Here is a 72,089-nt window from a genome sequence, read left to right as displayed (position 1 = left end):
TCCTTCCCCTTCTCAGGCTCAGTTTAAAGGCATAGAAAGGCACAAAATTAATTTCTGGGCATAGGGCAGCGATACGGGATACACATCACAAAGTCACCTCAAGACACCATGCTCTCTGTGCTAAGAGTAGGCCTTTCCTCCTAAAAAGGATCCACCAAGACTACCTGATTTATTTTCCAGATGTCTAAGGTAAATGGAAGGGGATACTTTTGAGTGATGATCTCTAGTCAGTGCTGTGCACTGTGCTCTGCTTCCCATGGGACGGAGCAGGAGGAACGGAACTGAGGAAGAGCAATGGTCACAGCCATGAGGATCTTATGGGAGATGCAATCCAGATTTCTGTTTAGGGCATATGAATACGAAAATGGGACTCAAGAAATGAAGCAGACTGTTTGCAGGGTATATAAAACATTGCAACAGAAGGATCTCTTCTTATTAGTGTGGAGTAACTGCTGGTAAAATTTAGGGCCAGGAATTCAAGCTTAGAGCCCCAGGAAGTTAACCTAAATGAGAACATAAGACACAACAAATAGACTAACTAAATACATGCATACATATATGTAGATATAAAAATGTCTTTTTTCTTTAACATTTACTGAGTCAGTTTTTTTGTAATGTGCCTTCATGTGCTGTCTTCATCTGATGCCATCTGTTTCCTGTTTTTGTGTGTGAAATTGTTTTTTTAATCACTTCAGGCAGTCATACATATGCAGAATAATAGAGCAAAATAAAGTTCATGCCTTTTTCTGTTGGTAAAATTGTGTTCTGTCAGTATTGTATTTGCTCAATCAAATTTAGTCCTTCTGTTATAGTGAAGAGGGCTGTGGGGGAGGATGCTTCACTAAAATTTTCTTCCTGTTCAGCAGCACTTGGAATCTCAGTAAAGGCTACCACTTAAGATAATCCTGTGTCTCCTTTTATGCTGCATCAGTAACTGTTTCCAGATAAGTGAATACAGGCCCAGGGGCTGGAGTAAACTCAACATTTAAAATGTATCTGTTATTGATGGGGTAAAACCAAAAGGAGATGAGATTTTTCTATCATCAATTGCAAGTCATGGAAGCAGCGGAACTCCTTACTTCATATGGCCTTGACTCCCTTTTCATAAAGTCCCATATTGTTGAGAAAAACGTTGTCAGGAGTTGGTACTTAAGCTGCTTTGAGGGTAAATGACATTGGGCCCAAAGAATTGTCTATAATGTTTGCTGAAAATTAATTGAACTTTCTCTCTATGCTTGTCTTCTAAACCTTATTTGTTTTTTTCTCCTTCTGTTGGGGAATAGGGACCAAAAGTGGAAGTAAGATAACACTAAGTCACTAGTCAGCTTTGATCTTCTGCAGTTGGATATAGGCAAATCTTGTGAAGACTACTTTAAAAAGTCTTCTTAGATGTTTAAACATTCCTTTTTTTACTCATTTTTTTCCTTAGTTGCCTGACAGAGTGAGGTATTTTGTTTGTATCCTAGCAGTCCCACTTTGGATGCTATTTCGTTATGTAAAAAGTATGCACATCCTAAATTAATAAGTTATCCTTAATATGATTATTTTCATGAGGAAAATGGGTCAGTTTCAAGATGTTTGGAAGAAAACCATTGACTACCACATTTACCAGTGCATCAACATTATATTTTGGAGACCATGAAGTGAACAACCGCTGTTAAGTTTATTGCCAGTATTTATCATCTTCCTTGCATAAGACTTGGCTTGAGGTGAATTTTAGACTTCAGTTTCAGGCCTTCACTTATTTTTGCCTGGGTTGGGTTTCTTTGTTTGTTTTGTTCTGTTTTTTTTTTTTTTTTCTCTTTCTAGGTCATCTTCGCCTTAAATTCTTTGAGTAATTACTGCCATTTTATGTGTACTGCTCATGAGACTCTTGATCTTCATTTAAAATATTGCTGTGTCACTGAAATTGCCAGCCTGTGGCTGAGTATCCTTAATAAACAGCAAAGTCTACTGAAGGCCTTTCAGTTTCCTTCCTTGGAGATGATGAAGATTCTTATCTCAAACCTTTCTCAGCTGGTGCAATTTCTCATTTATGTTTTAGGAGGCAGGTATTTTACATAAAACTCGCAAACCCTTAACCCCCAGCTCTCATAGCCTACTTGTGTGTTTGCCATCATTAGTCTCCTTCATGCCCATGCTCCTGCAGTGAGGGCAGGCTCGTAGGAGGTTGAAGTGGCCGAAAGAAAAACCCAACAGTCAGCTTGCAGATTCAAGTTTAGCACAATTAAACAACTCTGTCTCGAAAATATGGTCATGCCCAGGCATCATTATTGCAAGGTCTGGGTAACCTCACCTTCGACTGATTCAGAAAGCCATTGATCTCTACATAGCTGTGTCTTCATTTGTGGTGTCTGGATGCCGTGCAGGTCCTTTTCTTGCCACAGTCCAGTGAAATCCAAGACTGGTGCTGCTGCATTACTGATGCAAAACTAGGCAAGTTAGGCAAAAATGCCTTTCCCAAAGTTTTAAGCTGTGGTCACTTGGATTTCAGAGTGGTGTCTCATGGACTGTGATTGTTTCTCTAACATGCCAACATGTTACGTCTGAAGAAAAGCAAACCTTAAGATGCCTATATTTAAAAAAATATTTTGTGGGGTAATGGTGAAATCAAAAGCCAACTGAGATGTTCCTCCTTGTCAGACTGACTGGAGAGCCCAGTTGCCACATTCACCCCTAATGTACTGTGGGTGTTATTGCAGGTGGGATTGTATATGAATGGGTTGCTTTAAAAAAAAAAAATGGATTTAATTAATTGCTTGGGCTTTTCAACTCAGACCAAAGTCCTATTGGTTTTTGGGTCCACTTTCGTATGTGCTTCCAAGGCTTTTCCCCTAAACTCGAGCTGCCTTCTGGTGAGTCGTCCCATGTCACCAGTGTGAGTTGTTTGAATGAAAAAGCATGGATCAGCTCATGCCTCTTGTGTTTGCCGCCTCCTGATTTAGAGTTTGCCACAATCACAAAGGCACTGGAAATGTTGTTGGATTTAAAGAAGGGTTAGCATTTGGTTAGGATTGCACCAGGGAGGATGAAATATCTGCCTTAACCTCACAGCCCTGTGCAAGTGGCATGGGATGAGAAGCCAGAGGAAACTAGGATGCAACTTGCAGCCACTACTGCATCAAATACAATGGAGTTACCTAGAAATCATGGACAGATGCATAGCGCTGGGTAAGGAAATTAGGGAATGGTTTCTTGCTAAGGAAACCTTTGCTTCTTTGTAAGATTTCACTTCCTTAATAGTTCATGTCTTTTGAAATACATGACATTTCTACCTTCTTTTCTTTTTCCCATGAATCCTTGTGAAGGAATTCCTGTTGAATGCAGCTGAAGCAGAAATAGCCTGGTACCATCACACAAAAACCCCAGAGCCTCATATTCATTTGCCTTGGTGGAGAAATAGGCAGAAAAGTTACTCTCTATTTCAGTTTTCTCTGTTGTTCTTCAATTTCAGAGAAAGGGAAAAACTCAGCAGACACCTTTTTTCTTTGTATTCTTGCCCATATTACATTAAGTTTAGATTCTTCATTTTAAACAAGAAACACATGGTCAGAATTAAGCTGTTATTGAGTCACAGAACTGGATTGTTGACAATTTATTTATTAATAAGCTGTATTTATTTTAATTATGGCGCAAGTCCTAACTGTCTATGCCACACTACTAATTACTCTTCTGGTTTATAACTGCAGTAAATTTCACACAGGAATTTTAATTAAAAAGCTGTTTGAACAGTGAGTAGGTTTGTTTACTTGTTAATTGAGATAACTAACACTGCAATGCAGTCTGATGATGTTTATTAGTCTATTCTTTGAGAAAGATAGTTCCCCTGGAACTTTGGGGTTTCAGATCCTGAGCTGCAAAGATGAGACAATTTCATGCTCAGGACCATGAGGGGATAGTGGTAACAGCATGAAGATTTATGTTCCAGTGAATGATAATATCTTCCTGCCCCTTCTAGATCTGAAATAATTGAGAAGTACAAGTTTCAGATTTTACTTAATAGGGTTTCTTTTTTAAGTCTGACAAGTGATTAGATCAGATAGTGTTACTGCTATATGAAAAATTTACAAGAACGTCCTTTCAGAAAGAAAAATAAAATAGGAATAATGTCGTTAAAATGAATCACTCAGCAATAGATGATGACAGGTAAGTGTAAACTGCCACCAGCCAAGGTAAGATCAGTTTTCTAGAAAAGGCAAAGAATGAGGACCAAAGTCTAGGCAATTTTGCTTTTTATGACTTTGTATTGTAATATCACACACAGAAACGACTAATGCAATGAGAAAAAACAGAACAGTATAGAACCACTCATTATCCCTGCGTTCACTAGTGATTTACCTTTCTTTCTCTTCCTCTCTGGGACCTTTCCTGCTTTGTTTGTCATGGGCAACATCCACAACCTCTTCTAGGATATCCAAGGACAGCTTGCTCAGCAGGCTGGCTAGGCTGGCCACCACCTGTGGCTGGGATCCCTTCTATTCAAGGGATGACTGTCCCCATCTATATCCACCTGTGAATACAGTGGTAGGTGACAGGTAAGCCACAGCTACAGGCAGAAGGAAACACCTCCAAGACACCCAGGGTAGCCCTGGTCTTGACTCTGTGGTTGGAAACCACAGTCTTGCAGCACCACTCTTCAGTGAATTTGGTCTGCTCCCAGCATCGTAGTTGCTCAGCTACTCCATCTGTCCTGGCACTGGGGTTAGTCCCAATATTGTAATTAAGATTATCCTATTTACAAGAATCTGAGTACGCTGCTTTGTTCAGATAAGCCTCCCTTATGAAGACTTCTTTGGGTTCTGTGGAGCAGTTTGGTGTCTCCGAGAGCCCACACACAGGTGGCTGAGTGTGACGAGAGGGGTGATAATTAGCTGCACAGCTCCTGAAGGAGAGAGGAACAGTGGCTGTGTGTCATGAGGGGACAACTCCTGGCACATCTTGGGGAGATGGCTGTGATGGAAATCTGTCTGGTGCTGCACCTGCCCCACAATCCAGCTGTGCTGCCCCTAAATGCCAGGCCTGGTTATGGCCATGGGGCACTACGCCACACTGCACCATAATGCCTGTCCTGAAATCCCAATCCATTACTTGGGGAGGAAAACCATGTTGTATGGCCACCTGGACTGGAGATACCAGACAAGAAATGCATTAAACCTGGCACATACACAGGAAAGAGGGTAAACGTGAGGAAGAAGAAAATGCGGAGTGCTGCTTTGCTTCACAAGAAGTCTCCCAACCCATCTGAGAGACCAAAAGGTTTGTGGTTGGTCTTCTCTGTTGTCTAAGATCCTGGGTGGGTATAACATCTGTGGCTGGATGAAAGCCTTTTCCTTGGTTTTAATATTGATTACCTTTTAGACTAGTTACAAATGCAGTAAATCTATTAGTGTCTGGCACAGAGCCCTCTCCTTTGTGCTCAGGTCTGCATAAAGCACTCCCCCTGCCCTACTTCTTGTTTCAGTGCAGTGAGTTGATCAGCTGCACCATTAGGAAAACACAGTTGATATTGGCTGATCTCTGTGTTGCTGTTGGGAGGAAAGGGTTGCAACTGGAAGACTTGGCAAGGAGGGAATAATTTTGCTCAACTTGACCTTGCAGCTGGGAATGCTAAGAATGTCAGTGTGGGGAAACTCCATTTACTATGCCTAGTGTTGCTCATCCTCTGCCTGTTTTGAGAAGTGGAATACCTGTGTAGAGATAATACACTCTCACAAACATGTTTGAGCCTCCTTTTGGGAGAGAGCGAGATCATAAAAGCACAGCCTTGTGATAAGGTTTCATGCTCTAAGCCCTTTCATATATTGAGACAGGCTGTGGGGGCCCTCCACTCTGTTCTATAGGGGAACTCAGTCTGATGAAGCCTGTTCCCCGACAGTGTCTCTGTTGCCTGGCACTGTTAGCATAAATCTGAAATAAATCTACTCTGCATTTCAGCTGCGGTTTGGTGGTCGTCCTGGTTACCTGTATGTGTCAATTCACACAGTTGCCCATCTCTTGGGATGCCCATAAGCCATGTTGTCTTCACATGCAGATCCCTGCTCCTAAGCAGAGGACTTAATTTCTGAGACACATTGGCCTTCAGGCCCAAGTGCAGGTGCCCATTCCAAGCATTTGTTACAGCTTTTCTTGTAAAGAAATATTTTGCTGGCTGTCAACTCTGGCAAAGCTATTAACTATATGAGTAGGGCAACTTGGTGCAGCCTATGCAAATAAAATTTTGTCTCAAGATAACTTTTAATTTCCTATTTTTAGGAATTTAATTTCCTAATTTAATGGGAAAAAAATCCTATTTCTGGGCTGTATATGTTTAAAGACACAGTTATGTTGTTTTCAGGAACTGCTTAAAGGTATTAGTGGAATTAATTAGTGGAGTTAGCAGAACAGACAACTCAGAGAGAATTGTACTGGCATTTGCTGACTGTCTCGGTTATACTTTGGCAGCTCTCATCAAATCTTTCCACCACTTGGACAGAATCATTATTAGCTGTATTCCTTACAACCCAGTGTCCTAGTTAATTAACAGATTCGGTATCTCGGCATAACACTTGGAGGGTTATCTCCTAGTAGCAGTGCATTTTTACCTGTAGAACATATTTTAGTTTTGTTGATAATCCCCAAGTGAGCAACTGCTGAAGGTTTGCTACTTGTTGCAATACATGAATTGTACAACTTCCCTGAAGCACTCCTTGGATAAATAACCTCAAATAATGTCTTAAAAGAATTTCCTGTCACTTTTGGAAGCGAAATCAGTCAAAGCTAGAAGGTTTCTGTCAGACTTAGAGACAACCTGTTCTCTCTTACGAGCTTGTTTATTGTCCTAACCATAGTTGTGTTCTCCTTAAAATCAGGTTCTCTCAGAGTGGGGTGTGCTAGGTTTATCTGTCTCTTGTTAAGAGGTGGTACGATTCAGATGACGGCTCAGAATAAATACAAGAATGCACAAAATGTACCACTGTTCCCCTGCACAGCATCCCTGGCTGCCTTATGGCAACGGATAAAATGGTCTACAGCTGTAGCTGTGCATCACTTCAATGCCAGAGATTTCTGAATCAATTGGGTAAATGTTGACGTCTACCCTGATCTTTACTCTCCCCTGAATAATGAAAAGGATAGCTGAAATTTTCTGGGCTGACAGGTGGGTTTTGCTCTGTAACCAGCCTGGATGACAGGCCATTCCCATTTGACTCAGTTTTGTTAACGAAGTCAAAGAGCACTTATAATAACTGAGAATATGTGACAGCTCTGCCTGCTTACTTGCACTGATGATTGCAGTTAGAATCATTCTGGATAAAATTTTACATTGGTTTGAGGCTATCTTTTAGAAAAACTTGATATTGAGTGTTATTTACTTCCATGTTTCAGGATCCTATTAATGAGCCTGTGGAACTTCAGAAACAAATTTGTGCACACTTGTAAACTGGAATTTTGATGCCCAGTAAAAATATAGAGTGAGCTGGGAAATATTGTTAAAGGAAAATACCCATTTTCATGAGAAACCTGGACAGTGTGGAAAATAAAACCTGTTCTCAGAGCAGAATCCTAGAAATTTCCTATATATATGCTGAAGTTAGATGTCTTTTCTTCTAGATAAATGGTTAGAAAATCATGGTTCCTGTTATTATTTTGGTAGGGTATTTTTTTCATTTTTGTGTTTTGGGTTTTTTCATTGTGGGTTTTTGTTGTTTTGATGGTGGTTTTTTTAAATCATGTGCCCTGCCAGTGCTTTGCAATGTTTTGTCATTTAACAAAGCCAGACCTTCCTTGGCTGTATATTGCTGATAATTATGGCTGTAATAGTGAACAACAGAAGACATGCTGCTGCCTATTGATCATCACTGCATGTGGGTCAAAATGTTTGTTCTGTTCTTTCTGGTTTCTCCTGCTGTCAGAGTTCATTCATGCTTGATTACCCTTTTTAGCTTAGAGCTACAGCCTTGAAAAATGACAGTAAAAAGAAAAAGTGTTCAAGACAATCACCAATAAAATGCAAATAATCAATAAAGGTTTTTTTTTATTATTTTCAAGTAAGTGTATAGAAAGCCAAATGTGCCTGCATGACCTTGGGCAACTATCAGTCTATCTCACTCAAGTAGCTGTCAGCTGTATTTCTTTCACTCCAGAGAGGCATCAGACAGCAAGCTGAAATTGTTCAGAGGTGCTTTTCATCACATGTGGACTGACCTCTTCTTTTATGAAACATTCTGCCTTCTTCGTGTTGATATATGGGGTAAGGGCAGAAGTGGCCTCTTCCCTGCTGAGTGGACAGAGTCTGTGGGGCTGCCTGGGACTTTCTTCTGTGGCTCCCTGCGCCACTCTTCCTTGAGTCAGGGTGGGAATGGCCCAGGGCGCAGTTTTCACATGTGATTCAAATTTCTGTTTTTTAACCAAAAAGATGAAGATTCATATGATGACCGTGTGTGAGCAGCCAGTCCCCTGCACCTCTGAGAGCTGCTGCAGGACCTCTGAAGTGCTTTGTCTGCCTGAAGGACCCTGAGGGGAATGTGCAGGCAGGCGATCTTGGCCGTGTGTGCACACATGTGAGTGTATGTGTCCTCTCTTTGGGACCTTCACTTCCCAGCATTTTCAGCTGCCTGTGCTTTTGCCACCCTCTCGAGCTCTGTTTGTGGGTGACACCTTGCTCCTGTCATGGAGGTTAGATCACTCTGGTGCAATATAGTGATGTGCAGAGAGGAGACCTCAGATTGGAAAGACCTAGTTACATGGTCAGAATCCAGTCAGAGATATTAGAACAGTGCTTTTAAGCTGATTTAACCTAATAATTTTAATTACTAATATTTAATTAATGACCAGTAATTTTAACACCTGATCTGTCAAAGCTTGCCTGGATATTTTTGCACAGTGCTGCTTTGTGCTGTGTGAACTTTCTTTGCACTGACAAACAGAGGTCATTTTGTCAGTGAGGGACAAGATATGTTTGTCCCCACAGGACTATGCCTGTGTGAGGAAGATGAGTATGAACAAACCTAGACATCTGAGAGCAAACTCTGCATTTGGCATGTGGCATGAGGGCAGTGAGTACTGCTGTCCCTGGGATGCTCTTGCGTGCACCAGCTCTGTAGCATGGCCTGGGGCAAAGCAGTGCAATGGAACAAGGATGTTCAAAGGCTCAAGAGGCCACCTGATGGTTCTCACAATTTCCCTTTGTTTTTAAGCACCACTGGCCACCTTTACCTGCCTGTATTAGTCTGTAATGCTGCATGTATGTCCAGACAGACACCTGTGCTGAACTACTTTCCCCTCTCAAAAAACTGTGAACACGCATTGTCTCTTTGGCTTTCCACAGAAGCATTGTGAGGAGAAAGATGGCCACTGAAGTGGAAGTGTGTCAACATCCAGATATCCAGATTGTTTTTTTTCTTTTTCCTTATGTATACACTGCCTACAGTGTAATGGAATAAGTTACCAGCTATGGATTCTTCAAACATCCATAACTTTCAGTCACTCGCCCCCATTTTCTTTTTCAGCAATTTCCTTTTTGCTTAACCTAAATTAGTATCTATATACAGCTATAAGAAAAAAACCTCCACTACTTGCATTCTCCTAGTATTTTGCATTGATTTTAACATGTTAGAAAGAGTGAGGTGAAGTGCTGGAAAACATTTGTCCTAAGCATTCTGAAAAATCTAGTCTTTATTATAATTTTGACCTACTCTCTTACCATCAAGGCAAATCCCTGAATACCTAAAGTTAGATGACTCTCAGGGTGAATTTCTTAATTTCAGGTCACTGCAACCATGTAAATATTGTGCTAACTGTGCTGGCTGATTTCCTTCTCCCTTCTCTTTTCCAACACAACTTTTCCTCCACCATCTCTGCTAGCTTCAGTTTCAATGCATGTCAGTTTTAAGACTACATTCTCAGTGAAATGAAATATGTAGCGGGCAAGATAGCATGGGGTTTCCTCTTTCCAGGTAGGAGCATAAATGAATCTAGACTTAGTGATGTGAAATCTGGATGCTGCAATATTCCAAGAAGAGATGATTGCCAAAAGAAATGTCGAAAGCAATTTCAACTCTGGGAAAAAAACCGACCTACGCACCTCCTGCAAGGAAGACATTTTGATTGTCAGAATCAGGAAAATCTGCTCTGAGGTTGCATGTCATCCAGACCTCCCCTGCAGTGCATGGGTGAGTGTGGCTTTCTCAGAACTAGGGTGTCTCGTCTTTAGGTGTAATGGCTGTCTCCTAAGGGGAAAAGTCCCAAAATTAGCATGTGTTACAAGCAGTCAATAGAAAATGGCAACAGTACCAGAATTAAAACACACAGGCTGCATTGCTATCCCATCTGTTTTATCCAGAAAACACCTCAGCCACAAAAAAGCATTTTTTCTTCAACCTCTTTCCTTCACAATTGTTTTCAAACTTTCTATCCCTGGCTCTCCAGGAGCAATTAGGGCAATTGAGAGTTATTTAGAAGCAGAGAGAAATACAATCCATTTGATTTTGCTCTGAAGAAACATACATACAACAAGAGAGGGAAGGGGAAAGTGACAGACAGAAACAATGGAAAAGGTAAAGACAGGTAAAGACAGTCTTTTGATCAGCACTACAGCTTTTCTGTCTCCAGTTTGGAGACCACCCAGCCACAAAACCTTATCACACCAGCCTGTCACTCCTGTATCAATCCTTCAACTCTTCTTTTTTAAATTCCCTTTCTTTATTTTAAATTTTTTTTCTTCTTTTGTTTCAGTCTAGATTGTGCTTAAAGAGGTGTTCAGACATTTCCAAAACGCATCAAGTAACAGCAGTGGTCTCTAAGGGTCCTTGCTATGAAAGATGTATACTATTCTTCTTTTTAACTCATCACTCTTTGGCTTACGTTCAGAGATATTGCAGGCACACAAGTTCCAGCCCCACCCAGCACTGGAGGTCAAGTTAAGGTGATGTATGTCTCCACTGCAGAGCCACCATCTTCCTGTGCTTTGCCTGAGAACATTCTCCAGTGTCAGTGACAGGAGGTGTCCTGGTGTTCGATTTGCTTTGAAACATGCATTATTTTATCATTTAGCAAATCTAGTTCCTCAACATGTCTGCTCTATTTAAGCAGTCAGAGGGGCCTACTACAACCACAGAAAGACATAGGACAGGAGCAATTAGGTGTGAAGATTTAAAATCAATAGCAGGAGGAAGCGCTAAAAAAATGAGATGCCAAAGGGGTTCTGCCTTGCAACCTCCACTTTACATTGCAAAGGCTCAAAGACCTGCAACCCTGGGCAAATGCAGCCATGGGATTCATTTATACTTCCAAGTAGGAACATGTCTGATATAGCTTTAAAAATATACACTGCAACAACGATTCACAAGTGGTAATGACTTAAGTTTTTTAAAGAGTGTGTTTTCCACCAAACTGTGTGCTACTCAGTTTCTGCTCAAACAATAGTGTTTTTACCATCTATATTCAGCAATTGCTTTAACCTGTGGTATATAAAAGGTCCTGCAGAAGTGCACACAGATATGATTTAGTGTTCCCTTGCTGTTAGTACCAACAGGATTAATGGCTATTAGTACAAACCACTGCTTGTTTGCAGGCTGGAGCCTCCTACACACCTCAAATTTACGCAGGTGAGAACAGAGAAAAAAAGTCAACGCATGACCAATCAAAACCTTAAGACTTGACCACTGGTGGGACCCTCTGGGACTCTCACAGGACCAGATTTTGAGATTTTTGTTTTCATGGTGCTGCACTGATGCACACTGCACAGCTCAGCCGGAAGATATGAGACCAAATCAGGAACCACTGGATAAATGTTTCCCCTCCTTTACAGCAGTCAGAGAAGGTGATCATAATGCTGGTAGGCTTTAAGTCTGTGAAGTCATGATGTTGTTCTGCCTTCCCAGAGAGCACTTACACATACTGCTGAGTAAATTGTCTTCTAAACTTTTAGAATAAAAAACTGTAAGAAAATTGTCCTGAAAGAGTATTTTGCCAGGGAGAGGATCACGGTCATGTACACAAAGACATTCCGTGCCATGTGAATCACAATCATCTTTGCCATGACTTCACACTCAGACCCTTGCAGAGTCTCTTCCCAGACCTGACCCTTGCACATGTGCCACTTTACAAAAGATTCTGCCACAGAGACAACTTGATATGGGAAGAAAAATGTGCTACGGCTTAAAGTGATGTGTAGTTTTCTCCAACTGGGCAAAAGGAAGCCAAAGTAAACATCCTTTTTAGGGAAGTGAACTGAGTTGGCAAAATTGGTCCCTCAAGTAATATATCAAAGACAGAAAAAGAAACCACAAGAGCTGAAGATTTTAAAATAAGAGGGTGTAACTGAAGAATTGACTTCTTGCAGCCAATTAGACTGTCTTATCTGTAAGAGAGTAAAGTAATCCTATCCCAACAAAATTCCCCGTAAGTATACACATACTAGCTTTTGTGGTGGATTTTTCATTTACAATCTCAGCTTAAATTTATTCTTCATTGGCACTTTAAATATGTTGGCTCATGAGTTTTCCCTATTAAAATTCTCCCTGAGCTGGTGTCTTTTCAGTGTTCTGGACATTCCTTACACACAAAGTAGTGGATGAAGAAAACAGTGCAGTTCCTTCAGTTTTGGGGTTATTCAACTTCACCTACCAAACTGTAACAATGTACTGGGCTGATGTATTCTCCTTGTAAAGGTACAATATTTTTCATCCAGGAGCTAGTTGAAAACCATCATCAGTGTTTCTGCAATGACAGACTGATGACTAGTTTACAGTGGTATGATATGCTTGTACTTTGCTGGCATGACTTGCCTGAACAATGTCTTACATGCATTACACCGCAGGTCTGGGACAGATGATGGTGAAATACATACAATGCAGTGTCAAACTCTAATTTCAGAAAATAAAAAATATAATGCCAGAGAATGTAACATCAATGAATACAAAAAAAGTTTACAAATATGAAATGAAAAGAAATAGCACTCTAGCTCCACCTTCACACTTCAGTTAAGCACGTGAAATGAACTTGTCAGAGGCAGCTGTATTTCAGTGGCAAAGGAAATGTCACAGTCCTGGAAGTTTACTTGGTTTTGAGAAACTGAAAAAAAGGCAACAGAAGAGAGACATTGGCTTCTGTTTGGATATGCACACAGAGCAGCCAGGCTCAAGGATCCCGTTTAGCAGCTATATATTGGAGCAAATGGCTCAGGCTACCTGGGAAGGTTACCCTAAGGACACGGGGCAACTGCACTCGTCATTGCCTTCCAGTCTTTATCCACCAAAGATGATGCATCCACCATATGATTCCCAACATCACAATTAGGCCACTTACTACATCACCCTACAGGTCTGAATCCATTGATTCCTATTTTAATATATCCGTGAAGTTTAACATAAGCCATCTGTGAAAAGCTTTATGTAGGTTATTTGGCAGCTCCCACTGTTGCAGGCAGCCTACATGGCAGATCATGCCCAGTCAGCCTTCCTGGAGCTGCACTGCTGAGACTCTGAAGAAGGAGAAATGTTACAAAACAGGAATTAAAAAGAGGTCTGTGGATTCACTGAAACCAAACCTAGAAACATGACTTTTACAAGAGCTGGTTCATAATCCCTCTGCTATTTGGACCAAGGTAGCATTACACCAGTTTAACTTACTTAGGAAGCCTTGTGTTAGTGTACTGTTAAGTGCACTGAAATTCCATTTAAAGACTTGCACAGGACATGAAGAGGGGATCAAGCAGAGGAACTGGCTCTACAAGTGGAGGGACTCTCAGCTAGCCTACTCCAAAACCAGATTTTATCTTAAGCTAAAAGAACAAAGCAGAGCTCCACGTAAGAAAACAGTTCTTTTTAATCTGACCAAACGAGGCTTATAGGGAAAAGATTCAGTCACAGCCATAGGGCACATCCATCTACTCCAACAAGTGCAGACAGGTCTGAATGCCTCTCTGCCGCTTGCTAGAAAGACAAACATAAGCCAGCTCCAGTCACCAAAATGAAGCGCAGCCCACGAGAAAGCAGGGCTGTGGAGCAGCTTTCTGGCTCAGATGCAAAGCTATGCCAGCATGGCAGACAACTCCAAACCAGCACTGGCATAATGCTCAGCTGTTTGTGCAGATGCAATCACACACACCTCAGGAAACAGCATCCTGTAAGTTGATCCCATTATCTGTGACTAATGCTGCTACTGGCTGCAGTTTTCTGAGATCCAGGCAGCTGTGAGCTCACAGGCTGGAACAGGGGTCTGAGCAGAGCCCTGGGCTCTTGTAGCTGCCAAGGCCCTAAAAACAGTTACCTTTGCTGTTCTCCTCTGAGAAGACAAGTGCCAGACAGCACGTGTAACACATGATACGTATTACAGCTACACAGTGGAGAATGAAAAGCTACCTTCTCTCTCAATTTTTTCTTCCCTCTTGGTGACTAAATGTATTTATACACATGCCCCAACATTTACACAAAACTAGCAGCTCATCTGCTCTATATTTTACTGTTCAGCTCTCAGAAATTCCCAACTTGTGAACCATAGCAGGGTGACAAGTAGTTTAACACATCAGACCAAAGTCACCCCAGCTGCAATGGATTTTTAAAGGACAACATTCAAGGCCTATAGTGATCATTCAGGCTGTTAACGCATTGCTAGCAAGCAGTGAGCACAAGAACTGAGAGGGCTGCACACCTGTCATTTCAAACTGCCAATAGATTTAAGGGCTTTGCAGAAGGTTCTGCTTAACTCAGGATTTTTTCATTTCACTGAAGGTTACTCAAACAAAGGCCTTACTTGAGCTGTGACCCAAAAGAAGAGAGAACAAGGCTCAATGCCAGTGGAATTCAGATGAATGAGGCTCTCAGTAAAGAACTGCAGTGGTGGTGGTATATTTTACTAGCCTAAGTTGTACAGCTCAAAAAGCTCCTTTTGGCATCTAAAACAGAAGTAGAAGATTGCAAATGCAAGCATAAGCTGAAAACATTCACAGATTTATTAGATATGTATCAATTTGATAATCTTTGAAAGTAAAGTTAGCTTTACCTTACTGGAGCAGAGGGAGGGAGGGAGGCAGGTGATAAACTGCCTCCTTCAGTGTCAGAAACTTACAAAAAGACCAAGTAAGAGACAGCATTTTCCAGAGGCTGAAATATTACCTAACATTCAGACAGCAGAGGCTTACGTCAGCATATTTTCTCCTCTTTATCACCTTTTTCTTTATTTGTGCTGCTCACTGGCTACAGCAGGACTGTTTTGGGCCCTGAGCAATGCAGAGCACAACCCCAGGCCTTCAATAGTGATGGGGCAGCAGCCCAGCCCCATGTGTGCTTTCCTTAGTACAATAAGCAAGAGGATGAACTACTTCTTGGGCAGTGTAAAAACTATGCTCGGGTAAACAGTCAACTTTCTCCACCAGAAAGGTCAGTATCCTAGGTGTTAGGTAATTTCACTACAAATGACCCCCCAACAAACAGAAGCAGACCTGTTTCATGAGTGTGACTTGAATGGAAGTTGGAGTGATGCAATCATTGCCTACAGCTCTCCCTCTTGGGTCTTCCTCTGAGTCCCTACTCTTTGATTCTTGCCACAAAGGGGTGGTATGGGATGCTAGTTCCTCAGACAGGGTCAAGTTATTAATGCTGCATCTGTACAATACTGGGTCTTCAGGAATGGTGAAGTACAACTACAAGAAGCACTGAGCAGCTGCTGGGTGTCTTCCTGCCCAGTGTAACAGCAATGGAGTTGAGATTTTACTACTGCTCCAGTAAGGAGAGATTAACAAAGAAAGGGAGCAGTGCTATTCTGCAGGCAGTATAAGCTCTCTAGGATGGTGCTGTCTCCAGAAAGGCTTTCTCTAACCTCAATTCTTTCTACTTTGCTGGCCAAGTTAATTGAGGGCTAGAGATGAGTGTTCAGCTTCGTAATGAGGCTGGTCTGTTTAAACTCACAGACCCAAAAGTTATCCTGCCAGGACAAGGGGTGAGCCCTTTCAGCTGTGCTTAGTCATGAGTCAGCCCAATATGATCAGAAGAGTTTACTTTGAAATGATGTCTCTTTGCAGCCGCTATGAGAATGGAGACTACAAGTAATATTAGCAATTTGCTAGCAGACGTGGTGAGCAAATTAAGCCTTAGCTTTTTCTTAAAATTTTCATTTTGTTGTCATTCTTTGGCTACTGCAATTTGAGGTTACTGATGGAATACACATTTGCTTCAATCTATGAATTTTCTGTTTAAATAATATAGCCATGACGCATCTCTGCGGAAGCTTGTAAGTAGAGCAGCCAATGTTTGTTAAATATATCAGAAATGAAGATAAAAAACTGCACTGTGCTTTTTGGTGTTCTTTTTGTGTGACTGAATCCAGGCAGGCAGATGACCAGGAGGGAAAACTGTTTACTCATACCAGAGAAAGTGAAAGTACAGGGTTTTATTTAGTACACTTTAGTACTTTATTTAGAGCATTTTATGTTAAAATCAGATGTCTGAGGCATAATAAGCTGTTCTTCCACCTGCAATACCTCCACAAAAACAAAACACTCAAGCTCTAAATTCCCTGAAAGGTAAAGTTTATATGAGGTTATTTCATATTTGATTAGGATGCAGATTCTTCTTTTTATCCTAAGGAGAAAAAAAGCTCTCTTTTTAATAAAAATGTGCTTTTCTAAAAGCAGTCTGATTTTGGTCAAGATACCCTAGATAGGACTATAATTGTTGCAGGAGAAATAATACTCTGCTCTGGACGTTTGTTGGACTGATAGAAATGGCTAGAAATGAGACTATAGCACCCTGGGAAACTGTAAGGCAGAGGAGAAAGCTCTAACAAGGCACTCATGCATCCTGGAGTGTGTAATTATTCTGTCTGAATGCAGTTAAAGGATTTAATTAGTATACAGAAGGCAGCATAGCAGTGGAGTCTTCCTGACTATTGATTTTTAATAAGCTCAGAATAATGAACTGTCTTCAGGAAAATATTATCATAAATTTATTTCCTGTGAAACATTAAGGAATTAAGACAGTGTGACCCTGGGGCTTCCATTTTAACATGTTTTAAATCCCTAAGGCAAGAGTCCCTTTTGACCTTTTTTATTTATGGATTTTTTGGTCTCTTTTTCTTTTCTTTGTAGAGTTTCATGGTCAAGACCTTGCAGTATTTTCTCAGACACTCCTCAGTTAGCCTTTTTAATGTCAATTGTGCATGTGGAGCTCTTCTGTTGTGGATGCAAAAGTGTATTTTGTGTTGCTCTTTCTGGGAAAGTGTCTCCTCCTTTCCTGGGGAGCTAGAATATCGTTCTGTTTTTGTGTTGGTTCAGCCTCATCCCAAGGGTGTATGAATGCTGGAAGAGAAAAAGAACAGGTCTGCATTGCTTCCTAATGCCCAGAGCACTTAGAATTGGTAGCCCCTTGGGATTGCTGCAGTTTGGGTGTTATGGGAAGCACTGGCTCCTTTGAAGAGGTAAAAGTTTTGTTCCTGAAATGTGGTTTCTGGTAGAAATGACGTCCTGCTCTGCCAGAGGAACTTGGGGAAGGCTCTGATGCTCCTGATATCAGCTCTTTAACAGCAGCAAGGCAAGGCTGTGTGAATCACCTGTACCAAGATAGAAATATAAATTAGGTGGACAGTAGAAGTCTGAAATTTTTCAGGAACAGAATCCCTGGCCATTTGGTTGTGAGAGCAACAGCCACAGGAAAAAATCTTTGGGAAGGTGCAATGCCTTGAGATTGTTCAGGTTTTTCTGAAAGGGTGGGGGTATGCATTCAAACTCCAAGAGAAAGGAAACAGACAGTCTGGTTTGCAGAGAATAGAGCAAGAAGTAGTGGCACTCCTGCACTGGGCTGTAGATGTTGTGAGACAAAATGCCTGGGCATGTGGTGGGGGTTTTTAGGGACTGGTTGAACAAGCACTCGCCAGGAACGTCATCAGCATCCTGCCCTGGGCAAAAAGGAAAATGAAATTACCTCTTGCAATCCCTCCCAGCTGGTCACTGTGTCATCCTAGAATGGGTGGACACAGGGTGGGAACAACCCTGTATTTTGTGGTGTTGGAGAGTGCAGGAGTGACACAGTCACCTCCCTCCTAATGAGGGAGTAAGTGATCCATCACTCTGTGCAGGATCTGGCAGTCCCATCCTGCATATGTCCTCTCAGAGGCTTTCTTAAAGCCTGTGAGACCCCCTGAGCTTTCTCCTGTGGGGGAAATGCAGCATGAGGTATGTCCTTTATGTTGCTGGCAAGGAACGGGGGCTTTGAGATGGGGGCTTTGTGCATGTGGAAATTCTCAGACAGAAGATGTCCAGGAGCAGGGGAGAAAAAGAAACCTTTAGCAATTGTATCACACTGCTGCTGATTTGAGCACTTCAGTAGAACAGGTCTGGTGAAGGGGCTGTTCTGGTGAATAGGCTCTCAGCAGTGAGGGGCTGGAAAGGTGTTGGTGCTGTGTAATCCCCCTGCAAGAGGCATAGCTGTAATCAAACTGCCTCAAACACATCAAGGCAAGCGCTATGTGCTCACGATGGTAGAAGCCACCACTGGATGGTTGGAGACCTACCCTGTGCCTCACGGTAAATTTGTTCCAGTTTGGCCAAATTTAGAAATATATCCTCTGAGAGAAGGAAGGTCACAACCATCCCTCCCCCACCAGGTTCGGGAAAAATAAATTTTCCTCAAAGGAAAGTGAAGGAGATAAAGACTATTTATTTAACAAACACACGGGAAAAGGATGATAATGCTAAATAATAAAATCTCTCACTGTGGAGAAAAAACCTGGGAAAGTGTTAGAGTTCTCCCTTTGGTCTTCTCAGAGCTGGGGCTTGGCCCAGAGCCCGGCCCTCTGTGCCCAGTGGAAAGTCCTCCTGATGTGCTCTGATGTTGAAGCAGTCCAGCAGAAAAGGGAGGAAATCCAAAATTCCAGGGAAGGAAAAAAGTTCAACTCTCAGAGTCTCTCCAGAGAAAAAGAAGCTGAACAACTGGCCAAAAGCTGACTGGAAAGCAGCTAGCCAGGTGCCTCTTCCCTCCCCTGCCGCAGCTGGAAAAAAACTGCTATCTCTGTGTGACCTTGAACAAGCTGCAAACTGCTTTGAAAAAATTTTGCTCAGTTTTTCCTTCCCCCTCTCAGGCTCAGTTTAAAGGCATAGAAAGGCACAAAAATTAATTTCTGGGCATAGGGCAGCGATAATGGGATATACACATCATAAAGTCACCCCAAGACAGTAGCCCAGCTCCTCCATGCCTCTGCATGTAGCTTTGCTACTTTGGTCCTTATGAAAACACAGGAAGGAACATCCTTTTAATTATATTTTTTATTTTCTAGCAAGTAAACTGAGTTTATCTGTATGCACAAAAGACATCTTGATGCTTCCATGTGCTTTGTTAAAAATTTTGCCTTTTGAAATTGACATCCATGGATTGTTGCGTCGAACACACACACTTCTGAGGAAACAACTCAGTAGAAAACTCCTCTAAGATATTCAGAGACTGATATTTGGATAAAACTGTGGAACAGAGGATCAATTTGTGAAATAATTCACTGAAATAATCCCCATGAAAGACATTAAATACTGAGTAATTTTTCATGGGTGTCTTGATGCACCTATTTCATTTTATTAAGTGCCTGTTAACTTGAAAATCATTTTCTGCTGGTAGTTTTGATAGAAAGGAAGTCTGTGTAGTGTTAATCTGTTTGGGGCTGCTCTTGAGACTCACCCAGCTCCTGCTCACAGTAGCAACAGGGTGCCCACTGCCTATAAATGCTGAACATTTTAGTTCTTGTAAGCTCTACTTTTTTTCTATTCTGTTTTCTTCAGGAAACTGTCGCAAATTAACCCAAGTGACAACATGAAGTAACAATTTTTCATGAGGCTTCCTGGCAGCTTGGCCAGCCAGGTAGATGTATGTCATCTGTGGCCTTTAGCACTGCTTCTCTCTCCTTTACTTGCTTTCCTCAGCAGCAGTTTGACATGATGCAACCTCTTAAAAGAGTCACAGCCTGTAAAAACTGAACCCATCCCTCGGATAATAGTGTTACTTCAGCTCCTGCTCCTCCCAAGGGCTTCAAATTTGCTCACTTTTTAATCCCAACTATCAAAATGGAAGCAATAGTCACAGGAAAATTTGGCTTATTTTTGTGCAGTAGACTTGTAAGATCACCAGTTCTGGATTGGAATAGGGGATATTTTGTGGTCTGCCTGTAGGAATAGTTGAGTCCTGTGGACTCAATGAATTGCTGTCAGGATGTTACTAACTGCTACAGTCAATAGCGAAGGTCTCTTCTGACAGCAGCTCCCTGCTTGCTGCTGCAGATGAGGCAGTTTCTCAAGGTTGAAATGCCACACGTGGGAACAGGAATATATTGGGCCACCTGTGTCCTGTAGGGAAGAAACCACATTTGCAGAGGCAACAGTTTAAACAGAACTTGCACAATAGATGCTAATTAGCTGCCCTAGAAAGCTCTGTTATGACAAAGGCCCATTCACCTTTGCCAGCCTGAGACACGGGACGTGCTCAGGGAGTTTCTTCTTGGCACTGCGTGCTGCCACTTAGCAAATCCTCATGGCCTTCAGGTGACGCAGATGCACAGGGATGTTTCTCTACATGCAACTCAGCTCTCTGCTTTCAGCCAGGCTTCTGCTCATTGGGACTGTCTGCTCATGCTCTTGGATTTATTTCAATTCTTTCAGGCTTTCTTTGTTTTCCTCTGTTTCTCTTGGCAGCACACAGATGAATACAACTGTGTTTCAGCCCACTCTAAAATCCTTTTATTTGCAACTGGTTCCCAAAAAAATACCTGAATTCCGAATTTGGGTTGAGAGCTTTTTTATTCCTTTGCTGGAGTGTTTTCAGTGATCCGGGACGTTAATACCCTTGATTAAACTGCCCTGGTGCACAAAGGATTTTGTTTTCCTTAAATGGACTGAGGAATGGTGATCAGAGTCCTCTCATCTCTCACAAGGTCTTTTTGAGCTCATGGATGGAAGAGAGCTTGAAGGTAGTTAATTTATATCACAGAACAGGTATAAATAAATTCTCCAACTAACTTGAATGAAATGATAGATTAATTCTTACTGTTGCATTTTATCTGCTGTATGAAATATCCTGAGTGACTTTTGGTTGAATTTGCTCCAGAGAAAGCCTGAGTAAAAGAAATTAAGTTATGCTTGGTTTGGTCTTCAAACCCTGAGCTGACCCTAGTTCACTTGACAATGCTTTTCAGTGCTTTGAGGACTCTTTAGACCTTCAAGCATGTAATGCAGTTGGCATGAGTTTACAGCCCTGTTTTCTGATGTGAGGAATACTTTCATTCCAGTCCAGCAGAGCACTTGCCTACCTTTTCTATTCTAAGATTACAAATAGTTTCACTGCAGTTGTTGGGACTATTGGCAGGCAATAAGCTGCAGGCATGCTGCAGGAGTGCAAGCCTTTCTATGGTTTGGAGACTACAGCTTTGCACAACTTGGATTGTGCTTAGCAGGGTTTGGGATTTTTTTGACTGTTTTTGTAATATTTCCTTGCATCAGAAAAAGAAGTAGTTTCATGAGTTATAATCCATTAGTAGAGTAGTCAACACCTGCAGCAAAATTTGCAATCTAATGCTAGAGAGTTATTACTCTGGAAGAAGTTTGCATACCTAATAGGTCATGAAAAGGAAGAGAACACAAAAGAAACCCTTTTTGACCATGTCTGTTCTAATCTTACAGTGGTTGAAAATCCTTCTGACTGTTAACTGTCAGTAATTTAATCCAACTCACAGAAGGATGAAATTATGAACAGAAACCCATCCATCCAAGCCTGAGGCACAGCCACTCAGTATGGGCTCTGTCAAAGAGGAAGCTGCTGTAGCACACAGTGGCAAGAGAAACAATTACCTGTTATTTTGTTTCTTTATTTGCTTGTTTATACACCAGAAATGTTATTTTAAAGGGCTAAACTAGTGATAATACTGCTTGAGCACCCACACGCTGGCACTATCACTCTGAGACAGGGATGGAAAGGAAAAGAATCCACTGCTTTGAGGACAAAAATGGGCAAATGCGCTAAGCTGTCAGCTCCAGATTTCATGTATTTTTATATAAGGACTTTTGAAGAGAGGAATATGAATTGAGAGGGAAAGTGAACGTGAAATACAATTACATATCAGTAATTTTCAGGTGGTTTCCCTTTTCCATGGGTGTAGAAATGTGTTCAATTGCACTTCATTTCATTTTTCTTTTTGTTTAGAGATCTGTGCTTTTATAACTTTGAGGCAATTCTGAAGACTCTTCCTCTAGTTTCGGCGCAGACCCAATATCTTCATAAAAATATATAACATTGAGTACTCAGTAGCCACCTGAAGTCAGTTGTCAGGCTCCATTTTTAATTACAGACCATCTACCATGTTCATCATGACGATCTTGCTAAAGTTCTCAATTCTCCCTTTAATTTCTGTTTAAAATATTAGAGAGCCCCTGAATGAAATACTCTTTCCCATTTTTATTCATGTTCCCATAAGCTGAGCAGTAGTGATTTTAGCTGTAAAATAAAATATTAAAATCTATAGATGATTAATAATTATTTTGGTAATCAATCATCAAAATACAAAAATATAATGAAGGATTTAAGAAACCTATATATATATATTTAAATAAAAGTTAAAAATGCATGCAATATTCTTGTTTTCTAGTTGATGTGTTAAGACCCTGGAGTGGACAACAGCTCTTACAGTCTGTTCAGTGGTACTGGTGTTAGGTGAGACCCTGTTTTGGGACTCAGCTAGAGTGAAATTATTTTAAACTGTGTTGGGAACCAGTGTTCTCCTTGCCAGCAAAGCTGAGATTTTATGTGGGAATAGTTTGTCTTTGGAAAACTTTGCTGTAACAAGAATTTGATCCTGCTTCATGGAAAAAAATAATCTCAGGCATCCCCTGCAATTTAGGAGTATTAATTCCTCTTATAGGCTGAGACAGCTAGCTTTTACACGGAGCTCTTCTTCACAAAAATCATTTGCTTCATTTTTCTAAGTCATAGAGATTGTGAAAGGTCTCTGGAAAACTATGTAATAAATTAGATGAAAAGTCTGTTTTGTCTCATCCAGCAGGAAGTATGCTTATCAATGTGGCTGTTAAACTCTGAATTTTCTAGGGAGCGCTCCATGTATGAGTTGATGATCTTGATCCATAAAAGCAGGCTCTTAGACATGACTCATAAACTTGTCTGTGATTCAAATGTGTCCTTCAGTTTTGAATAAATGAGTTGTCCAATGACCTAAATAGGCCCTGTCCTTGCTTTTATCTACATCCAAATTATGGGGTTAACATTGTGATAGGTGTAGTCCCATTGCACGTGGTGGACAATGGGTCAGTCTTACAGGGGCATAACTAAGTGCTATAGGAGCAGATTCTAATTACAAAGACTATATTTATTAATATGAACATGTATATCCCACTTTAAGTTCTTTCATTTTCTGGGAAAATTACCACAATGTTATCAAAAATAATTTCCCCCATGTGCATGTAGTGTGTTGATTAACAGGTTTAATGACTTTCACTGTTTTTATAGCCTTCTAAAGTCTTATCTCTCTTCCTGGCTTTTGTGCTCTTTCTAGTCATTTAGAAAATCCTGAAAGGAAGACAAAACAAGGGGTTTTGAGACAGTGAAGTGAGACAGCTAATTAGTCCTAAGGAAGCTTCAAAGTAGATAAGCAGACTATATCAGGTTTGCAGTAATGACAAAAATAAATCAAAAGGATCATTCATTCTGGGGTCCAAAACATTTTACTGGAAGACATGAAATTTATAAATGAGCATGCTCAGGAACAATTTGGATTCATAAATAACACAACTGAAACTTGCCTGTATGTCTTCAGTTCATGGTTTGTTCTTGAAAAATGCGTAGTTCACTGAACTATGAAGTTCTGAAAAAGCTTTTTAATCTTTTTCCATCCTTTTACTTTCTGTGAGTAGGATTTTGTTTTCTTTTTGACTAACCTAAACATTTTTGTTCTCAGATTAATGAGCTGCAAAAAATGGGACATGATGGTGGCTTTTTTTCCACAGTGCGCACATGCTTTTCATCATGTCAGTCTGTGCTTATCCACATCAATAATACAGTGAGTTTGTGGATCTTTTTCCTCCTCAAACCACATCCCCACTTTCCCACCCACTGTAACCCACTTACAGGACAGCCACATTTTTCAAATATCCTTGTTGATATTTTGCCTCCTCTCCCTAAGTGAGGATGCAGAAAGTGGTGAATGTCTTTCTTTGCAAACCTGGCTCTTCTGAGTGCATCAAGCAGGAAGATGGGCAATGTCAATATCTCTCAAATTTCCTTTCAAAATCCACATTAGCAGGATTTTTCTCAAGGACTTTTCTTTGAATTTAAGGAGCAAGTAGCAGGTACAATTTCACCCCATGCACTGAGGCAGAATCTCTGCATAATAGAAGACTTTTGCAATTCTTTAAATTCTTGAGTAGAAAATACATAATTTAATTTTAAAAATGTATTTAAATTTGACAAATGTGACTCCTTCCATTCTATTCCCTTGTCATCACCTAATAATATAGGTAGGTGAATTTTTCTTACTACAAGTTGATCTCCTTATCCCTCGTGCTCCCCACAAAGATTCTAAAACCAGACAGCAGATAAATGTATTAAAAACTCAGAAATGACTCAACTATCTGAAACTGGAAAGAAAACATATGTGCCATCACTGACTTTTGTTTTCTGTCTACCAAAGAGGAATTGCATATTTTTCTTCCTGCCTTGATGACGAATACAATGCGAGCCATTAAAACTTGCGCTGCAGACAGAACTGTGTTTTGTGCAAAAACACATGCCACGGAAAAGCTTTAACATATATAATTTCTAAGGTAATAATCACCTTCTCTGAGAATTGTGTCTTTGAAAGGATAGAACTCCCATCCCTTCATAACTCACTGCACTGCCTTCAGTGATGTCAGATCAGTACTGTCTTTATTTGAAAATACTTAGAAAAGTATTAGCTGTGCTTAATCACTACCTGTATATTTTTTCATGAGGATTGTTTGGCACATAACGTTAGATCAGGCAAATTATGTTTATGTTGACTGCTGCAGCATCATCATCAAATGAGCAGCACTTGTCTGGTGAACCGTACACAAGCACAGGTGCATGTCCACATCTCAGCAGGTCACTTTGAGCTCTTTTTATCCGTAGCAGGGGAAAACAAGTGAAAGTGGTCAAGCATGAGTAGTGCTTTAGGTGTTTAAATTTCTGGTAGATGAGTTTAATTTTGTGTGTCACTATTACTTGGTATAGTAACACTGCAATACTGGGTTGTTTCCACAGGCCATAGTTCACTGAAACACTTTTACAGTTTGGGATTAGGGTGTTGCTATTACTCCACTGTGAGAAAACCTTTTCATACCTAAGACTGTAGCAAAAATATAGTTACACACTTGAAGTTCTTCCCAGTTTGAGTCCTATCACTGGATATCGTGTGTAACCAAGTGGGACCTGGCTCTAAGGATGGGGGAAGCATTGGCTGTTAGAGCCCGCAGTGCTGCCTGCATAACTGAGCCATTGTCATGCATCCTGATTTGTGCAAGCCAGAGACATGTGTAGGTGAGCAGACATGGTTCTGCCAATGGGACAATGAAGGCATTCTGACCCCTTCTCCTCAGGGTTTCCCCTGCTCTTCTTCTCACCCCATCCTTTCTGTCTATACTCTACTCCCAAAGTCAAGCTCTTGCCTCATGACTGGGGTGTAAAAACTAAATTCTGCTGACAGCAAGCACCTGGATAAGTTTTTTGAGACATCAACCAACGTTCAAGCTGTTTCCTTCCTTGTGCTCTTTCTCAATATTTTTCTATTTTCCAGCAACTTGCAAAGTTTGGGATATAGGATATTTCTCTGGTAAAATCTAGGGCAGATTAAAAGGTTGTTCTGCCTTTAAGAGACGTCCTCTGAATTGCTTTATAAAGACCAGACTTGCATGATATGCACATAACTTTTTTCAGATACCTATCATGACATATTTCAAATACTTAAAGGTGCTCTTCAGTACCTTTTGCAGCAGATAGATGTTGTAAGGTACTAGAAAGCAGGCCAAAAAAGTCCCTCCTTCTCTCTGCAAATGGCTCAGAGATTCTCTACGTGAACAGGCTTCTTTTTGCTGATAAAAGTGAAGCCATACCCTGGAAAGGGAGAAACAGCACTTCATTTACATCACTTTTTTTTTCTGTCCAGGTTTGGGGTTTTTATTCATTGGGATTTTTTAATTTGAAGGAATTCCTAGCTTTAAGGAAGTCCAAGGACTCTTTTTACATAGTGTTGTTCTCAAGTCAGTGTTTTTCCAAGGGCTAAAAAAGGTGATGTTTCCAGTTTTAAATTATTTCTTCTACTTAGTTTCAGCCATTTTATTTTCTTCACAGTGTATGTTGCACTTATGTGGGAGGTTTGTTGGAAGACTCCTTGCTGTATTACAAACAAACCAGCTGTAGGTCAGGAATCATTGCTAGAGAGATTCTGGCATGGCTGACCATGCACTGGACTTTTTGCAACAATCTGAGGTGAATGAATCTCAGTGAACTGGTGGATTGTGATGTATTTACACAGTGTATCTGCAGTTACTGGTGTGTCTATGAACAACTGTGATGTGAGAAGAGGGAAGATAATTCAATTTATGGAATAAATTGTACATTGTCTTCTTCCTCTATTTCCCAGCTGAGAAACAGCAGGCACACTCTATGTACATACAATTTCCTCTCCCAACCCCCTTTCTTTCTTTTTCTTTTTTCTTGGCTTCTTTTTTATGTTCTTTCTTCAGCTTGTAATTTCATTTGTATGTGGTTGGAAATAATGTATAGATCATTAGAGGGATGGAATTAATTGTGCAGTGTGTTGGGAAGAGGAAGGGGGAGAAAAGGACAAACAAGAAAAAATATATTTAAATTTCACCTGTACCAGCTTTCTAAGCTGCTATGGTGGATACATAAGGAGAAACAGATTGTTGTTACTTTTTGCCATCTGCTCAGTATGCCACAGATAGCTTTTATCAGCAGGGAGCTATTATCACCAGTTAAAAACCATACTCTCTTTAAATAGTCTCTCTCTTTCTGTCTCTCAAAAAAAAAAAAAAAAAGGTATAACAAGAAAAATAATTTCCACCATTTAAATACATTTGTATGTATTTTCCCTATCTGGGCTCAATTTTTGTGCTTGCAGAAGAGGCTCTGTCTCATGTCACACACTGTGTTGTCTGTCCTTGCCTGTGAGGGACTGTGAAGCCTTCCCAGCCGAGCCCAGCCAGCCTGGACATGGCTCCAGCTACTCAGTACCAACACTGCTTGCCTTGACTAGGGTCTGCACTGGGCTGTAGTGCTGCCACTATGTAACTCTGTAGGACTTTGCTTTCTAACCCTCCACCAACCTCCAGTTTATGGGTGAGCTGTGTTGAGATCACCATGCAGGCACATTTCGGATCCAACCAGTTCTGGAGCTTAAGTTATCAAAAAAGGAATGTTAAGATTTATGCAACAGAAATGTACATAAATCTGTTCCTCATTCCCTATTTTTATCACAGCAGCTGCAGCAGTAACAGCAGCTGCAATGATGGATCTCTCCATTGGTACTTCTGCGCCATTTCCACTGAGATCTCTTAACTTCCACCTGTCCCATCAATACCTGTCTTCATTTGGGGAGACAGAGGCACTTAACTACATGCTTGGGTAAGGATGTGTATACATTCCCTGGGACACTAAACTGCACTTGAATGTAGCTCCTCCCCCTGTTAATTCCCATTGTATCTCCCTGAGGCACTTCCTTTACAATGAATGACTCCATTTCAAATCAAACCATTTTTCCCTGCGCCAAAAAATTCCCAGTTTAAGCTAACCAGCTTTTTTTCATCTTTGCATGTATCACTTCAGGTGCTCTGCTTACCCAGAAATTTTAACGAAGTCCATGTGTAAACCTTCTCTATTTGCTTTCCATGTATGTACACCAAATTAAGAACGTGTACATTAGCCTGTGTACCTTTCAGCAGATAACTCCTCTCGAACAGCTGTTGTTTATTTTACTATGTTAAAAGCGATGGCTATACCCCATTTGGAGAAATGTACAACTATAAGTAACATATTTTTGAATCAAAATGATACTAACTATATAGAAAAAGACAGAAAGGGTGGTGGTAGTGGCTCAATTTTTTCACAGGACCCTCCAGAGATTAACCAGTCCAAATTCCAGTTTCTCTTGCAGGATGGGACCTTCAAACCAAACCAAACCAAACCAAACCAAACCAAACCAAAAACCAAACCAAACCAAACCAAAAGTGTGTTCATTGCTCTTTGTCCTTGTCCTTGGATCCGTCATGAGTGATGGGACTAAATGAAGAGCACTAAGGGCTAAAAGAAAGTTAGTAAGTTTTTATTTGTAGGTTGTTTTGGAGACCACTGATAGCAGTTTTGATATTATCTATGTGGACTGGCCCATTGGAAACCACTGATATTGTTGGTAAGGGTTTTTTCTTAAATGTAATCCCACTCTCCATTGGTTTGAACATTTGTCAAAGGACATTGCACCATGAAGCCAAAGTTAATTTCTATACTAGTTGAAATCAGTCGAATGATTCAGTTCTCATAATAACATAGTCCCTGTCCCACTGGAACTTCTTTCCTTCCTAATGCAAACTATAATAACCACTTTTTTTTTATTTTTTGATTGGTCTCCTCTATTCTAGGAGCACCAACATTGAGGATTAATGAAGATTTATGAAAACACATATTTGTTGGAAACATACTTCTATGAGATAAGGCTTTTAGAGACTTTAGTCAGTTATGTTATGGATTTTCTTGGTGTGGTTACTTATTATTAAATTTTTAAATGAGCAACATAATTTGCCAAATATCATATAAGTCTTAAGTATATTGACATTAAAGTAAAATGAGGTTGCGGAGAAATTTGTCCAGGTTACAGGATGTCTGTATTGGATAACTCTGAAGCTTCTTATTCATGACTTTTCATAAACATGAAAATAAGAGTCTTTGATTGCAAACCAGTATAAATGAATTGGTAAAGATTCCATTTTTGAAGGAGATTCCAGGGCAAAGAGTATAGAATACATAATGATAGAAGGAAAAACTGTTCTGGTTTTGTTTCCTGCTTTTGATATATCTCTGCAGAAGACTGGGACACAGGTGCAAATAATAGTAGCCTGAATGCTAGACTTGTATGGGCAACATCGGGCACCAATGCACCAAGATGGAAGTCAAGGATAGTTTTGGAAAAGAAATCCCTTGTCCTTAGGCTGTTGTGTGATGTCTCAGTGGGAAGGTTCCTCCTGTTAATCCAAACAGTGATTCTGCCTGTGACGGATGTGGAAATGACATTGGGGCAACTGATTTGGAGAACCAGAACTTGTCTTTCACAAGGCACGTAATTCTCTAGTCTTCATTCATTAAGTAGGTAGCTGTCATGGGTCAGCAAAGCATAGTCCCGGAAGTGATGTTCTTGCAAAGGGGTTGTTACAGCTCCTCTGTGACCTGACAGAACCTATCAGCTGCCTAGTTTGAATATGGACAATTTTTTAAGCCACTTAAAATTGTGACCGCCTCTGTGATCCACATTCAGAATAGACAAACCCTGGGCAGAGCTCTCTCTTGTTTCTGGCACTGGGACAGGTGGCTGCGGGCCCTGTGTGGGGCCAGCGGGCCCGGCCCAGGCCTTGCTCGGGTCAGGCTGGGCCAGGCCACGGCCATCCTGGAGCCGATGGGCCCTGTTCCACCTGCAGAACCGCCCATAGCCCTGCTCTGTGCAGATGGAGCGGCCCAGCTCCCCCTCTCCAGTGCGGCCACGATTCAGCCAAAAGCTGCACCGCTGTCCAGCAAAGATCATGTGAGCAACAGCAATAAGTGACATTCCAGCTGCAAGGCCTGGGTGAGATTAACCCTTTTAGTGCTGTGAGGAGCTGAAAACCTGAGGGAAGAGAAAGAGGAGATGCTTAAAGCTGAAATTCTGTTGTGAAGCTATGATGTATCAGAGTACCTGTTGTAATTTCATGAAGGCATGGGGGGTGGAGCGTTCAGCTTGTACTTGTGAGCAAAAGCACCTGCGCTGAGGTAGGCAGATGCTGAAGCAGCTGTAATTTGATGAGAAGTTTGAACAGGGAGTGATGGAAGCGATGAGGACTCTTACTCCACATGGGAAGGGGAAGATCTCTGTTCCTAGAGATAGTCCCAGAGATAGTCCTGGAGATGAAGATGAGGAGGACCCTTTGCTCCCAGGGAAGGAGGAGGGCCTCTGTTCTTAGAGATGAAATGCTCCCAGAGATGGGTGAAGAGAACTTTTTTTTCTGAATGGCTCAACCTTAAAATTGTACCCCAGTAATTCAAGAGTGGACCCTCGAAAGCAGTTGTGGGAAAAGCTGCAAGTGGGGGGAAGGGACTCTCACATGATGCGAGCAGAGAACCAACCCGGGCGGTTGTCTCATAATAATTTCTCCATAGCATGGGCAAGAGAGACTCCTCTTCCTAAATGGACTGAACAAGGTTATTACGGAAGTGGTAAACAGACTGAACATCTCAAGGGTTGTTTTACATTGTCAGAGGGAGAAGGGAGAAAGGTGGGGGGGGAGGAGAAGAGTTCTGAAGGTGTGGTATGATTTTATTTTTTCTTTTTCCCTCTTTTAGATCTGTTAATAAACTTCCTTATATTCTTTCAAGTTTGGTGCCTTCTTGGCTTTTCTCCTAATTCTTATCTCACAGAAGGTAAATAGTAATGAGTATTTTGGACCAAACCACTACACTAAATTGGTGTTTCTGCCTGGTTACAAACCGAACCAGCTACAGTAGCTCATCTAAATACTATCTTGTCACTTTTCTGTTCATCTTAGCAGATATGATTAATTTATAACATATGACTTCTATATTGGATATGACACTTAAATATTTCTCATCGTGAATATGGTCATGTGGTGTTGCAAGGCCAAATGTTGTCTCTGTTTTAACTATATGACATACCAAGGTGTTTTCCATTTTGAATCATTCTATGACCCTACGTGTATTTTACTTTGCAGGCTCTATGGGATATGGTAATGCCATATCTGGCTGTTCAGCTAGGCTAGGCATTTCCTGGTTGCACCACCGTCACCTGTTTCTGGGGAACCTATAACCTTGGCTGACCAGCATTTGTAATTTATTCTGCTGTTTCCCTCGAGGGTGCTACAAACATGTAAGCTGTACTTTTCTTCCTTGTTTTCAGTTGCAAGTCCTGCAATACAGATAGAACTAAAAATTAGAATAGCACTCTGCCTTGTGTCTGTACTGTCTTTGTAAAACTGGTCTCCCATTGCCTATACCCCTGCTATTTCTCATCATATCCTGGTAAGAGCTGCAAGGACACTCTTGGGTAAAGGCCATGTGAGAGAGTTTGTATATCTGTTCTCTAAGAGAAAGGAATTTGCCAAAGCAGTACATTGTTTTTGTTTAGTGGATCTTGTTTTAGTATTCATTTAACAAAAGATTATATATTATGCTACTGGTTTTAGCAGCCATCATGTTTAACTATTATTTTGGTGATACTTGGGACACAAGTTTTTCCTCTTGCATTACCATCTATTCTCTGTCTGATTTTATTTGTTTGTTTGCATTGACAGTTCCTTTTTAAAGTTATGCTAGCTCTCAATAGACGCCAGAGGCAGTCACACTATGCAAAACAAACTAAAACATGGCACTGTTCCCTCCTCCTTTGAATGAGCAGCAATGGTGAGGGCAACTCACTCGATGCTCTTCCCAAATCACAGAATTATAGAATCATTCAGGATAGAAAAGACCCGTAGGATCATTGGGTTCAACAAATGCTGGGCTTTCTCCTGAGTCTCTGGGCTGGTTTGAAGCCATGCCAGCAACCATGGTTGCAGTGCCAGTAAGCAGCTGGAGCAGTGTTTTGGGTTTCACTGCTCAGGTCATTTTAGGACAGGCCTTTCAAGTTGATTTGCCAAACATTGGCTCTTTTTCTGCCAGCATAGAGAACATGTTTTTCAATAATGTATTTATAAGCCAGGCTAGATTTTGTCTCCACATGAGATGGTAAAATATTAATCCTGCCTCTGTGCTGTCAGAGTTGAATGTGGCTGTCAAGATCTTTAGGGCAGAGCTCAGGAGAGGGCTGATGTGGAGCCCATCTGTGAGACCTTGCCCTGGGCTGACCTGGCCCCAGGAAGGGATTTCCAAACTCTGGTGTGTCTTGCTGCCACTCATGTTCCATTTTGTGACTGTGTCCATCTGAAGATGGAAAAGGAAGAGTGTGTCCTAATGTGGCTTTAGCAAAATTGCAGCTAATCTAATGCCTTTTCTCTTGCTGGCCTGGTTCTGACATGTCATCACAATCTCATTCTGTTTGAACTATAATGCTGTCATGCTAAAATGCACAGAGAGCTGATGTTTATGGCAACACCCTTGTCTTTGGGTACTTTATGTAAGTGGGGCCAGGTGTCCCTTGTGTCTTTCATCCTGTCCTGCTATTATGTCTCTAGAGTGGTACACCTGAGTCTGTGTTTTATATACCTCCTAAAAAGGAGGAAAAATAGCCTGTAAGAATTTTTTCTGGGCAGAGGTGAGTTAGGAGCTAAGACCTGACAGGGTTGATACTTAGCCAAAATCCTGGAATTTTTCAGGAATGGTAGGTGTTGGGTTTGTGCCACAGGATAAAATGTTTTGTTCTTTTCAGAGGGGTTTCTCAGCTTTGGAGAGCAGAGATAATAGAATGGAAAGAGGAATTACTATCCATATAACATTATCAGTCTGCTCAACCAGATGCCAATATTCATACCACCATATCTACCCAGATAAATCTCAAAATGTTTCTCAGCATGTTTGGCAATCTTCACTGTTGTCTTGGGGTGACTTGATGTTGTATTCCCTATTGCTGCACTATGCCCAGAAATTAGTATATATGCCTTTCTATGCCTTTAAACTGAGCCTGAGAGGGGAGAGAGAAAAGTGTACTTTTTCAAAGCAGTTTGTTTTCATGTTCCAAGGACACAGAGATAAAGTCTGTCTGCTTCTGCAGAGTGAGGGTGAGGAAGCAGCCAGCTTGCTTTCCAGCCAGCTTTTGGCCAGTTTTTCAGCTCCTTTTCCTCCGGAGAGTTGAACTTTTTTTCCTGGGACTTCGTTTTTTTCCCTTTTTCTCTGCTGGACTGTTTCAGCATCAGAATACATTGGGAGGACTTTCCACCAAGGCCTTGGCCCTGGAGGTGGGCCCACCACCCCGTCCCAGCTCCAAGGAGGAGGAGAGAGAGAGACTACGAAAGGACTCTAAAATTTTCCCAGGTTTTTCTCTCCACAGTGAGAGATTATATTATTTAACATTATTATTATTTTCCTGTGTGTTTGTTAAATAAATAGTTTTTATCTCTTTCACTTTCCTTCGAGGAAAATTCAATTTTTCCCCAACCTGGTGGGGAGGGGTGGTTTGCGGCCTGCTTCTCTCAGGGGATATATTTCTAAGTTTGGCCAAACCGCCACAACTGTGCTGCCACTATTTTCAAGTTTAAGTAATGTCACTCTGCAAAGCAGCTGTTGGGCTGACAAGGCAAGTTCTGAACTTGCTCTCAGATACACACAATAACAAATTTCTGATTGTTATTGTAGTATGACTGTGCTTTTGATTAGAAAATTTCAGGGGATATATTTTAAAAATCCCTAAATAAGAAGATACTGAAGAGGAATATTTCAGAGAGTTGAAGGAAAGAGAGGGATGCGTTAGAGGAAAATAAGCCAAAGAAGAAATATTAGGAAGAATTTTTTAAGGGTTATGAAGAGGAATAAAATTAACTTTAGAACTGTAAGTACCATGACAAGAACGTTTCAGATTTTAAGGAATTTGACTTCAATGGACTGGTATGTGCTTGAGGGAGTAGCAATGATGGCAAGACTTGGACAAATCCCAAAGCTCCCTGGAACGGATATCTGAGTACAAGCCCTAATACCTAAACGAAGCAGTGTTTACCTACTGTGTTCAGAGAGCATGGACACCTTAGGAGCTGTTGCTTCATGTTGAGGTGTTGGGGAGTAGTGGCCCTCCTTACCCTGTCTTAAGGATGTCCTACTGCTGTGTCTATTTTGGCCTTTCTGGTTTGGCAGGTTTTGTAGGTGTGTTGCAGAGTGATGCTCTGTGCCACAAATTCAGCCCAAGACTGCAGCTAGGGCCAAGCTTGTAGGAAAGCCCAGTTCCTGCTGAGATGTCCCTCTTCAAAAGCACTGTCAGTCAGACTGTTCTGACAACAGCCTGGGGAGCTTCTTTCTGCATAAATTATGCTGCCATCTTTAACCTTTCAAGTTTTCAGCCTCTCTTCCAATCCTGTATGCTGTTCTTCACAGCACCTTGGGGGTTAGCTTGTTTGGGAGCTTTCCTGTTACTTTCTTAGGCTTTCTCACACCTTTCCCCGATCCCATTTTGTTCCCAGAAATCTTCCTGACTGCAATAACTGTGACAACATTTGGCAGCTGCTCAACCAAGTATGCACTTGTTTACATCAATCTGTGTATAGCTACTCCTCATTACTTGGTGGTTAATGATCTTACACCTACATAGGGACTGAATTTGCAAAGACACTCCTCTTGGTTCTGATACTGCTCCTTTGCAACTACTAGATGAAATCTACTGCAAAAGACGTGCATTCCAGTGAAAGGCAGCATCTGGTGATTAGTTCAGAAGAGACTTGAAGACAAAATTAACTGTACAAATTAGTTTTAAAAGGAGTTTCTGGCTATCCTTTCTAAAATTTTCCTTTGAACATGAGAATGCTCGCAAGCTTTTACTTCCTGGACATGGTTTCCTAGTGGTAGCTCTGCCTACAGATCATAGTCTGAAGCTTCAATGGTTCTTCCCTTAATGTGTCAAACAGATTTAGTGTGATGGTAGTGTTGAGACATGTCCAGAAAGTTTGGGATCCAAAGCTGGAAAATAAGCATCATGGAACATTCCTGGCAGTTATTCCTGTTTCTTCAGACCCAGTGAAACATTTTACACTTTTTCCCATGCTCAGACACGGCAGAGAAAACATTTTTTTTGTACCTTTTTTTTTGTCTGGACAGTGTCATGACTATAGGAAGAAAAAGTCATGAAAGTGTCCCATCGCTTCACAGATGACTGGATTTCCTTGCTAACAACTTCCCACTAATCTGTTAAAAAGGCTTTTGGATGTAAATCCTAAATTGCACAGAAATCTCCTAAAACTACCTCTGGCCACCATGTGAAACAAGCATCCATGGGACTAGGATTTAGATAGGCAGAGAGCTGGCACTTTCCGCTCGGAGTTTTGGCACAGAAGACATGGATTTTCCCATTTTCCTCCAGTGCTTTATGGCTGGTGATAACTTTGATATCTATTTCAAGAATAATTTGCCACTTCTATTAAATCCATTGCCTTATAATGCATCAGTGCTACTTGTGACAGGCAAATAACACACACCAGTAGCTAAAGGATTTTTTTTCCCTGACATGTATAATATAACTTTATTTCTATAAAGGAGTAAAGAATGTACAGGAACTTACTTGGTTTGCATGAATTTGTGTGTTTCAAAAGGTAGAAGAGAAGGCAGACCAAAATTGAATTATAAGCTTATTGTGAGTATTATGAGCTTGTCCTTAGATGAGTGTCCCTACAAAGTATCTCAGTGTGGGTTGGTATTCTGGTGGTCTCTTTTCAGGGCTGGATGCATTTGCTGAGCTGTGCATCTTCTGGGGTGATTTGCCCTTAAAAGGTCAACTGAACTGGACATGGCAGCAACTGAGGTGTTTTGCTAAAAATTATCCCTTTTAAAAAGGGAAGGTGATAGAGATGAAGGAAAGAAAAAAAGACTTGTTTAAATGCTACAGACCTTCAAGCTACACTAATTAAATGGCCTGACTTAATAAAAGATGTAATTGGAGGAGGGCATCAGCTGTTATATCATGGTGTGTTAGCTACCTCTGGGACTCTGGGGAATTTTGCAGAAGAAAACAGTCATCAATATATCATGTGACATCTCAGGCTTTGTAGAGACTTCTTAGAAGGAGACTACTGACCTTTACCCTCAGCCATTTTCTCTGAGATGTTTCCATTCCAGTTTGCTTTTAAACTAATTAGAAGCATTACTAGCAGCCTGTTGAAACATCACAGAAATGTAGTGATGTGGCCGCACAGACTGACAGAATTCTGTTTCCTGGAATGGCTCTTGCAGTCCCAGAAATATTTCTCCCCCCATAGCAACAATTCTTGAAAATCAGTGATTATACAAAAAGAAGCAGAAAAAGATAAGCAGGTATATAGCCCAGTCTCCTATAAAAGAGGAAATATAGCCCAGGAAAATATTTGCAAAGTGGCCCTGAAAAAAAATTGGAAGAAGATGCGTTTAGGCTCAGCACCAGCAGAGGGAAGTTGGAGCTATCAGCAGCCAATTCTTTGATGTTTGCTGCCACTGAAGTTTATCAGGACTTCCTATATTTTCCACACAGAGATAGTATTGCAGGAATGAAATGTCTTTAATATATCAGTTTTTCCTTTTAAGCCAAGCGATATCTGCCATTTAACTCTGTCTAATGGGCTAAAAGTAGCAATGTGAGGCCAGGCATGGGGTGTAGCGCGGGGGTTTCAGGCTGAACTGTGTAAAACTGGCAAAACACTTGCCCGTTCTCTTTAGAATGAACAAATGCATCATTAAATCAGGCGCTCCTGCTCACCTCCACCAGTCTGCAGCACAGTACCTTTTGTAGAGCTCTGGAGTACACCTGGGCTCTGGCCCTGCAGCCACTGGCCACTTCCTGGTGCGTTCAGGTGATGTTGGCCCATCTCAAGGTCTCAGCATCAGGAGCAAAGCACCCAGTGGCTGTGGCAGATGTTTCTTGTTGCACTGCAGTTTGGTTTGTTTTTAACCCTGAGTAGGTTCCTTTGCATGACTGTGCAGTGGTGTCAGCACTGCTGCAGCTCTGCCTCATGGGCAGTAGTGCAAAATGCATAGGTTGTGGTCACTTAATTTGGTGTTAGTCACATCTGTCCTAGCCCTTGTCAGATTCCTAAGCAGGGGAGTGGGTTGGGTAAGGGGACTTCAGGTTTCAAACTCTGCAGAGTGTCCTGTCTGAAAAATACCGTTCGAGATTTTTGCCAAAGTGCAGATCTGCCCTTGGGGAGCTTCAGAGACTCAAGAGATGAGACAAAAGAGGGAATCTCAGTCAAACTTCCACTCTACTGATTTTTCTGATAACTAAATTTTTTAATGTAGTAACCCTTGGAGTATATGGGCCTTATGTCTTGTCTGTGCTTTAAACTGCAGCCCAACGAATTTCCATTTGAGAACTGAAAGCACATGTTGAAAACAGCTTTTTTACCTCTCCATAATCTAAAAATGAGCTATGTATGTATAATATAACCTTTCCAAATTTGTTTGAAAATACATTGCTTCTGACTTGACTTTTCTTATGCCAAAGCTTTGAGTCTGACACATTTTTTAGCCAAAGCCCTATTCTAACCCCTTACTTTTTTTGATATTGGAAACATTGAGCAAGAGCTGTTGACAAGGTTTGTTGTATTTTTTTTAAAGTATTATTTTCATGTTAGTATTAAATGAGAAATTATCTATAAGAAAATAGACTTTTTATTTAAATAGAATAAAAGTTCTGTGGAACTGTCCTTGAAAGTCTGAAATTCAGGGCACTGCTCTAGAACAGCTTCCCTTTTGTGATGGTTCCTCAGCTGCATGAGTACATAATTTATGCTCTATACATTTCTAGGCTGCGTTTCCTAGAAGTTACCCATAAATAGTGATAAAAAAAAATGGGCTTTAATATAGGGATTAAGAAATAGATAGTTCTTAGGATTCCATGTGAACACTGTATATGTTCCTGTATAGCGTAACTTGTCAGACACTGTATGCAGTTATCTATTCAAGTGTAGTTTTCTGAATTCCAGTTTGCTTACAAGCCTCAACGTCTATTTTCTCTTAAAACCCCACAAAATTTCAAATGAGTTTTTGCAACAAAGGCCTTGTTCTCACGCATCTTAAGAGTTACATTCAGATTAATATTTGAAGCTGAAGAACTTTCCATTTGAGCCATGCTTTGATAAATCCAGGCACATTCAGGGAATAGTAGTATATAATTGTATTGTAGAGTATAAAGGTAATTTTGGATATAATTGCTTTAACAAATATATAAATGGACATGCTTTGCTGAAAATGCATACGTTTAAGGGTAATTGTTTTCTTGGAAAAGAAAATGATTAGTCTTGTAGGGTTTAGCTAGCATGCCCTCCAAAAGCTCTGATAAACATATACTTGCTGGGTATTTTTTTCAGCATGATGATCCATCTTTTTGATTACAGAGGCTTATAAATCTTATTACCTTTTGCACTTCAGTTGTATTTGCTGATACTATATTTTGGATCCCATGGTAGTAATCATTTTAAGCTGCTGTTTTTTTTTTTTTTAATGAATATTGAGTTATTTTTCTCTAAGTTAAAACAACTTTAAAAAAATCTAATAAAAAGCATGTGCTTCTCTAGTACTAAATAAAATTAACTTAGGAATGCCTGTAATTTAGGCAGAAGTCTGTTCTTACAACCTTGCAGCCTGTGATAGAAACAACAGAAAAGGTAGACACGTCTATAGAGAGAGTGCAAATGAGGTGTGGGGTTTGGCATGAAATTCTGGAGGACTGAGAGATATTTTAGTTGCAAAACAAATGTTAGTTGCTTTTAGTGGAGATAGCCACATGAAAAAACCCCCAAGCTTAGGTGGAAGAGGTGACAAAATTGAGATGCAGGGAGCAGGCAGGGTGTACAGTCTGTGATACAGAAGCACAAGGGGCACATAGGCAGGTTTCCTGTCTCATCTGTTGCAAGATTGTGAAGGGTGAGTGCGGAGATTGTCTGACGTGCAGGATGTGTGGGTGGACAGTGCTGGTCAGGAAGATATGACTGCAATAGCACAGAGCTGAGCCATGGCCAGAGCCATGGACTGAGCAGGTTTGTATTGTCCTCCGAGTTCCAGGATCTGGGGGACAGGCAGGACTGGTTCAAGTCTGGTGCTATGTGCCATGCAGATCTTGTCACCATGCTGTGCTGCTAGGGATCCAGTAGGAGAAAAATGTTTTCAGCAGTCATTTTAAAAATAAAATTGTCTTTTAAATACAGGTAGGGGAAAGGGGAGTGGGGAGAAGTGAGAGGACACAAGATGGAGAAGGATACTGTATAGGGAGAGAAAAGGCAGCAAATGAGTAGAAAACCTCTTGCTGGGGACAGATGTTGAAGAGACAGATGCAGATCATACTTCAAACAAAACTGAACAAGCATTCTCCTATTGGGTTACTCTGTATTAGCCTGCTCTTTTTGTTGCATTGATGAGAAACACAATGCTAGTGCCAATGTCTTGCTAGAAATGAGCATTGGTTTCCCTTAGAAGTCCATTGCAATGAACATACTGGCCTGTACTTACTGGAAGCAGGTATGTCTTTTTTAACATGAAGAATGAGTCTGATACTCTCATCCCTCCCAAAATGGCAACAGGGAGACTCTTTCCACGTTGGGTGTCTCTGTACAGCCCCACTAGACAGACTCCAAAGATGACAGTATCACAGAGAATCACAGAGAATAACCATTCCAATTAGGTTGGAAAAAACCTCTGAGATCATTGAATCCAACCTTTCCTTAAACACCTCCAGGGATGGTGACTCCACACTTCCCTGGGTAGCCCTTTCCAATCTCTGATCACCCTTTCTGAGAAGGATTTCTTCCTTATGTCCAGTCTAAACCTCCTCTAGTGCATATTGAGGCTACGTCCTCTTGACGTATCATCAGTTGCCTGGGAGAAGAGGCCAACCCCCACCTGGCTACAGCCTCCTTTCAGGCAGTTGTAGGGAGTGATAAGGTCACCCCTGAGCCTCCTTTTCTCCAGGCTAAACACCCCCAGCTCCCTCAGCTGCTCCTCACAGGACTTGTGCTCCAGACCCTTCCCCAGCTCCATTGCCCTTCTCTGGACTCACTCCAGTACCTTGGATCATGCTGAGCTGCTGTCACCAGCACCCCCAGGTCCTTTCAAGTCTCTCTGTCCCAGCCTGTGGCACTGCCTGGGGTTGTTGTTAGCCAAGGGCAGGACCCAGGGCCTTGTTGAACCCCACACCACTGGCCTCATCCCATCAATCCAGCTTGTCCAGATCCCTCTGCAGAGCCTTCCTACCCTCCAGCAGATCAACACTCCCACCCAGCTTGGTGTAGTCCTTGAATTTCTAATAGGAGACTCAATCCCCTCATCCAGGTCATCAATAAAGATATCCAGGAAGATGTCTGGGCAAGGCAAGAATAAGATGGGTCACACTCTGGGACTGGTCTGGAGCAAAGCTGAGACCCCAGGCTGCTTTCTGGGCTTCAACAAACTCTGTATTGTGCAAGCCTTTAGGCTTGCAAGAGCAACTGTTGGCATCCTTCTCCACTAGTAACTCAGTGGAAGCAGAAGATTCTTTGAACAATATGAAAATGGAAAAAATCTTTTGTATGTGATGGAAAGTATTTCCTGGATGGACCTTGTATCTCCCTCTCTTCTGCTGATCTGTGTGAAAAGCAACAACCCAAATTGATGTGAATCTGCTTTTGGCTCCTGCTGGGATGTAGAGAAATGTCCTGAATTAAGGTGCAGATGTCACAGGTTTGGAGGGAAAATACCAACATCTTAAAAGAAAAGGTGAGGGACAGGACTGAGTACAGCTAATATGGTGTTAGAGGCAGAAGGAAACAAGCATCTTAGCATCACCCATGTCCCTGTTGATCATGATCCTCACTTTCAGTGCATTGGCCTCAAAGGATGAGTGTTTAGCCAGAAGTGCAGGTTGAAAGGCAGGAGAAAAAGGGGAAAAAAAGGCAAACAGAAAATTGTGCAGTTGAGATGAAGCCCCCAGAGGGCCAAATTCTACAGGTTTTCTTGTTTTCCGTATTTCCTGGTTTAATTGGAAATCAGGAAAACTGCTGCAGGGAGGAATAGCGCTGTAGCAATTATGGAAATGTGGCAATAAAGAAGATGTGCACTTAAAGGCATAGCGAGTAATAAAAAGAAATTTGTTTTTCAAGGACCTTAAAACTGAGGTCCTTGACTGGAATCTCTGGGGCAGTCCTAAACCAATCCTGTTTATGAGGGAAAAGGAAATGTATATGAAGAAAATATCACATATACCTGCCATGTTCCTTTGCACTGTATAACAGAACTGCAATAGAGCAGTTGAAAAAAAATTACAGCTTTTGCATTTTTGATTCTGGGTACTTTAAACTCATAATCTTTTATCTGAGCTGTGATTTTTAATGGCTGGATCTTAATGATGCAGTTCAAACCCCATGTAAGTATATTACATTTACATCTATATTTATCTCTATTCAGCCATATTTACTTGTTTCCTTCATTTCTTTGTTTGAGTCCTCATCTATCTGTCTCCTTTTATGCTAACATGGACTATGATTCTTATTTAGGAGAGTGAAAATGTTATACAGAATCATAGAATCATAAAATCAAAGAATGGTCTGTGTTGGAAGGGACTTAAAGATCATCTACTCCCCCCCCCAACCCTTGCCATGGGCAGGGGCACCTTCCACTAGCCAAGGTTGCCCCAAGCCCCATCTCACCTGGCCTTGACACTGCCAGGGATGGGGCATCCACATCTCTAGGCAACCTGTTCCAGTGCCTTACCATCCTCACAACGAAGAACTTACTCCTAATATTTAATCTGAACCTACTCTCTTTTAGTTTGAATCCATTCCCTCTTTTCCTGTCACTACATAAAAAAGTAAAAAGTCCCTCTCCATCTTCCTTGTAGGATCCCTCCAGGTACTGAAAGGCCACCACTAAGTCACTCCGAAACCTGTTCTTTTCCAGGCTGAACATCCCAACTCTCTCAGCCTTTCCTCATACAAGAGGTGTTCCATCCCTCTGGTCATCTCAGTGTCTTTCCTCTGGACTTGCTCCAACCAGTCCATGTCCTTCCTGTGCTGGGACCCCAGAGCTGGGTGCAGCAGTGCAGGTGGGGTCTCAGCAGAGCAGAGCAGAGGGGCAGAATCCCCTCCCTCCCCTGCTGCCCACACTCCTCTGGATGCAGCCCAGGACACGTTTGGCTCTCTGGGCTGTGAGTGCCCATGGCTGGGTCATGTCCAGCCTCTCACCCACAGCACCCCCAAGTCCTTCTCAGCAGGGCTGCTCTCAGTCTGTTCATGCCCAGCCTGTATTCATACCAGGGTTTGCCCTGACCCTGGTGCAGCACCAGCACTTGGTCTATTAAATCGCATGGAATTCCCACAGGCCACATGTTCCCAGCTTGTCCATGTCCCTCTGGATGGCATCCCATCCTTCAGATGTGCAGCACCACTCAGCTTGGGGTCATCTTCAGATTTGCTGAGGGTGCACTCGATCCCTTTGTCTATGTCACTGATGAAGACATTAAATAACACTGGTCCCAGTACAGACCCCTGAGGGCACCACTTGTCACTGGTGTCCACTGCGACTCTGAGCCCTTGACCACGACCCTCTGGATGTGACCATCCAATCAATTTCTTATCCATCTAACAGTCCACTCCTCAAATCCATCTCTCTCCAATTTAGAGAGAAGGATGTTGTGAGGGACCATGTCAAAGGCTTTACGGAAGTCCAGGACATCCACAGCCCTTCCCTTGTCTGCTCATGCTGTCAGTCCACCACCAAAGGCCACTGGGTTGGTCAGGCAGGACTTGCCCTTGGTGCATCTGTGCTGGCTGTCTCAAATAACCTCCCTGTCCTGCATGTGCCCTAGCACAGCTTTTAGGAGGATCTGTTCCATGATCTTCCCAGGCACAGAAGTGACCCTGACAGGTCAGTAGCTCCCAGGGTACTCCTATCTATCCTTTTTAAAGATGGGTAGTACGTTTCCTCTTTTCCAATCACCTGGGACTTCACTTGACTGCCATGACTTTTCAAATATAGAGAGTGGCTTGGCAGCTACATCAGCCATTTCCCTCAGGACTCTGGGATGCACCTCACCAGGTCCCATTGACTTCTGTACATTCAGGCTCCTCAGGTGGTCACAAATCTGAATTTTACTTACAGTGGGAGGGACTTTGCTCCCCCCCAGTCCCCATTCTGCCATCCATCCAGTCAAGAGGTGTGGGAAGAAAGGTTTCCGGTGAAGAGTGTGACCAAAAAGTTGTTGAGGATATTTACATTTAAAAACATTTATTCCCTACAGTGTCTGTCATGGCATTTAGGCCAAACAGGAGTCAGATCTTGGGCATCAGTTAATATCCTCTGATCTCTGTCTGTGAGAAGGGAGTAATAATGCTCATCATCCCAAGGAGGCAGTGGAAATTACCTGGTATTGGCTCCACATGTCTGTAGATCCCAAATTACTGGAAATACTTTCTATACAAAGTCAATCTTTTTTCACCTATATCAGTGACCGTATAAGACTTCTGGAAGCAACAAGTGTTTTCTAAGAACTTAGATATTTAATAAAAGCTTTTCTCCTTTTGCTCTCATGGTTATTTTAATGTTTACAGTTCCCTACCGAGTCATCTTGAAACCATGTGGCTGTCACTGTGAATTAAAGGTGTGTACATCTTTATAGAAACAGAATACCAGGGAACCAGCACAATAACCTTTGAATCCAGCATTGCTTGTTTCCTTTCCAAAATATTTTTTCGATGATGGTGGAAGACATCTGGATTTTGATAACTACTGCTTTATATAATGAAGAAAACAAAAAAGAAGACAAGGAAAATGAAAAGAGAATAGGAAAAAACATTGAATCCCAAAAGAGTAATACATGATTCTTCCTTCAACTGCTTAATGTTTTCCATGAAATATTTTGGGGATGGGAAAAATACTTTTCCCATTAGTATCAATCCCATTACCTCAGGAATAAGTTAGCTGTGGAAGCAGGTATCTTTGCCTTCCAGTTTCAAATTCCATAAAAATTAATTTAACCTCAGCTGGTTGTTAGTCTAGCTTTTAAATAATTCTCCACCACCATAGTCTCAGTTCATAGTTAAAAACAGGTGCTCTTCATTACTAGCCCATGTTAAAATGAAATAAATATGTCCAGATATTGGAGAACTGTTACTGGAAAAACATATTTCTCTCCCACACTTTGTGTCAGCACCAGAAGTTAAGGCAGAGTAGGGGTGGCAGTTTTGATGGCATTGCCAGCACAGGCAGTCAGGCAGTGGAAAGCCACAGCCTGGGGCTGGTCCCAGAAGCTCCCCTAGGTCCGTAGCACACAGGGGTACACCCGACCTCCCTTCAGCAGCGAAGCAGACTGCACCAACCTGGATCTTGGTGGCCTTTAATGGCTACTATTCAGCATTTCAGTGTGACCTTTCAGTGCTTGCAAAGCCTGTTCATCGTTGCAAAGGAAATAAATTGTGAGTTTTTAGTTAGGTGTGGGTATGCTAACATCACAAATGCTATTTTCCACACACCACAACCCCACCCCTCCATTTCAGCCAAAGTAGAGGTGGGATGGACACCTAGAGAAAGGAAGTAAACATTTTTTTCATGTAGGAAGATGGACTATGAGAGAGGGATGTGGTACAAGTATAGGGAGGGGGAGGAGCGCTGCCGAGGGCGATGACAGGAAGAGTGTTTGGGGCTGAGCAGCAGATTGGGTGTAGGAGCAATACCAAGTTGTTGGCTGGGTCCTGCTGCAGGGACAGGAATCCTAAAACCCACCCATGTACACCACCATCCAACAGAGGAAGGCTGAGGGAGAGCCCAGACCCAGCCTCTGAGAGGGGGAAACACATCTGTCTTTTATCTATTCAGACAGTTGTGACTGGGTTTTTGTCCTGTTCCAATATCCTAGATCCAAGCTCCTGGAGTACCAGAGTGCAGCAGCTGCTCCCATGCAGCCTGTGAGCAGCCCACTCCCTCTGCCACAGCACTGCCCTTCCCTTTGAAGCTGGGTGGGAAGCATGTCACAGCAATAACCTGCTTGTGGATACTCTTTGATCTCCTTTGATCTCCAGCTGAAATTCATCCTTGTTGGGGAGGCTTTTGACAGGCCTTTTGCCTCACAAAGATTCTCACCATGGTCTTGGGCAGGCTCTGTCCCAGTGTCAAAGCATTCTGCCCTGCAGCTGAAGCTAGAAATTCAGGGTTTTAACCTTTTTGTGAAAAAACAGATTCAACAGACGAAACTGTAAATTTTATTCATACTTTCTCTTCTAGTTTGAAAAAATAGGATGATTTTAATCACCCAGTTCATTGCTTGGGTCACTTCACTAGACTTCAGGAGAATTCATAATTAACGACTCTGACAGGGCTTTCTTTTTTCAGTTCTTATTTTTCCTTTGATTTTTCTCTATCCCAGACAGCATAATTTACATGATGAACAAATTGTATATTATTCTTTTGATGTGGATCCATGTTGTTTATCAAATTTCTCATAATCTTATACCAGTCTGTCTTGTTATGTTTTTAAATATATTAATCTTCAGCAGAGAAAAAAATGAGGCTTTCTTCCCTGTATCCTGTTATACCCATGGAATCACACTACTGACCTGCCATCAAATCCTGAGTGAGATAAAGAATTCTAATTTCCTTATGAGACAAGCTAGCAAATTGTGGCGTGTCTAACTGATATCTCATGGTAGGTTTGCTGATTCCTGTCCCCAGTTATAGTTTGAGTAGTAACTGATAATTAATTGCGCAATAATTTCCGTGTAAAATGCACCACCTTTCTGGAAGTAAAAGAAAAGGTTAATGGTCATGAGAAATACTGTAGAAATGTTTGCATTTAACTAGAAGAAAATTTTGGCTACAGCCACAGCTTTTCAGATCTGTTTGAATTTTTGAGTAATGTCTTTTCACCCACACGTCCTTCCACAGCATTTTGGGTAAGTAATCTCTTTTTTTTTCTAGGATGGGTAAGCTTCTTGTTGTCCTTAGAAATGTGTGTTTCCCTCTTTTTCGACAAAGATATCTACACTTTAGTGACTGGAGATGTTCTGACAGGCATTAGAGGTTTAGTTCATTGTGCACAACAGATCTGAGAGTTTGAACCAGGGTAATGTAATCACATCGCACAGGTGAAAAAAAATCCTATCATAATATTTTTTGTGCTGGCTTATCTTGGTTCTTCATTAAAAGGCCCTTTTTAGGGTTTCAAACAACAATGGTCTGCCTGCCAAACCAAGTCCAGGAGTGTGGATTAATTATTTCTGCCACATAAACAGGCTGAGTTTTAAACAGGAATGTCCTTGCTGCCTTTGTGCAAAGCATGCTGGCCTTGGCAGCCGGTGTGCCTTGCTCAGCTATAGACCAGCTGAAAAAACATGTTGGTGGAGGGGTGTAACCAATACTCAATAAACAATATTAATTCTAGTATTTAAAGGGCTTACAGCTGCTGCAAAATGAAGAAAAATTTTTCCCTTCAGACATTTGACATTTCTAAAGGCCCCCAAATTGGGTAAACATATTTGATTTTCTGGAGCATTTCAGGATGCTCAAATGCTGTCAGGAGCCATTGTAGACATTGAAGTGCTAACTTGGGACTAGGTGTTGCCTTTTTGCCTAACAATAAAGATGGCTTTAGGACTGAGAAAGTATTTGATAACTTCTTTGCATAAGGAAAGGTGAAATACTATTTTGTTCTATTTGTGAATGCTTTAGAGGCTGGACTGTGGTTGAGCCTCCAACATATAATTTACATCCATCAAGCAGCTGTAATGTGTGTGAGCAGTCCCATGTGACATATGTAAGGATTTTCAAATATCCAAGTTTGCTGACCTGCATGGAAATACTTGAACACAACAGACCAGTTAGGATGCATACCTGTCCTGTGACATCTATAGGTTAAAGAAATCCATTTGTTTTACAAAGTTCTTTGGGTCTCTATATGACTATATGTCTGTATGGCTTTTCTATATTACTTCTCCTGATGCTCCTTGAATCTTGTAACATCTTGATTGAAATGGCTCTCACGGTAATTTTTTTATATTACAACTATTCTTAAAAAATTTGTTTTGAAATGTTTATTATGTTTGGGAGAAAACAATATATTTATTTGTACAACATTTTAAGGTTTTTTTTTTGTTTGTAGTAGAAAGGTGCATTCCTTGAAATAGAGGTAAATGTTTATCACAAAGCTAACATTTTCTTTCTTGGTAATATTTTACTATTTTTACCTTTGAATATTACCATACAGATTTTGTGCCATCCAGATGATTCTATCTAAAAATACCTTAACTGCCAAAGTAGTTGTTTTGTTTGTCCCTTTTGGCAAGTCGTAATACCCAAACCCAAAAAGTTTCCACAAACAAGAGTTTTGATCTCTGAAAAATCAGTCAGAGCTCTAGAATGAGGGTTGATTTTTCCTGGCTGTGTCTATGAGTTTGTGAAGGGATAATCTTCACTGACTTTTACCTATTTTTTACTTGAGGGTACTTTGTGGAAGCTGAAAGGAAAATAAAAGCCATAAAGCCACTTACCTGGTCCCTTATATTTATAATGTTCTAATCCTGCCACATCCTAAAAACCCACAGACATTTAATTTGATCCTTTTTAAAAACACTTATTTGTCAAACCTGTTTTGTTACCTTCAGTAACAAAGCTTTTTGCAGTCAGAGTGCTAGATTTTAAAATTCTTCAAGATTCTGCTTACTTTGAAACGCTTTGTTCTAATGTTCATCCAGTTGTTTTGGCTTTGTTTTATGGCAATTTTGGTCTTCCTGGGGCTCAAAAGGTACTTGTGACATCTGTGGAGGCCTAAGCAAAGGCAAGGACAGAGCAGGTAGTCAGAAGACACTGTCCTTCTTCTTTGTTCTTCTTTCTAGCAGAACAAGGGGTGCAGGATGGAGCTACCTCTCAAGGGAAGCCTGCAGGGACCTGCGTCTTTGTGCTTCCTCTACACTGCCACATCTCAAGCTTGCCTTCTCAGGGGCACCATGTGCTTCCCCTCACAGCTGACAAGAGTTGCAGAAGAAATGCAAAGTAAGGCTCTTGCATGGCACTGGTTCAAAAATAACATCTTTTATTGGAATACCGTAATTACTGGCACTTTGTCAGGAAATGTTACCTTTGAAAATCTTCCTGTCACTTCTTCCATCAAAATACCTTCTTCCACAGTAGGTATGGAGATATGATATATGAATACAATTTCTTCCAGACAAAACCCAGCCATTTTTCATGGGTGCCTGGACTCAACCCTGTTTCTTTTCCCTTGCCTCTCTTGCTGCTGGTAAGTCTGGCGCATTAATCCTCTCTGGTACTGTGCTGAATACTTTAACTCCTGGGGGAAATCAGCTTCTTTGCTTAGAGGAATTCTTGGGCTCAGGGAATTAGTGCTTTGAGCTGCCCAGCCACTCTTTATGTGTACAATGGATAAAACAAAAATGATCCAGAGCAGATTCAGTTCAGGGAAGATGAAAAGTTGTTACCTGTCATTCATTCCCCACTTGGGTGAAGTCAACAGTATGGTGACCCAAGCATTGGGACCCAGTTCAGAGTTACCTTGTGGTCTTGGGCCCTGGCTCTCTGCCGTGGTTTTTCCTTACTTTAAAATAGGCAAATAATCCTCTCTTGTAAAGCCTCAGAGGGCATTTAGAGGACTAAAAAGGTATTGTGTGCAGAGTTGGAGATTGGATACACAGAGGTGCACAAGCAGCTGGTAGCATGGGATCTATTGCAAAAACTAAGAAAAGGAAGAAAAGGAGTATTTGTTATCTAGGTGTTTAAAAAAACAAAGAGGCCCTAAAATTGATATGGAAGTACTGTCAAGGCAATGACTTGTGCAGCCAGCCAGTCCTTGGGGCAGGGTGTCCATGCTGCCTGCTGGAGGCAATGGGAGCCATCAAGGTAGCTCTAGGTGAAACCATGGTATAAAAACCTGCAACATGGTGCTGAGTTATCCAGGGCCCCAGAAGAACAAGTGGTCTTGTACTGGAATTAAAGAGGCAGAGATATCCAGAACCAGCCTGAAGATCTGGCTTTGGACTATGAGATTAGAAAGGCTACCAGCCTTGGAGGTAGGTGCCACCCTCCTCTCCTGAGCAAAAAAGTTTTGTTCTGTAGCAGGTAGGGTTGCTGATGGTAGGATGGGGTGCCTCCTCCACTACTTCTCCAGCAGATGATTTGAAACTTTACACTGGAGCTGTTATGACATGTTTTAGGCTAACTTGTGTGCTGAGCCTTAAGTGCCCTTCTGGTCACTGAAAATTAGGCTGGATAAAGAGTAAGCTAGCTCCCTGAGCCCTTATTAGTGTTAGTTTTAGTATCTCCAAAGTAATTAATATTCATATGCCAACAGAGGAGCTGGAGTTGTTTTCTCAACTTGGACACAGAAGCCTTGTGTGTAGTGCCTGGAGCATCTAAACCATCTGTGTCTGGGGCCCAAATCTGACCTAGTGTCAGTGGCACAACTGTACCATGACACATTGTATGTTGTATGTTATGTTATGTATGTTGCATGTTATGCACTTAGACTTGACTTCACATGGGAGAAAATGGCAATTCATAAGGAAGTCTTTGTTTAAAGAACCTTCCCCTTCTTGCTGATGAAGCCAGGAGATTGCACAGTCACCACTGGCACTGGGACAAGGACTGAGCCTCTGTGCCTTTGTTTTGCTTAGGAGAACTCTTGAAGCTCAAGGCATGGCCACCAGCTGTGAGGCTAGCCAGAATTTCCTTGGCTATGCAACATGCTGATTACTTGCCTGCTTCCGCACAGAGCTTATGTGGTACAGAGGACTTTGTCCAAGCCTTCTACGTCAACAGGGAATTAAATTCAATGCAAATACAGGTTGCATAGTTGAGCCCTTAAGCCTGCAACAAACTCTGCAGTTTAATCTGCTGCTGCTGTAGACAAGCTATCCTTGTTAAATAGTTTAAATTTATCTGGTAGAGTCCTTGAGAGATTATTTTTGGGACACACTGTGTTTACTGATCTCCACTAATCATGTTATCTATTAATTCTGCTGTTCAAGAGCACATGCCTAGACCTTGTACTTTGTTGCTAATTTGTCTCTCTCCTATTTGAAGCAGAGACCCAAGGAAATTAGAAAATTACAGTGACTGTTTCTACCAGGTCACTTCATTAGTACTTTGAGCAGTAGATCAGATCTGCACAGAGAGGCTGAATTCTGGCTGACCTTTTCTCTGCTCTGAGTTTACAAACGTGAGAAGGAAGTTTGTTTACTGCAGATGTGCAGTTTTCTGGATGCACTAACAAATGTCTGCAGTCCCGCAGTGAGTTCTTCCCTCACTCTGATGCTCAGAAGTGCTGTGTTGTTGGGTGAAGGTGCTCAAACTATGGCAGTGGGCAGCACAGCTCTCCCTGCACTTTGTCCCCTGCTGTAGCCCCCTTATGCAAAAGTGGTCTTACAGGAGAAGCCTCAAAACATCCAATTTCCCTTCCCCTTCCCCTTCCCCTTTCCTCTCCTTCCTTTCTTCTTTTTTTTTTTTTTTTTTTTAAGCTTTTTACCTTAGGAGGGAACCAAGGCAGCCACAATGTGAAGGAGTGGCCTGGGAAGCAGATGAGAATGCTGTATACATTATATAACCAGGTGTGGTTTTCTTTCAGGCACTGCTGGGGAATGAACCCCTGCTTCTGCCAGAATTTAGGTGCTATAAACTATCCCTGTGACGGAAAGGGTGTTTTCTTCAACCCTTCTGCTCTGGGAGACAGTGCTAGGTGCCCGGGCAGTGCAAGCAAGGGCAGAGTTTGGAGATTAGTTAATAATGAGGATTTAGTTATGAACTGACAAACCGTCATGGAACAGATACACAGCTGCTGTGGTCATGCTGCTGCTGCTCCAGCTTGTGTGGTATGACTTGTCCTTGGAAAATCCACCATGCAGTGTTACATACGCACATACATACTGTTTGGGAAGTTTAACACGGCATGCAGTCCCTGTTTAAACTTCCTAGTCAAACCTAAGTTTGAAATCCCAGCCGGACCATCCCAGACCTTATGAAAAACTATTCTGGTTTACTGCACACCTTGGAAAATAGTAGTATTACAGTAAAACTACCTCAAACTCCTCTATAAGGCCTATATCCCACTTTTTTTTTCAGCAGTACAATGACAGCAGAAATATGCAGGTAGAAAGGGAAGAGGGGGAAGAGTATATGAGGGGAAAATACTACCACAGAAATTATTTATGCGGATACATACTGTTGGCAGCTCTTCTCTGAGTTCTCTGGTGGGCTGTGGAAATAAAACAATCTGATTTTTAGACACGATGCTAAAGTATGGACACAGATGTCCTATGTTGTTAGGGCACCAAGGGATAAGGAACTCTGTGGCATGATGTAAAGTAGCATTCTGAGCAGGGCACTCTTGGGAGGGTGAGAACTGCTGTCAGGAAAACTTCAGTCTGTTTTCTGCTTGTCCTGGGGAAATTATCTTGGTGCAAGTAGAAGTAAGGCAAATAAAAACCTGTCTAACTGTTAATTCTATTATTGGATAATAATACTTCAAATTCTCTTTTTATTATAGCTGAGGAAGTTTCCCTTTCACAAGTGGTGGAAACCAAAGGCATTTTCTGTTTGCAATCATAAAGCTTTGTTTTCTTTATGTAGCCTCTTGTAAAATGCTTTTCTAAGAGTGTTTAAATTAAATGCAAAATTAAGAAGTGGCATTAAGCAAATGCCTTTGAACAAAATAGAAAAAATATAATCCACAGCTCCTTAGTGGCTGGTGTATTCTTATGCAAAAACTTTGAATGTATCTCTTCCCCTTCCAGTTCTTTTATTTCTGTACTATTCAACTCCCTGCATATGATTGTAACACTTTCAACAGAACACTTTCCATGGACAGACCTTGATGATTGAAGAGTATTGTGCTTAATAGTGAGCTATGTAAGTGTGAATAGGTGCTATTTTATCTGAAGAGAGAAGTCTTTCTTTCCTCTAGAAGATCTGCCCAGCAAAAGACAGAGCTTCAATGGGCTTAATATTCAATTTCCATCATGGAGGAAGTAATCAAATGGGCTGATGAAATGGGACTCCAAATGAACTTTGCAAAAATAACTAAGCAAGCAAAAAAGTTAGTAGATGAGTTTAAAGTAGATAAATATGAGGCCATGAATCTGGGAAAAAACAATCTTACCATGTCTACATGATGCTTAACTTGGAAAGAGGTTTGGAGTCACTGTTGAGGGCTTTCTTCAAGTAACTTTCCATATGAAACAGCAGCAGCTAACAACAAAATGTTAGTCAGCATTAGCGGGGTGATAAGAAGAAGGTAAAAGGGACTCTTTTTGTTTGGTGTGTGCACAATTTAAGTTCTGTGTGCAATTCCATTCTCCACACTGCAACAACAACCTAGAAGGCAGCAATCAAGATCAGTGTCTTTTAAGGAGATATTAAAATACAGGACATTAAAGAGACTCCTCATCTTGGAGCGGAAGAAGCTGGAGTGCTACGCCTGAAGCCTACAAAATCAGAAGGGAGGTGGACAGGCCTAATGCAGAACTAGAGTCCCAAGTACTGGGACTTGTCAGTCCCAGTCACTGAAGTTGGTCAGAGATCAGTTTAAATCTGAGAGCAAACACTCCGCTGTGTGAGTAGTGAACTTCTGAATTTGGTCTTGCAGGAGATTGTAGAAGCAGATGCCATCAGCATATTCAAATATACATTAGACAATTTAATGGGTAATAGGGCTGGAAACAGTTAACTTAAAGGTCTAAGGGACACAAAAAGGGACATGTATCCTCTAACAACCCTGACACAGCATCTGAGGGTGCGGGAGGAAGGTTCAGGAGAATGAAGCCAGAAGAGTAGCAGGCTTGTGTGACTGGTGTCTCCTATCATGCTGCTGGAGGCAGAGCATGGGGCTGGATGTTCTCTGACCTCTCCGTTCATACCCAGCTGTTCTGCTGGCCAGTGTCCAGTTCAAGACAACAACCGCAGCCAGTGCTCGCAAAAGGGCAGTAAGGGATAAAGAACTAGGACCTCACACAGCTGACAAACACAGACTGGTTCCGAACCTGCTTTGCCCTTTGAAAGAACCTCATTGTCACTTACTGCTTTGGCCCAGCGCCAGGCTGAGCAGGGAGGAGGTGTGTGACCAGTGCAATGTCTGGGTGTCTTATGGATATCTAAAGTAAGTGATGTATAGTCGAGCTAGGCCAGTTTAAAATTATCCTTGTGTACAAAGATGATGAACTTAGTTTAAGTAAGTTTTAGGTTTAATAAATGAGGGTAAACGAGATATAAAAGCTTGTCTCCTCTCTTCATAGGAAACAAGGCAGTCACAAGGATTAGATTACTACATATTGAATTAATATATATTTTTATTAGAAATCTTCTGAATTATCTTTTAACAAAACCCTATTTTTCTTTACACAGGAAATACTTTTTTCTATTGCTGAAGGCTACACTTGATGCTTCCATCTTTTAGTGGAAATGTTTATGTTTTCAAGAAAATTATTTTTTTCTCTTCTGAGAACCTGTGTTTTGTGTTGGAAATTTTAAGGAAAGACTTTGGCAGAAGTTTTTGGGTTTGACTGTCGAGGTCATGCTCTGTTTTGAAGTGGTTGTTTCCCCTCTGACAAGCCAAAGCTGAGGACATTTGTTACCAGGACAGATCTGTTGTGCCACCAAGAAACCTTGAGGGGAGCACTGCAGTGCTGGGTACCTATGGCAAGGCTTCCTCTCCTGCCTGCCCATGGGTTGGGGCTGAGAGCTGATGTGCTAAAAGGACTCCATGTGTGCATAGGCAGCTCCCCCTCAATCCTTAAATACAGCTATTTAATGAAGTAGTCTTCAAGTGGCAGTTTTCAGTCAAATGTTGTTTTGTATATGGAATGAAATGAAAGAAAATTAAAAACAAAGTAAAACACAACAAGACCTCACAAAAAATGTCCCAGAAAACTTGGCAGCTCTACTTATTCTATAATCTACTGTAGCTACCCAGATGACCTAAGAACTCATCAGTGAAGAAGGAGGCAGTGGATTTGATTCAAATGTATCACTTTTGGAGAATAACTAAGTGGGAAAAACAAGATGATGTTCCATCACTGGCCACAGCATCCCCTGAAGAACCTTTTCTATCAAAAACTATATTCAGTGCACACACTCATTGACTCACAGGAGTGATTTGTTGCAAAGGTCTGTGAGTGATAGAGTTCAGCTTCCAGCTCAGACTGACACTGATCTTGCTGTAATCAAACCTCTCCTGATGGGAGAGAGTTTATAAAGTCCTTGCCAGGGGTTCGAGAGACAAACAGGACTCTCAGCCTTCGCTGCTTCTTGATAGTTGTTTATTAAATCTTACCAGAGAAACAGTCTCTAGCATGATCCAGACATAGCACAAAGCAGAGAATGCAGGAGAAAGCCAAATTATCAAGATTTCATGGCCTTTTTAAAGGTAAATCAACCAATGGTTACTAAAAACGTACATTATTTTTACTTTTCTGCCAATTATCTAATAACACAGCCAGGAACTGCGGAATTCTTTGTCCAATCATCCCAAACTACTTTTACTGCGGAATATGGAGTGGAAGAAGAGGATAAGGTTTGGAGAACAACAAAAATCCTCCATTTTGATTTTTTTTGCTTTTATCTATTTACTACATTAACAAACCCAAAACCTCTAAATTTTTCCCCCTGTGACAATCTTACATAGTAGTCTATCACCTAATTTACACTAGTGTAGTTTCTAGTTCTTCTCTAATAGTAGGCAGTTTGTCCAAAAGCTGTGTTGTTCAGGGGGGTGAAACCCCTCAAAACAGGCAGAGAAATATTCTCTGCAGTCTGGGTTCCCAGACAGACCACCTTGCCTTTTGGCGTGAACAGGTGTGCTCTTTTCTTCTAGTCATAAACTGTACCTCAAGTTTAAAAGATGCAGACTGACAGGACATTTAATCAAAACTATACGTTAAAAGAAATACTCTCATGATTATTTGCGCAACTTTTTTTTACTCTGAATTATGGTGAGCCTGGAATAAGTTCTCTTCCAGTTTCTACATTTGCACCTCACTCCAAAAGATTATGCAATGCCTTTCCTGCTGTAATACCTCTCCTGCTGTAATACCTCTCCTGCTATAACAACTCTTTAAAATCACATCAGCAGCTACCTGTCACTTCAACAAGCCCTGGATTCTGCAACCTTGTCAGGAGTGTGTGTGTTGGAATAGAAAATCCTTTTTTTTTTTCCTTACGTGTCTGACCTTTTATCAAACAGTATTCAAAACTTTGATAATCAGAAGCAGAATAGCAAGAATTGGCTGCTATTGCATCATAAGTATTCTCCACATTCATGGAGTTTCTGGTGTTTGCAGCAACCTCCTCTACCTTGTTTTTCACTGCTCATTCCAAGAATATCTGGTACATGTCAATGAAGAAATAACTTCCATTTTTTTAAAGAACAAAATTGGATATATACATATATGCATTTTTTGCATATAACAAATGTACCTTCCTTTTGGATTTTTGGCTAATTCTCCTTTAGTCTTCTTAAAATTACACATCTATAAAAGTTTTGAAAACAAACCCCATCCATCCTGGCAACTATGTCTTGTCTCCTTCCTTGATTATGCCCACTATTACTTTTCTCTTCAAAAAGAAACACAGATGACAAAATTCTCCAGGCACTCCCTGCTATTCTCTCTGACTGTGATTCCCTGAACAAACAAGATTTCTCATGGGTAGTTTGCAAGGAAGAAGAGGACAAGTGACAGAAGGGAAGAATTTGGTGAGTTTTTAACTGAAATTATCGGCATGATCTCACCACAGCTGGAAGAGCAATTTGTCATAGAGACAGCAGTGCAGGCGTCTGCTGAGAAAGTGTACCTAGTAACAAGGGCACTGAAACCTCTGCAGTTGGTTGAGGCCACCATGAGCTCTGCCTGGGCAGAGCTGTGGCTCTCATGGCAGCTGGGATGTCTGCAGGAAGGGTCACTGGACATGAGACTTCCCAGACATCTGTGATCCAAGAAAGAATAAATTCAGACTATTTTAGTTTCCAGAGAAGGTCACAAAGGTGCTCCCAGGGCTGAGCCACCTTCCCTATGAGGGCAGGCTGAGAGAGCTGGGATAGTTCAGCCTGGAGAAAAGAAGGCCCCAGGGAGACCGTACCTAAAGAGGAACTACAGAAAAGATGGGGAGGCACTCTTTATCCACGACTGTAATGATATGGCGTGCGGTAATGGTTTTAAACAGAAATAGGGTAGATTTAGATTAAGTAGTAAGAAGAAATTCTTTACTGTGAGGGTGGTGAGGCACTGACACAGGTTGCCTGGTGAAGCTGCTGATGCCCCATCCCTGGCAGTGTCAAGGCCAGGTTGTGTGTGGCTTTGAGCAATGTGGTGCGTGGCAGGGGGTTTGGGACTAGATGATTTTTAAGGTTCCCTCCAACTCAAGCCATTCTATGATTCTATGATTAATAAAAGGCCTTTTTTTAGCATTTAAGTCTTGTCCAATACAAGTTGCTGATAAAATACTTTTTTATATAAGCTAAATAGTGATTTTTATGGTTGATTGCCTATGGTAATTCTACTTCAGAAAAACTTTTCTCCAAAGTCCTATTATTTAAACAGGGCTGAGATCAAAGCCTCTTTCTGTAGCTCACAGAGCACTTTTTTTTTCTTTGTTGTTGAAGGAATAAGCCTATTTGAGTGAGATTTTAAAAAAGCTATTTTCTATTTTGTTTGATAGAGTACCCTGTGCCTCTAGAAATTCAGAAGAAAAATACCTTGTCTAAAAGGACTTTAACTTGGAATTTTTTTGATTCTGATAATGGCTACATTGCCTTTTAAATTCTTTTTCTTCAGTACTTACAAAAATGAGCAAAAAGTTAGAAGAAAAACTTGTAAAGAATCTTTTAATCTGGAGGCCAATGTACAGAGAAGGAAGAGAAACTGTGTATCGATAGTGAGAGCTAGTGACTGAGGAGAGGTGAAACCAGTACTAAATACAGGGCTACAGCTTGATAGATCCTCACTAGATAAAGAGGAGTGGGGTGAGGTTTCTTTTTACTTTCCTATTTTTTTCCCATTTTGGGGTGGAGAATAAGAGCAGCCACCTGTAAGCAATTTTTTTCAGCACCTGTCCTTTTTTTTCCCCTTTCACAAATTTTTGCTGTCAAAAAAAGTAGAGTTAATCTAGCCATTGGAAGAACGGCAGTAAATTTCTGTTCTTTCGTATTTTCAAATGACAATTTAGAGATGTTACACATAACTGTTAGACTACATGGTGTGCAAAATTTACCATTAATGGTAAAAATTCTTTCTGCATTGACTCTCATTGAAATGTTGATCTCAGTAGAGGAATGAGAGGAATCAGGAGGAACATTGGCTTTAGAAGTTGTGGATCTGCAGTAAGGAACAAGGCTGTGGTTTCACAGCAGTTTGGGGAGTGGCAGGAGTTCACTATTTGTGTGCACTAACCTGTGTGCTTCAGAGCACCTGACAGCCAGACCGGTCTGCAACAGACCAACATCCTTGTCATTGCATTAGAAAGTGTGGATAACACAGTCTGTGCTGCCTGTTTGCTCCCCTGGGATCGTGCATGACCTGGCAAGGTGTTTGGGGAAAAAGTTCCCCCTCTAGATGCTTTGGAATAGGTTTGTGTCCGCAAAAGTGAGTTTGCACCAATTCAGCAACATGTGGCTGTGGTTTGGTTTAGAGATGTGATTACAGATGATGGTCTATATAGAGACCAGAGGTGCCTATATGGGGCTTCCATGTCCATGACTGTAGTGGGAGCTGTTGATATGGAAGTACTGCGCAGGGTGAAAGGCCTCCTGTGGGGCTGCTGATGTCAGGGAGGCTCCCTAGATTGTGCTCTGGATGCCAGGGGCTGCCACCACCTGGGGTGGTGCTGCTGGGGTTTCTGGATTAAAAAAGGGCTGCAGTGGTGTGGCAGACCCGTGGGGGCAGAGCACGGGCTGTCCTTGTAGACCAACCCTTGCGTGGCTGTGAACAGCTGGCAAAGGCTGCATGCACCCTCAGTGCAGAGGACGGGAGCATTAAAGAACACGAAACTGTTTTGTTTGGGGATTGGCAGAGGAGTGGCCTGTATGGAGCTTGGTCTCCTGAGATAGTACAGGTAGAGTGAGTTTTAAAATTAATCTGCTCTTGTCTCATGAAGTAATTGCATCTGTGAAGGTGTGTTCAGATCCTTATCTGGCTTATTGGATCAACAAAAAAATTGTCTGGTGCTGTGTATTGTACTAGATAGCTTTTTGCATAGGAATTGCATCTCACAGAAAAGTACTGGTACTAACTGCAGATTTTTCAGAAGTAGTGCAACTGATTATGGCCTAAATATTAGTAAACCTTACTCCATACATGCAATAAAAAACCCAATATGGATTAATGTCAACTTCTATAATTCTTTCCTGTTTTTACCATGCAGTGCTTAAAATGTTTTGGATGTAATAATTGTGTGGTTCCAGTAGTGGGTGAGGTACCTGGGTAGCTGTAGTAACATCTTTGCTTAACATGATACACTAGACCTAAACTTTCTTACAGTTTTACCTTTGTCTGTGGTTAGTAACACAATGAACAGAAAATGAATCTAAATATTGCCCTCAGAGAGCCTCTCTTCTGTTGAAGACACTTGGCTTGGGACAATGCTGATGCCAGCCACAAGTCCTAATTTCATCCCAACTTTGTAGCAGCTTTCAGTTTGTAGCTTTAGTAAAGAACTACTCCCATTTACCTGTGGAAAAGATATTTTTCCAATGAACTATGTGCTGAGTTCAAAGTTTGTTTTCCTCAAGAATTTATGCAAACAAACCCCTTATATTCTTTCTTGGTTGGATTGACCTAAAAGCTTGCTCAGGAATGAAAGGTTTGCACAGTCATACCAAGGAATGCTTTTTTCTGTGTTTCTTTGGTGTTTGTACATTTGAACGATGAAGGAAAGTCTTTTCTGACAGACCTGTTGACTGTTTCAAGACCCAATTACCATTAGACTCCCTACTTTGGGATTATAGGTGAGGAAGGAGATGGGATGTCTTCACAGTACTTGCATCATGATTTCTTCATACTGCTACTTTCAACTGCATAAATAATTGTGGTCCATTAGGAGCATGTCTCCCTGTGAGAACCATGGACATGCAAAGAGAGGGTAATAAAAGGAGTGTATATAGTAAATCCAAACTTGAGATTGAATTTTTGAGAACTTGTTTGTATTCACTTCTCATTTTCACAGCTCAATTAACCACAGTGGAGTCTGTGTTTCAACTGAAAGAGAATCATAATTTGTTGTCACAGTGGAGTTTTTTCCCTTTATTAGTTTGCTCACTTTACAAGGTGCTGAAGAGTCAGCATCTATGAAGAAAATATGGAAATCATGCATGATTTTTCCTTGTCTCTTGTGTGTTGTGCTTTTGGTGTTTTTGTTTTGTTTGGAAAGAATCAGGATGATGTATTCGGGTCATGAAGAGGTAGAAAACTGCCTTAAAATTTATTGGCATGAGGATATCTGAAGAATGTGTGTTGGAAAATTATTCCTCTTTCCTTTGTTTTAAATAAGCTGTTCTGGATAAATTAGGACAAGAAAAATTGGCTTGGATGGGCTTTGCTTGACTGGTGAAAAATACTCTTTTTAGTTGTGAAGAAGTCATGCATCTCTGAGTAAAAATTGAGCAAGTATATACTGGAAGTCTGAGGGAGGACTGACGTTTGAAAAAGACAAGTGTAATGTCCTGTGTAAGTTATTAGTCTATTGTCTTGCCATCCCTTGCAAAGAAAGAAAAGAAGAAATATGGGGATTCAGTGATAAAGAGATTAAAGTATAGGGAATGTATTTAATGAAATTCAGTATAATTTTGGAAAAAAGGAATTATTCTCCATTATTTGGTAGAAAGAAAACCTAATTTGACTGTTTCATTAAAATGCATACAAAAACAGTAACAGTATTAGTGCTGTATAACATTCTAACTTAAAATTAACACAGAATAAAAACAAGTGTGACATGAAATAAAAGTTGTCCCAAAAAGGGAGACCTCACCAAATGCAATTATTTCTACCATGTCCTAGATTATCATGAAACCTTAAACTATTCTGTGTTTTCGTCAGTGATCTAGGTGCAAATATTCTGATGTTGTAAATAACTGTGATTTTATGTTATGAAGTCTGGCAGGGTTTTAATCAATGATGAGGACATTAGAGCTGGAGAGAGGAGTCAGCATGTCTCAGCACAGCAGGCCTGAATACAGACAGTTTGCTAGGACAAACCAGGCAACGAAGGATGTACCTTGAATGAGAAGTCCAAAGTGTTAAGTCTGTAAAAGTTGTAGGGGCCAGTCTCTCCCTTTCCATACCCTGTCACCACAGTTGTGGGCTAAGAGGGGCTGATGCTGTAATCAGGAGTGCAGTAAAGACAAGGAGGGAAGGGAGAAAGGGCACTGACGCTTCAATACAGTATGCACCTCCACAGTCCACCTAAAATGCAGAACAAATTTGAAGACAATGATGACAATGGCTACAAAAGCCATTGGAGGGCTGAAAGGACAGTCTGTCAGTGACCAGCCTAAACCTAGGCAATCTATTTAGCACAAGAGGGCTGAGTAGTACTTGATATAAATTTTTTAAGTAGCTACAATTAATATTTAATTGCCTGTACATTGCATGGTTTTTTTGTGGAAAGCAAATGGCAATAGAGTAAATGAGGAAGAGGAGAACGGACAGTTTCATTCCTTCAAAACAAGACAGTTCATTTTCACAGGAGGTAAGCTTCAGCTAGAAAAGTTATGTTTTAATCAGATGCATGTTGTCGAGTTCAATACAGGATAATTAAATGAAATTTTATGGTTAGTGTTTTATAAATGAGCATTCTAGGTCTTTGGGTGTGGTTTAATAGTCTTCTGTTCTATAAATCTGGAAAAAAGGAAAAGCATGGATAGCACTATTGCATTCTAGCTTCTCCTTGAATGAGGCTGATGTGCTGTGCACAGCAGGCTCTGAATATGTGTGCTACCTTGGCTTTCTTTCAAATACTACAAATATTTGATTACATAAAGCTCATGTAGGAAGAAGACTAAATTTCCTATTCCTTCAAGCCACATAAAAAGTTAACCTCTGATTTATTGTTAACTAAATGGCAATGAAGGCAAGTAAAACACATCCTGAAATGGAAAACACTTGAGCCTGTTGCTTGCTGCCTTATGCTGAAGACTAAGCAAAGATGCCTTGGGGAATTCCCCCTTCCCTTTTGCCAGTGGAAAGCTTCTTCCTCACACATTTAATCTTCCTTGCACTGCCATGCTTCAGAGGTTGCTCTGCATGCTGACGTGTCCTGGTTCCTCTCTCCATTTTGCCAGCTGCCTACAGAGAGGTCATGGGCCCCGGGGTCAGCGGGAAGCAAAGACTTCATCAGATGCCTCAGAGCTCATGGGAGGGAGGCAGTCACCAGCAGTGCTCTCCCTTTGCTGTGTGTCCACATTGTCCCAGGAACTAGCTTCCCCAGATGCTTTGCCAGGTAGCCTGGTGATCTGCCTAGGAGAGCTGGAATGAATTGTATAGAGGACACAGGCCTTGTGGGATGAATGCTAAGCTGGTGTTAGCTGTCTGGTCAGGAAATGCAGCGTGAGTATGAAGTGAGGCCATAAGAGGACCAGCAGAAATGGAGTTTGGGAAGTGATGGATGCTTGTGTCTACTGATTACTACAGGAACCCAGCACAGACCACTTCAGGATGGTACTTGAGGCTGAGCTAATTAAGCCTGCTGAGAGAGACGGAGTGCAATGACAGGATGTATTACCTTGGGCTTGGTGTGATGGTGACACGGTTACATTACCCTGTTCAGGCTGGGAGCATGGGCGGAGCTGGCCTGCATCTGCCAGTTTGTGTTGCAAACATCTCCAATCCAAACCCAAGCACAAGTGTGGATACTTGGCCATCCTCACGATGAGAAATTAGCAGCCAGGAGCACTGCTCAGATTGCATTGCTTCCCATGTCCTGGGCCACTATGTCCATGGGAATATGCTTTCAATCCACATTCTGTGGATCAAGGGTTTTATGCCCAAATGACAGGGAGCTTTGGGCAACACTCTATGGCAAAATAAGATGTACCAAATCTTCAAAGTATTCTGTAATCAGGGATTGCTCAAGATTATAGCCTAGCTGATGGGTTGCTAATCTCTGTGTTGCTCTACGTGACCTGTATTCAGCACGGATGGGCACCCACATTAAAGCCTATCTTTCTGGGTGAAATCTCAAGCCTTATCCTGCAGATTCTTAAAACTTGGTAAATGGATTCTTGCATGCTCTTTTGGAAGGACTGTAGGGTCTGCAGGCTTTTGGCAAAAGCTCCAAAAGATAATGCAGAGATCATGTTTTGTGTCAGGATTGACAGCTGACATCGCTCAATAGAACTTGGTTTCTTTGTATTTTTCTCTCATTTCAGACAGCTGATTTTGTGGTAGAAAGGTCTGGAATAACATACTGAAACCTGTTCTGCCTGTCAGCTGACTCTGTTAGTCTCTGATTGCTATATATCAGAGCTTATAATAGCAGCTGCTCCCACATAAAATTGACTCTGTTTGTGTATTGCCTACCAGAAGGGTACAGTATTTAAACACAATAACATAATTTATTGTAAGGCATAAGGATTCTTTTGCTCTGGCTCTGCATCTCCTCACTTGACATATGATTTCAGTGTACTCATGCTGGTGCAAATAAGACCAGATCTTTAATGTAGAATTATTTGAAATTATGCAGGTTGTTTTTGTATTTGTGCTTCTTGGCTGAGCTTTGCCTTTAGATGTGGGCTCTGTTGCAAATATGAGGCTGTGTCTGCACATGCATTTTTATAACTAGGATGTCTTTGTAATAATGGAAGTCTTAAAATGGCTGAGCACCATGATATCCTCACACATTCTTTTCTAAAGTTGATACCTCTGTGGTGAGATTGCACATTACTGGATACAATTTGTTAGCAAAGCAGGGAAACTTTCTCTGGAAATAATCTCTCCCCAAATATGCCCCGCCACCCACCAAAAGACCCCAACCAAACAAAAGCCCCTGGGAAATTCCACAGAAAACTTTCACTTCTGAAAAAAAATAAACCCCAAAACCTCATCTCACCTGATTTTCTTTTCACATTGAAAACATTAAAACAGGAATGCCTAGCTCCATTTCTTCAGGGTAGATCATGATGGGGGTACTCAGATCTCTCAGATCTGGGCAGGTCTCTATAGCTAACATGTGATAATGCACCGCTTGACCCATCTTGCCAAATAGTGCAAGCTGCCACCCTGCATTTCCATGCTAAGGCAATCTATACCAGTTTAGGGCATGAAAATTTTCTCCACCAAATGTTTCAAGGAGAATGGCTATTTTTTTGCTCATTTGTGGGGAGATATGTTATTTTCCAGAGAGCTGCGTGTAAGCTGGTTTGTGAACTGGACAACTGTAACAGATATATCCATTCTCCTGGACAACTGTGATTCTCACAGCCACTGGTTTCAATCTTAAAATGAAACCAGAAAATACTCTCCAAGGAAGAGGTTTTGTGTTCTCATTCTAAAGCACTCTTTGTAAAACCTCACCTAAAAAATTATGTTTTGGTCACAGTAGACTGTGTTTAAAATTTTTGGATAAACATTGCCATGCTATTCCTGCTACCTGTGAAGCAGTTTATCCCCACATGTGAACAATTTCAGACTACCAGCATATTTTAGTTATGACATATAAACATATTCAATGATTGATTCTTTCACAGGCATTGACTGACTGACTCAAAATTCAGTTACTGCTAGAAATGAGCAGTGGAAACAGAGGCAACAAATTACAAATGAGGTCTGTTGGTTACTAGCAATAGCCACCCTTGGCTGAAGCACTGGGTTTGCATATGGTAAAAAGGATGCTCACTCTCATAATGTCATCTGGCAGTATATGTCCTCAGAACGTGCTGTGAATATGGTGCTCAGGCATAATTTTAAGTATGGTTTTTCAAACTTGTCATAAAAAGCTGTTAGAAAGTTGTTTTTAAAAAGAGAGAGAAAGGAGTAATAAGTCACAGTTTGTTGTCTACACCTATATAACAGGGCCTTTATAAATACTGAATTGAAATTCCCCTTCTATGCTTCTGTGTAAAGACATAATTGCAATCAGCAGGAGGGGAAGAGTATTTGCTGTTGCCCTGACATTTAGGGAAGACACATTGGACTAATGACCTAGGGCAGTGTTGGGGCAATTGTAGTACCAGCACCAGAGACTACACTATGGTGTATATAGTGTATTCTGTGTATATAGCAAAAACAGTTTTACAGACAGGAGACCATATGCTCCCTCATATTCCCTGTGGAGAATCAATTACACTGGTTTTATACCAAGTCTTTTGTCATACTTCAAAGTCAAAAGTTGCCAGGAGTCCATAAGATTAAGTAAAATATCAATGTCTTTCTTCTCTAATAGTTGCATAATGTTGGCATCACATATGAGGAATAAGATTTCCCTCCAGTTTGCCATGGCTTTTGCTGGACAAAGTTCTAAGCAGTTAAAAATCCTTAATGAAAAATCAGTTTATCTGGTAGCAAGTGTGTGGCCAGTGTGTCATCATGAACTACTTGCTTGCATGCTATCTATCAAAGCAAAGACATAAACCTGAAATGGAAATTTTATTCCTTCAAGGGAGGAGGAGGTTAAAAGTCTCAAAAAAAATAGTGTGGTGTAACATTAAAAACCACTTTAAGACTGAGTCAGTATAGGCTTTGGGAAATATTAGAGAGAATGTACAAAGTGAAAAGAATATTTTTTTGTCTGAGGGTCTGATGGGTACTTTCAAGTGAGGTTTACTTTTCTTTGGAATTTTATGGGACATTTAAAGAGCAATTGGAGACTGAGGTGCATAAAAGGTTGGGTCTGTCTGTGATCAAGCAACACCAACAGGGGTCAAAGCACTTTTTCTAGAAGTTCTTTCTAGAAGTCTGAAGGTCAGCAGAAAAGGCTTCTGGGAAACCATTAGCATCCCAAGTACCACAAGCCTGGAGTGGAGGATTGTGGCAGGATTTGTTTATCTTTGTTGCAGGCAATGGAAAACATGCCTTACAGACTATTTCTTAGCACTTTGTATGTAAAAAAAAAAACATGAACAGGAATATTAATAGGGCTAGAACTTGGGTTATAGCATTTATGTTGTGCTCTACCAGAAGTAACATTGGAATAAAAATTCCTTTTTTGCTCTACAGTTGCTGAAATGCAGGAGCTTGCCAGGTTACTTTGCCTTTGTAGGGCAGCTGAAGGCGTGATGTTGGCCTGTGTCTTTCATGTAACCCATTCTTCCCTGTTTTTCAAGAAATAGTATTTGCTGGCAGTATTTGCTGCCTGTATTTACTGCAGAGTGTTTGTAGGAAGCTCACAACACACTTATTGTTCAATGGCCAAATGATTAGCATAAATATTATGAAAAACACTTTCTCACTTTATGTAGTGATGTGAGATGGTGATATCACTATGATGCCATATCAATATGGAATCAAATCCATGTTAATGTCATACAAATATCATCCTAGTTCTTGTGTACTGCTCTCTTTAATCTAGATATGCTCCTTGGACCTGTTTTGCTCTTATTGTCTACAGCGTATTTCTCTGTGTGTGACCTTCCCCAAAGGAGCTCAGTGAGTCTGTTCCTCTCTTGTAAAGCTGGAGGCTGCCTACTTCCTCCTTTAGTTCTGACATTTCCCAGCATGTGCTAGCATCCATAATCATGCAAGACAGCGACACAACAGGCAGGGACACTGCAAGACCCGGTGGAGGGATGAAGAAATTACTTCCAGTTCCCCCTGGGTGTGTCTGTGTGTGCAGGATTCACCCTTAGGCACGGATGCTGTCCCAACCTCACACAGTGCACCTGTGTGCCCTTCCAGAGTGTCCCTCGGTGGCAGTGTTCACATCCTGCACACACACAGCAGAACTGGCCTCTACTTTTTCGTAGCAACACATGCTGGCCCACTGAGTTTTGAAAGCCCTTTGCCACGTGGAGAACATGGCAGGGTGATTTGCAGGGCTTTCCAGCCTCCTGGCCCTGGGAAGAGTGTGAGCTCTGGCTTCTGCCTCCTCGATCACAGTGAGTTATTGCAAAGGTTTGAAACTGGTGTCATAACAAATGTTGAGGCTTGGGAAAAAGTCTTGAGGTCAGACCTGAAAGGAGGGATAATGCCCTTTTCCCAAGACTGTCTCTTTCCCACAGGTGCCTTTAGATAACTATATGATGCTGAAACTGATAAGATAATGAAGGTGCTAAAGGCAGGCAGCATATGAGGATAAACCCGGCAGCTGCTCTGTGAAGTGGCTTTGGCTGAAAGCTGTGTCCTGGTGGGGTGAGCTGTACGAGCCATGTTCCAGACCCACCTTTTTGGCGCAGAGAAGAGTGTCAGAGTGATTCACTGTATCACAAGTATGTTGTGGTCTGAGAAACACTCTATTAAGCAAAGCTGTTAAAATGTGATCTTGCTTCTTAGGAAAATCAGTTTCCCATATTGAGGGTATATAGTGCAGATATATCAGTCCCAGAGGGCAGGACTCTCAGCAGCCTCACAGGCAGGTGTCTGGGGGGTCCAGGGAATTTGCTGGCAGCCGTCTCCTGAGTTTTCTTTGCAATCCCTATTCAAAACATCTGGACATACATAAATAGATATTTTCCATTGGAAAAATGTTCTCCTGGAAGTTTATTATCTATTTATCCATTTTTTTAAACTAAAATAATTGCTTCTAATAAGGGATAGTCAAAAACCCCACAGGTGACTCAGCATTCCTTCAGGAGCAAGCAAATAACTCAGTATTAATTCTTTAAATGTTCTCCAGTGCTAATTGGTCTGCATGAGAAGAAAAAGATAATAACGTTTAATTTCCTGAGCAAACATTCACATAACCTAATAGAATATAATAGTAGCACCAAAGGGAGCTGCTATTTAAATTTCAGTCCTGTTGTGCAAGGCCAAATCTCAAGCTGTTTTCTTTTAAGATACCCAGCAGCCAGATGGAAGCTGACTGTATTGAACTGGGAGATTACTTAACCAGAAGTGTAGCTCTGTCTCAAGTTTTGTTTAATGCTGGCAGTAGACTCATAAGAGTTTACAGTTCAATATATAAGCAGGCTTAAATCTCAAGCAACTGATGTTCTTGAGGCTGTGGGAGATTCCTCTAGTGTGTCACCTTGCAACTGGTTTTCTAGGAGTCATTTTAGTTTGTGGATGAACTCTCATTTTAAATCTTGTCTGTGATTAAAATTAAACATATATTCTTATGTTGTTGAACTGACAAAGACGTAAAAATATTATTACCTTAGGAGTTTTTTGTTTGCATTTTTTTAAATTCAGTGTTATATCCAGAAACATTTCTAATCAAAGTTATTTTTAAAATGAAAAATCAAAACATTTATTGACATTTTCCCTCTCTTCGGGCTGTTTCAGTTGAAGCTAATCAACTAATCATGTCCCTGTCTGCAAACAGTTATAGTTGTACCCAAATCTGCATTTTTGCCAAAAAGATTATTCAACTGAAACATCTTATCCTATGCTGCATGATATAATTCTTCTTTTTTAACTCTTTGAAAGAAAGCAGCACACCAGTGTACATGGAGAACAGACTGTGAAATATTATTCTGTGTACTTTTGTAGAAGAAATTATTTCCATGATAATCAAAGATAATTTTTCAGAGCTGTATGGGTCTGATAAAACTAGTATTACATACCCTTGATCTTATTTGTTCAAAGTGTAATTAAATAGAAATGAGTGCATTCATCAAGTACATTGGCGGAATTAGGATTTCCAGACAAGGTTTTGAAGAGCCCCCATCATTTCACGCATCTGATCTGTCAGGTGGCCTTATACATGTGAAGCGCAGGAATGGGCAGCTCAGCAGGAATGTGTGAGCTGGCTCTGCTGCTGATGTGAACACACAGGAGGAGCACTGGTCTGGCATGCAGGAGGAGGGGAGCACAGGAGCCTCAGGAAAGGCCTTTGGGGGAACAAACTGCAAGAGGGGCACTGCAGAACATGGCTAGACTAGAGGGTTTGTTGCCACCAGAAAACTTGGACTGCTATCCTTTTCTTCTTGTTTTCAGGCAGACCAGCTTACTTTCACCTCTTGAAAAAGTGAGAGACATAGGAAGAAAAAGCTTCCTCAAGACAAGAGCAGGAGCCTATGTTGTACGTGCACTCAGTGGATCAAAACATGAAGCTTTGCTGACAGCATTTCCTTCTCCATCCACATCACTGGTATCATCTGCCTGATATTTCCAAGGTGTGTTCTCACCTCCGACATTCAGCTTATCAAGAGGTTAATACTACCTCGTTATCACATCATTTTTGTTACTGCAAGAGGATTTACACACAGACTGAAAAACTGCAAAACAGATAGAGGCGAGGGAGTTACTATAAAAAATAATCCTGCCTCATTTTTTCTCATTTGACTCTTCAGTCATTTTTTCTTAGTTGGTTAGTGTCCAAAGTTACTCTTGAGCTTGGTTTGAGAACTCAGCTTGAACCCTCAGTATTTTACTTCTTCAAAATTGCTCATGTTTTGATGAGCTCTATTAATGCCTGGGTGATTACAGGAGGAACAGTACTCTGGTGGGAGTTTCAGGAGCACTGAGCAGGGGGATCACCCCTTCCCTCAGTCTGCCAGTGCAGCCCAGCCAGCCTGCACGCTGTGGGGCACTGCCAGCACCCACTGCTGCCCTCCCCAGACTTGCTGAGGGTGCACTGTGTCCCACTGCCCAGGGCACTGGGGAGGTGCTTAGTTCCAGGAGCCTCCTTCTCCTCTGAGAAACGTCACACCTGACTTGTTGCCAGCCAGGCTGTGAATTTCTCCTGAGCATTCCTTAAAGTTCCTCAGCCTACCCTATGGGTCACTCAGCCCGTCCTCATTTTCAGATTGTTTGCAAGTGTTCTGGATGTCAAAAGCCTTGAAAATGTCAAGGTATACTTTACTATTGCTAATCCTGACATTTGTTCTTTTATACATTGTTCTTTTATACATTAAAAACACCTAAATATATAAAAACACAAACAAAGCTTATTTGGGGGAAAAAAAAAGAGTTCAAAATTAAAGACTGTATCAAACTTTTATAGCTTTCTTGCAAGACATTGTTAAGTACTCACTCATAATTCTCAAAGGCTTCAATTAAAATTTTGACATAATAACACTTCTCCGTGGTGGCTAGTTTTGTATCTGTAATACATAACTTTATTAAACAAGGGATGAAATTATTTTTATCACTATTGGAGTATAACCTAAAGAAAACCAGGGGAGGTGGGGTCCCAGAAGAAAAGGCAGAATTACTGACACTTGCTGTTGATTATTCCTGGTGAAGTTAAAATGCAGAATGAAAGACAAAATGTGAAATGGTATTTTTGATGAAGAAATAAAGCAGGCTTAATGAAACCAAGACAAAATATGAAAAATGTCAATATTAATTATAGAATGTTATGGGTGGCTTTTTTCTTAACAAAATACCACTTGTATGAATATTAAATTCCACTTCAGATAACTGGAAGGGCAAATTTTTCAGGAGTATTTGAGGTAGAAAGCCTGGAGATGATCACAAAAAAAGACCCTTTGCACTTCTGTTACACCAGCTTTTTTTTGGGTCATTTCTAGCCACGTCTGGAACCTTTGGATGTAAGAAACATTTCTTGTACCACCATTCCTGGGCCATCAGCTCAGGCTTCAGTTCAGCAGAGCACATGCCTGCCCCAGAGTCTGTGTTTCTGCTCTGTGAGGCACATGAGTGGTGGCTGGAGAGTGCCTCAGCCCTGGGCTTGCCTTAGTCCTGTAATCAGTAGTGTGATTCTTGGCCGTGCAGAGGGGAAAATCCCATGTCTCTGTTTGGAATGTGGTGTGAGGAAACTGTGAGCAAATGAAACCTTCCTGGCTGCGGGGCACAAGGAACCATGGGGAGACCTCCCTGCTCCTCTCTGTCCTGGTGCAGCCAGACAGCCCAGAGCTTCAGGGTAACACTGTTGTGCTATCAAAGCATGAACTTGTCAGTTATCTCACTGACATATTTTTAAGGTTCAGCCACAGTCAGTTCTGCGCACTGTCTGCCTATTAATCTGCTTTGTTTGTGTTTTCACAGGCAGGTGACAGAGGCCCTCTGCAAGCAAAAAAGAAGCACTGATTGCTTCAGTCTCTCCCATTGAGCAGTCACATTTTGGCTCAGATTCCTTTTCCTTCCTTAAGACACTGTTGTTTCCGCAGGTTTCTTTTAGTTTGCATTGTACGTTGTTCAGTGTAAGTCTTCTCCATATATATACTTCTATCCCTCTTTCTCTCTCTTCCACCTCTAGACTGCACTGTCAATACAAAACAATATAAATCGACCTACCAGTCAAAATACACATTCCCATCTTTTGGTGAAGCAGAGGATGATCCATGTTTTTTCAAGCTTTACAATTATGGCAAAGCTATTTTGCATAGTGTGTTCAGCATGCTATTTCCACAGGTAACTGCACAGATTTTCTGCTTTACCATGCAACCAAATAAAAACATTGTAAGTACCCCAAAAACAGAGGACATTTATGGAAGTTTGAAGTAGAATCATACCAACTGTATCAGTGTTGGTTTGCCTGCAGAGGGAAATGTTTGAGCAGTGATTAGAGCTATTCTTAGTGCTAGCTCTTATTCAAGCTTGCAGTCAATCAGGTAGAGCTGGGTAAGCACCAGGAACAAGTTCCAGCAGATAACACAGAAACCAGTGGCCACTCTCAGTGTTCCCAGTAGCGCTACTGTTTACTTCATGGCAAAAGAAACAGGGCTGAGTGACAGCTGTCGTTAAACTATTTCCTGACAGTGTGCAGGATAAACTTATTTGGAAACAAACATTTTTTAATCCCTGGCTAAGAAAACTTGACATCTGACCCTGAACATGATATGATTTCTGCAGCAGGTTTTCCTACATGTGTTTCAGCCAGACCTGTTACTGCACATATGGTTGAAAATAGATTCTGGTGGTCTGGATCTGTTTCTCCTTCTTTTTTATTTTTCCCTGGTTTGCTTGTGCCCTCCTCCCCTCTCCCTGTCCACCCCTTGCCTCCAGAGAAGTGTTGTAAACTTACGCATGGAGACAATGGGGTATATCTATCTATCTATCTATCTATCTATCTATCTATCTATCTATCTATATCTCAGTATCTTCCATTTTATTCTGGCACTTCTTTTCTGATTCTCAGGGAAATTCTCTGTGTGAAGTCACCAGCCTGAACCTGAGACATGGTATATTTTTTGGCACTGACCTGGAAGCACCAGGAAGTCTGAGAAAAAAATTCCTCCTCACTGCCTTCCATGTCTAAAACTTTCATTTTCACAGCATGACATCAGGACCCTTGTAAGATTTCACTATGTGGATGAAATAATTTCATTTTTCTTCCCCTCTGGGAGCTGGGCTAAAATACCAAACCAAATAAACAGCTACCTGTAGAAAATAGGGAAAATGCTTCCCTTTACAACAGCCTGTTCACACAGCTTTTAGTGCATAAACCTGTAACAGATAGGAGGTTTTGTTTCAGATACGCATTATCGCACCAGTAATATATGACAATTTCTTAGTCTACTGAAATGTCATAATTGTTCTTTTTCTTTAAGTTTGTAGAATCTTCTTCCTCTGTTAGCATGTTCCTGATGGACTACTTTATTAGCTTATGTTGTTGTTGCCTTGTGCTTGATTGCTTGATAAGAAACACATTTAATGTCTGACTAAATGACAAATTAATTTGCTAATTTTTTTCTAATTTATATTTTAATATATAGTATTAGCGTGAATATTTATTTTATATAAACATATATATTATTATAATATAAATTATGGAAAATATATAGTTCTTATATTTCTAATTTATTAAAAAAATATGTTGGACTGCATTAGACTTGCAAGGGGTAAGTGGAGATGATCATTCAAGAGCAGCATGAAGAAAGGCAGTGTACAGAGAGCTTTTACCCAGTAAGAGTCAGACAGCTGACAGACCATCACCTCTGTGGCACTTGCCTAACAGCATGCTTAGGAATAACCGATTGAATAACCCATTTAGCAGCTGTTGCTTTGGTGCAGAATTGGTCAGACTGACTTTTTCCATCCTGATTATATGTTTGCAAAAATATTCTGGAATCCTTCTCTGCCCTAGATTTGAGTCAAGGTTCAGAGAAAGGGGTGGCCCAGCTACTGTCTGGTGAGTGGGCACATCAGCAGTAAAGCACAGGGCAGGATGTCAGAGGCAGGCCTGAAGGTGATCGTGTGAGTTTGCCTGCATGGTGGAGCTGATGTGAGG

The 72,089-nt window shown here is 41.2% G+C and overlaps 1 long non-coding RNA gene across 3 annotated transcripts; it reads left to right on the top strand.

Annotated features, from left to right (window-relative positions):
* The first annotated feature begins 15,928 nt into the window (after positions 1 to 15,928).
* LOC109144088 lies at positions 15,929 to 71,576 on the top strand. Of its 3 annotated transcripts, XR_002044592.3 has the most exons (4): positions 15,929 to 16,050; positions 30,962 to 31,116; positions 67,889 to 68,067; positions 69,905 to 71,576. It is a non-coding gene; the product is annotated as an uncharacterized LOC109144088 (long non-coding RNA). The 3 variants fall into 3 exon arrangements; XR_002044593.3 differs by lacking the exon at positions 30,962 to 31,116; XR_002044594.1 differs by lacking the exons at positions 15,929 to 16,050; positions 30,962 to 31,116 and adding an exon at positions 47,709 to 47,858.
* The last annotated feature ends 513 nt before the right edge of the window (positions 71,577 to 72,089 follow it).

This window comes from Corvus cornix, chromosome Z (genome assembly GCF_000738735.6).
Source record: "Corvus cornix cornix isolate S_Up_H32 chromosome Z, ASM73873v5, whole genome shotgun sequence".
In the NCBI taxonomy this organism is placed as follows: domain Eukaryota; kingdom Metazoa; phylum Chordata; class Aves; order Passeriformes; family Corvidae; genus Corvus; species Corvus cornix.
The sequence above is the reverse complement of the archived record's forward strand: the minus strand, read 5'-3'. Positions and strand labels throughout refer to the sequence as shown.